This window comes from Canis lupus, chromosome 32 (assembly GCF_048164855.1).
Source record: "Canis lupus baileyi chromosome 32, mCanLup2.hap1, whole genome shotgun sequence".
NCBI lineage: Eukaryota > Metazoa > Chordata > Mammalia > Carnivora > Canidae > Canis > Canis lupus.
In genome coordinates this window covers 797,169-869,094 of record NC_132869.1, presented here as the reverse complement: position 1 = coordinate 869,094, position 71,926 = coordinate 797,169, and positions in this window count along the sequence as shown.

The following is a 71,926-nucleotide window of genomic DNA, read 5'->3' as shown; positions in this document are numbered from 1 at the left end:
GAGAGGCAGAAAATTAGGCAGTGAGAGAAGTAGGCTCCCCACCAGGAGCAGAATATGGGACTTGATCCCAGACTCCAGGATCACACCCTTGTCAAAGGCAGAGGCTCAACCCCTGAGCCACCCAGGCATACCGGATCCTGTTTTTTAAGCCACTCTGATACCCTATACCTTTGATTGGAGCATTTAGTCTATCAGCATTCAGAGTGATTATTCAAAGATATGAACTTTGTGCCTTTGTGTTTCCGGAAGAGATGGTGTTTCCAGTGACTTTCTCCGGTCCTTTCTAGTCTATGTTTCTTTGGTCTCTTTTTTTCCCCCACTAGAAGAGTCCCTCTTAAAATTCCTTACTGGACTGATTAAGTGGTCATGAACTCCTTTATATGTTGCCTGTCTAGGAAAATCTTTATCTCTCCTTCTCTCCTGAATGACACCCATGCTGAAAGAAGAATTCATACAAATTGGACTCCAATAAAAAGAAATTTAAAAACATAAAATAAATTCTTTCTAATATGATTGAGGAAAATGGCATGTAGGAGGAAAACCAGAAGCACAAAGAGAGAAGGAGAGATTTCACCCTCTGCAGCCTTCACTGGGAACTGGTGTCCTTTCCTAGCAGGGGCCCCCCATCCGTAGGATGCTTCCTTCCCCTCTGTGCCCTTGTTGGAACCCAGCAGGCACATCTCCGTGCCTTCAGCACGTCTGCAGTCATGGTTTATAGCGTCTTCCATGTATCCTATTGGGGATCACAGCGTGGTGTATGTAACCATCCGGCTGCTGTTTGACAACATTGGGGGATTCTGACTTTTGTTGGTTTTGGGGTGTGTGTGTCTATCCCATGAAGCTATCACATGCAGTTATCGTATCCTCTGGCTGGGTAACCCAAAACCCGGAAATGGTTGGCACAACATCATTTCTGGTGCTGGCGCTGGGTGGCTAGCTGGGCTCTCCTGTCCACCCCGGGGCTCGCTCATGCAGTGTCTTTCCGCTGGAGAGTCAGCTGACCTGGAAGTTCCGGCTCGGCTACATTCCCATGTCTGGCAGTGGGTCCTGCCGAGCGCCGGCTGCTTCTCTTCTCCCCAGTGCCTCTCCAGCAGGGAGCCAGACATTCGGGCCACCCTTGGGGGTAGCTCCTGAGGAACCAGCTGCCCATGGCGGGGAGCCATGAGGCTGCCTGTATGTGGGAGTCAGAGTGGGGATGGGGCTGGGGTTCCTTGTTCCCCTGTGCTGACTGGCCTTCAGGCCGAGCCCCATGCTCACCCACCACCTACTCACTCGGGCAAGGAGGGTGCGCTCCACACGTTGGTGTGAGAGATCCAGCACCAAAAGGTGTTCACGCTGAGTCCACCTGGTGAGGGTGGTCCAGGTGGATGAGCTGTAAGTGTGGGACACAGGAAATTTAACAAAAATCCCCTAACCCTGGACAAGCAGAGCAGGAGTGATTCAATTTTGTGATACATCCGCCACCTCCCCTTATGACCCCCAAATGACCTGCTTATGGCTTAAGGTGCTGCCCCACCCTAGTCATTCCGCTGGGCACACCCTAATGGGAAATCTGCTCATAACAATGTAACTGTGCTTTGTGCCGCCAAAACCCCGCAGCAATTTGACCAAAGTAATAGACCAGTTCAAGTGGATACTATAGGTTAAGGTGTAATTCAATCGGCCACCTACATGTGGACCGACATGACTGTGCAAATTTCTGCATATCCCATGGTCCACTGGCCCCTATAAAGCTGCCTCGCTTCTTAGTCTCGGGGTCGAAGTCCCTGCTCCAATGTATCTGGTGCACTTGGACCCAAGCTCCAGCTTGTAAAGAGACCCTCGGGAGTTTGCATTGGTGTCGGCTCCTTGGTGGTTTCTCGGATTCGCAATCTTGGGCACAACACAAGGGCCTGCTGTCCTGAAATCACTTCCATGGCCACGCTGACCACCCCGCAGGCCCTCTGTGCCCCAGGCACCCAGGCACGGGGATGCAGGGAAGGAGAAAGTGCCCCGGAATCCGGCCAGCCCCGGCCCCCTGGACAGAGGGAGCAGTGACCTCTCAGGTCACTTTGCACAGACCCTGGTGACCTGAGGCTCCCTGACTGTCACACTCTCCCGCCCATTCTGGCCCACGGGGCACAGGCTGAGTCCCAGTAAAGTCTGTGAGGCCTGACCCTGGCGTCCGGCCACCCCTGGATGGCACGTGGGAACGTCAGCTGTGTGTGCCTAGCGGTACCCCTGCATGGCCTGGTTGGGGCCTCAGTGGTGCCCCCTCCTCCTCACTGTGGGTCTCTCCATGCCCCATGCACAGAGTTCTGGGAGACACAGAAACGGGCTGGTTATGTATTTTTGCACCACAACACTTTATTGACTTTCTACAGCAAACAGGCTCAGAGCAGAGGGTGTGTGTCTTCCCCTGGGGAAGGAGACCCTTCTGTCTTAGGGGAGAGCAAGAATCACACGGAGTGGGGGGGAGAGTGCTGGAGTCGCCCACCTGGGAGCATGTGTGGACTCTGCTTGGAGGTGTGTGTCCTGAGGTTACAGCCTGAGTGACGGTTCTGAGGACAGCAGAGCTGACCTGGAACTGCAGCTCATGGGCTCCTGTGCTGCATCCCTGCAGGGCAGCTGGACCCCGGCCTCGGGACGCCTAGGGCCCCAGCACCTGTAGGAGCTTGCCTCCTGGTGTGGGTGTGGGTGGGGCCCACCGGCCTACCCCTCCTCTCCCCACCCTGGGGTGTACCGGGATCCCCCAGTCTGCCCTAGGTCAGCGACCTGGATCTGTGGGTGCACGCCCAGTGCCCAGGAGGCCACATCCAACTGTGAGAAGGCTCGTTCATACCAGGGCCAGAATCCAGGGCTGGCCAGGGCCATGGGGGGCTGGATCCTATTAGTCTTTGTGTTGGGCCTGGTTGGGGCTCAAATCAACCCAACCCCCCAGAGCCTGGCACCCAGTCAGCCCAGGTTCCTCTAGGTTAGGGGCTGGTGTCCTGTGCAGGGTGTGCCCCGCTCCAGGAGGGACAGTGGGCATGGCAGTGCACAGTGGGATCTCTGCACCACTCACCTGCACACACCCTGTTGTGGGCTCCCTGTCTTCCTTCCTCCCTGCCACCCCTGGGTACTCTATGGGACACCTGAGGTTCTGATGGGAGCAGGGTATCCATAGAACCCTGGGGAGGGTGAGCATGTCCCACAGGGGGCTGCTTCATCGGGTCCTTGCTCAGGGACGATGGTGTGGGGGTGGATGGTGTGGGGGCATGGGTATGATGGTGGTAGAGTGTGGGGGATGGTATAGGGGGGATTGTGTTGGGGTATAGTGTGGGTGGGGATTGTGTGAGGCTGTGTGTGTGAGGGGGATGGTGTAGGGGTTACGCCATGGGGGATGATGATCTTAGGGGATGGTGTGGGTCTGGGAAATGGGATGGGGTGGGGGGGCTGGCAGACACACGGCAAACACTTTATCTAAGATCCACAGGGGAAATCTACAGAAAAAGGTGACCCCAGTCTGGGGTTTGCTGTGACACTTGCCCCTGGGGCCCCGTGTGGTCAGTACAGGGCCCTGGCTGGACCGGTGCCAATATCTCGGGTCATCATACTATGTATCTTTCCAAATTGCAAATTGTCTCAAATAAAATGCATAGAATTTAGAAATATATAAAGCACCGAGAGGGGGTGTCACCCTGACCCGTCCGACCCTCATCAGATCGATGTGTGTCCTCCTCCAGTCACAGCCATGCACCCTGCCCTCTTGTCCCCTTACTGACCCCCACGACCCGCACCCCCAAACCCTGCTTTTCAGGGGGCCGTCCCTCACCCCTTTGGTTTTCAGCTCACATGGCATTCCCTGGAGGCCCCATCCTAGTGGCCTCCTCATCCCTGAGACTCCGGGGGAGGGGGTCACGGGGGTTATCCCCAGCACCTTACCATGCAGCCGTGTGTTGTTGGCTTCTGTTCTTCCCCCGGCCTCAGAAGCCCCGTGTTCCCTACCCAGAAACCCCTGGTCTTCCCCCGGAGCCCGATCCCCCCTGGCCCCTCAGCCTCACCCTACCCTGTAGTAGTATCAAAACATGTGACTGCTGAACGTCCTGTTGACGTCCAAGTCTACCTCCGTGATGTCCTAGGAGGAGACCAGGGCCTCCTCTTTCATTTACTGTGGGAAAACCAAGGAGGAGATGCAGGCATCAGGGACACAGACCCCGACATGTCACAAGATGCCGTGCTGAGCAGGGAGCCCTGGGGCAACCATGCGAGTGTGTCCTGCAGAACCTCCTTCCTTCCTCTGGGAGGCTGGGGATGGCAGGAGTGCCCACCGTGCCCATGGGACCTGTGTGAGGGCCTGTGCACAGCTGTTGTGGGCGGGGAGGTGACTGAGGGTCAGCCTGGGTGGGATGGCATAGGGGTTCAGCCCAGGTGGGAGGGGACATGGGGTTGTTGTGCCCAAGATTGCGAATCCGAGAAACCACTACAGAGCTGACACTGATGCAAACCCACAAGGGTTGATTTCCAAACTCGAGCTTGCGTCCAAGTACACCCGACACAGCGGAGCAGGGACTTGGACCCCGAGGTGGTGTTTTGCTTTTAAGGGCTTGTCTCAGGGACCTCCAGAATGGCTGGAGTAATTCCTCAAGTTCTGTTTACATTTTGATATGGGGCCTTCAAGGGCATTGACCTCTGTTCTCATTCTAATAGACGCCTCCACCCCTTGGTGTGGGCTCAGTTCTTATTCTAATGTGGAGCTTTCTAGGACATTAAGCTGTAAACTTTTGTTTTTTTCCTGTAACTGTAGGCATGTAAATTTCAGCTCTTCTTCACAGGGGCCTGGGATGGCTTGACATGTTCGAACACTGAACTTAAAGTGGAAAGGCCTTCATTTTCTCTGCCTACTTGAGTCCCGTCCCATCCTATCTTGCTCCTTCCCCCTTCCCCAGAGCTCCTGAGAGAGCAATTGCAAATGACCACAGCATGGAAGCCTGTGTTGGGGGACAGGACCAGGGATTTGGGATCAGGAAGAGCTGAGGTTCGGTCATCCCGGCTGTGCAGCGGGATTCCATGCTGCAGACTCTTATTCCCTAAGGCTATCTTGACAACTGACTTTGTACATACAAAAGCTGTCCTTTATCTTTAAAGTTGAAGAGCCAGTCAAAGCCTTTTTTCTCTGCCTATCTGATTGCTCAGATTCCAATCTGAGATGTATTTCTTGTTATAAGGATAATTTACTATCCGTAGTACTATGCTTAAAATATTCTGACACAAGTAATTCAGAGGGATGAGCGTTTCTCATCTCTTTCTTCACAGCTCAGTCACTCCTCAGGAAATGCATCTTTATGGATTTGGAAAGAACTGAGAGACATTATTACCAATGGTCTTATTATTATGTGAAGGATTCTTCCCTGAGATTCTTCCCCTGTTTCAACTGACACTGAAACACTGTGAACTCTTTGGAAGACAAATGTCAAGGAAATAAATGTCATGCATTACTAATTTTAAATGCCCTTGCAATATGGTGTCTATTATACTAGAAGTACTTTTATCTGATTTTTGCTATTTCTTATCCATTCCTGATTTTCAGGTTGAGGAGGAATTATACATGTTCAGAAGTGTTTTTCTTTCCTTCTGATATAAACTTCTTACTTTGTTCCCATCGAAGGAAGTCTTTAAGAATAAGGCAAAAGTTAATTAAACTATTCTTAAAATGTCTTTACACTTGGAACCTGATTCATTTAAGTCAATTTTCAAAATAAATCTTATTTATTAGGAAAACAAGAAAGATTTATAGGGAAATTGAGAAGATAGTACAGAGCATTCGCATGCACTTGCACTCAATTTCTCCAATTATTGATATCTTATATTAGTATGGTACAAATATGAGCTAATGAATCAATATTAAAATAGTTGCATTAACCAAAGACCATACTTTATTCAGATTTCCTTAGTTTTTGCTAAGTTACCATCCCTCATATCACATTCCATTTGTCCTCCTGTTTTCTTAGGCTCCTCTGGATTGTGACAGTCTTTCAGCCTTTCCTAGTTGTTGTTGCCCTGGAACACTTGAGAAGTAGATTATTTTGTAAAATTTCCTTCAGTTCGGACATGTCTGTTGTTTATCTCACGATTGAAGTGTTTTTGCGGATTATATACAGAGATATACTGCCATTTTCATTATATCATATAAAGGATAGATACTATCAACATGATTTATCAGACTTGGTATCGATCTGATCATCTTGCTGAGGTAGTGTTTGTCATCTTTTCCCGTAGTTAAGTGATGATGATGATGATTCTTCTTCTTTTTCTTCTTCTTCTTCTTCTTTCTTCTTCTTCTTCTTCTTCTTCTTCTTCTTCTTCTTCTTCTTCTTCTTCATTATTGTTATTATTATTATTATATTATCATTGTTATTTTAAGTTTTTCATAATATATTCTGTAGAAGGAAGTTACTGTGTGTATTCCAGACCTAAGAGTGGGAAGATATGCTCATCAACTTGAAGGTGGAATGTCTGCACAAATTGTTTGAAATTCTTCTACATGGGAGATTTCTCTTCTTGTGGTTTTATTTTCTTTTTCAAAGATGTTATTTATTTATTTTAGAGAGAGAGGAGAGAAAAACCATGAGTGACAGGGGCAGAGGGAGAGGGAGAAGCAGGTTTCCTGCTGAACCGCGAGCCTTCCTTGGGACCTGGATCATGATCTGACTTAAGGCAGAAGCTTAACTGACTGAGCCACCCAGGTGCCACTATTTCTTTCTTTCCCTCTTTCTTTCTTTTTTAAAAATAATATATTTACTTTTTATTGGTGTTCAATTTGACAACATATAGAATAACACCCAGTGCTCATCCCGTCAATTGCCCCCCCTCAGTGCCCATCACCCATTCACATGGACCCCTGCCCTCCTCCCCTTCCATCACCCCTAGTTCATTTCCCAGAGTAGGAGTCTTTATGTTCGGTCTCCCTTTCTGATATTTCCCACACATTTCTTCTCCCTTCCCCTATATTCCATTTCACTATTATTTATATTCCCCAAGTGAATGAGAACATACAATGTTTGTCCTTCTCCGATTGACTTATTTCACTCAGCATAATACCTTCCAGTTACATCCACCTTGAAGCAAATGGTGGGTATCTGTCGTTTCTATTCGATGAGTAAGGCCCACCTTTTCTCTCCATTGATCTTCTGAGTCTCCTATGATATGAATGTTATTGTTTTAATAAGTGGCTGAGTTCCCTAAATCTGCCTCTGTGGTCCATAACTTTCCTTGTTTTTAAGGCTTCCACTTGGGACTGCATCTCATTTATAGCATTTTTAACATTTGCCTGACTAAATTTTAGTTCTTCTATTTCTATTGTAAGGGATTCTCTAGTTTTCTTTTGTGCTCTTTTTATAGCCCAGATGCTATCTTTATAATCATTGTTTTAAACTGTAGTTAGACATCATATATTTGTATTGATGGACTTCCTGGCTGTGAGTACTACCTCATGTTATTTTATGGAGGTGAATTTCTCGATCTCATTACTTTTTCAAGAAAAGAAAGAAGGAAGAAAAAGAAAAACCAAGAAAAACAATAACAACTGCCCTCCCCCCCAAAAAACCACCAGATTATTTTGGTCTCCTTGTTAAAAGATTCTAAATCCAAAAATAACAAACAAAATTAAAGTTCCATGAGAGTAAAAATAAGAAATATATAAGGTACATACATAAAAAATAAAATAAGGCAATTAATAAAATAGAATCAAATAAAATAAATGATAATAAAGCACAAAGTACAAAGGAAGCTAAACCCTACTTTCCAGGCGGCGCTGAGGATCTGCATCCTCTGTGGTCCGACAACTTGGTGGCAGCGAGTGGTCTGTGCGGGGTCTGGGGATGGCCCATGGCGCTGATTGTCAGGTGCACATCTGCCTGGGAGATGCACCTGCAGGGTCAGGGGCGGGGTGGTCTTCAGCGCCTCTGGCCTCCAGCGGGTGGCACTGTGCTGCTCCCTGAGACTCGGCACTGTTTGGTGTGATGCAGGTGGGGACACTGGGTCCTCTGGTTCTGGGTCTAAGCATCCCACCAACCAGTCTGCAAGCCCTCCACAGAAAAGCCCCCAAGCGCATCTCTCAGAACCCTGCTTTCACTTTGCCCGCGTCCGAACTGCTTTTGGTTTTGTTTTCTTATCTCAGACTGTTGTGCCCAAGATTGTGAATCCGAGAAAGCACGGAGAAGCCCACAACGATGCAAACACATGAGGGTTTATTTACAAGCTCGAGCTTCTGTCCAAGTATGCCTGACACAGAGGAGCAGGGACTTGGACCCCAAGGTGGGTTTTTGCTTAGTTTTAAGGGCTGGTCTCGGGAACCTCCAGAAGGGCTAGAGCAATTCCTCAAGTTCTCTTTACATTTTGATATGTGGCCTTCAAGGACATTGAGCTCTGTTCTCATTCTAATAGGGGCTTCCTGCCCTTGGCCTGGGCTCAGTTTTGATTCTATTGTGGGGCTCTCTAGGACATTAAGCTGTAAACAGCAAAGGTTCCACACCTGGAAGTGGGACGTCACACTGTCCCTATATGCTGAAGATGCAGTACTGGAAACATGAAACCTTGGAGCCTGCACCAAAACCTATTAGAACTAAGGAGTGAGTTCAGTAAAGTCACGGGACACAAACTGACCCTACATAGCAGAGTAGCCTTGCTGTGTCCCGGAAATGAGCACTCAGGAAGGAAATGAAGGACGTGACTTCATTCTTCTCAGGAGCATCAAGGAGAATAAATAATGAGACTGAACCAAAGGAGCACAAGACTTGTGCACTGAGCCATACCAATCTCTGGGAGGCCTTCCTGGGCTCGTGGGGTGGGAGCCTCATCTTGTGAAAATGTCCGCATTTCCTGAAGCCACCCCTCAGTTTCAATGTCATTCCTATCAAAATCATGGTGGCAGATGTTAGAAATAGGAAAAGAAAAACCCATAACATCCATCCGCCCCCACAAATGACCACGGACAACAACTCAGTACTGGAGGAGCAGGAGAGAGCGGGACGCAGCACTTCCCTATTTTAAACAATGTCACAGAGACACAGGATAAAGCATTGTGCTTCTTGGGCCCCCAACTGGCTCCGTTGGTTAAGCATCTAACTCCTGACCTCACCTCCGGTCCTGACCTCAGGAGTAGTGAGTTCTAGCTCTGGGCTGGGCCATGGACGAGGCGTGGAGCCTACTTAGGCAAACCAGTCCCACGGGGGGTAGTCCCCGCATAAGCTGAAGGAGCAAAACAGAGAGTCCAGAAGGAAATGTGCTCTGATACAACTGATTTTTTAAACTTAGTTTAATTTAAACCAAATTAATTATGGATAGTGCATTATACTTTCAGAGGAAGAATTCAGGGATTCACCAGTTGGAGATAACAGCAGTGCTCATGACATCACGTGCCCTCCTTCATGCCGGTCCCCTGTTAATCCCCCCGCTTCCAACGACCATCAGTTTGTTTCCTATCATTAAGAGTCTGTATTTCCTGCATCGGTTTTCATCTTATTTGTTGTTCCTTCCCTTCACAGTTGTTATCTGCTTTGCTTCTTTAATTCCACCTATGAATGACACCACACGGTCATTCTCTTTCCTGACTAACTTATTTCATTTAACATGATCCCTCTAGTTCTATCCACATCATTGCAAATGGCAAGATTTCATTCTCTTTGATAGCTGAGTGCCATTCCTCTGTCTGTGACCATCATCTCTCTCCCATCCTTTTTATCCATCATCTGCCACAGGGCACCGAGGCTCCTGCCACAGTGTGGCTACTGTGGACCCGGCTGCTGTGGACATTGGGGTGCAGGTGGCCTGGTCTCACTGCATCTGTACCTTTGAAGTGAGTTCAGGCTGTTCACCTGCTGGTCGCAGGGCGGCTCTATTTGTAACTTCCTGAGGAGCCTCCACACTGTTTCCAAGGTGTCTGCACCAGCACGCAGTCTCGCCCACAGTGGAAGAGGGTTGAGTGAGTTTTGCGGGACATGGTAAAAGTCTGGTCCACATTTCATTTCGTGTCCTGTGGGCTCCAATTCCTTGTCCTTAAGTATTTCTGAGGAAGCCGGGTGTAGGGCTCCATTTCAGTGAGACGTTTCCGAAGCTAACAGGCCACAGCTGGAGCCTGGAAGAAGGCAGTTGCATCCCCTGTAGCACCCGCCTCCTGCACAGCCTCCTGCAGCGCCTGAGCGCCCCGCAGGGGGCGCCTGAGCCCAGGCCCAACCCAGCGGGCATGAATGTGCAGTAGGCCTCCTCTGCCTGCACTATCGGGAGCCAGCTTGTGCTGGGGAGGCCTGAGGAGGACGTGGGGACGTGTGCACCCTGATGAGCCACAGCTTCAGGAAATTGTGGGCTCGCATCCATGCTGAAAGGAGCCCCTGGGCCTCCTCAGGACCCACGGGGAGGCTTCAGGAAGATGTGGGCCTGTATCCACGCTGACAGGAGCCCCTGGGCCACCTCAGGACATAAGTTGAGGCTTCTGGAAGATGGGGGCCGCATTCACGGTGACAGGAGCCCCGGCCTCCTCAGAACCCTCGGTGACACTTCGGGAGGACGTTGTGTCACTTCGGCACAACAGGATGCTGACTCCTTAGTACCCCCGGTGTTGACTTGAGGAAATATGAGATGTGTCCATGCAGACAGAAGACCCCAGCCTTGTCAGGCCTGTGGTGAGGCCTAAGAAAAATGGTGCCGCATCCACACTGACAGGAGTCTCCAGCCTCCTCAGGACCCACTGTGAAGGTTTGGGAAGATTTGGGGCCACATCTATGCTGACAGGAGCCCCCAGCATTCTCAGGTCTTATGGTGAGGCTTGAAGAAAATGTGGGGCCACCTCAACACTTACAGGACCCCCGTCCTCCTCAGGCCCTGCACTTTGGCTTTGGGAAATATAGGGCTGTGTCTATGCTGATAGAAGCCCACAGCTCCTCAGGACGCACGGTGAGTTTTCCGGGGGATGTGGGACCATGTCAAGGCTGAAAGGAGCCCCCAGCCACCTGAAGACCTGCTGTGAGGCTTCCAGATGATGTGAGGCATAGTGCACAGTGAGAGGAGATCCAGCGTCCTCAGGACCCGCTGACTATGACTCAGGAACACGTGGGGCCACGTCCGCATTCACAGCAGCCCGGCTTCCTCAGGACCCCCTGGAGGACTCTGGAGGCTCCGTTGGGGGCCACGTCCACATCAGAAGGGACTCCTCAGAACCACAGGGTAAGTGAATGGGTAGAATGAATGGTAGGGCCAGGGGATGGGAGGCACTTGGTGGTTAGCCTTAGGTTAGATGTTAGGTGTTTGTGATTAAGCTTATGGTTACGGATTACAGGTTAGGGTGAGGGATAAGGGTAAGGGTCAGTGGTTAGGAGTTAGGATGGGGGTTAAGGATTAGGAAACGGTGTTAGGATTAGCAACAGGATTTAGAGTTAGGTTTAGGGTTTGGGCTTTAGGGATTAGGACAGGAGGTTTAGAGGTGGGGTTAGGGTTATGCTTACAGTTAGGGTTGGGCTTAGGTTTGCAGTTAGGGTTAGGGGTTAGGGTGTGAGTTAGGGTTAGGGGTAAGTGTTAAGGGTTAGGGTAAAAGTTAGGGCTAGGTTTAGGGATAGGGCGAGGGTAGGTTTAGGATAGGGGTTAGGGCTAGGGTTAGGGTTAGGGATTAGGGTCAGGTCAGGGTCAGGTTACGGTTTTGGAAAAGGGTAAGAGACAGGTTTAGGGAGTGGTTTAGCAGTTAGTTTTAGGGTACAGGTTAGAGTGCTGTTTGGGGTATGAGATAGGATTAGTACTAGAGGGTTAGGGTTAGGGTACAGGTTAAGGTTAGGAATAGGATTTGAGTACATTAAGTTAAGGTTAGAGGTTAGGGTTAGATTTAAGATAGAGGTCAGGTTAAAGGGTTTAGAATAGGTTTAGGAGTTAGGGTGAGGGTTGGCAGGAAGGTTCAGTGAATGTGTTTTGGTCTTGGGGTTTGTGTTTGGTTGTCAGTTAGTGATGGGTCTTCTTTAAGGTTTAGGTTAACATTAGGATTAAGTGTAGGGTTAGGGTTATGTCTGTATATGATTAGAGTTTGGGTTTGGCATGTGCCTGCGCTGGGACTCCTACTATCTTGGGCAGTTTAGTTTTATGTACTCTATTTAGGTTTTGGGTTCAAAGATAGCCTGACTCCACCAAGTCAGTGACCTCCACAGAGAATCAAAATCCAGGCTTCTGCTGAGGTGAGAATAGACATGGCAGGCTTCTCCCGAGCTGAGCTAAGGAGGGCATTTGTGGCTCTAAAGACTCTTTCTTTGGATTTTTTTTTAATTTTTATTTATTCATGATAGGCACACAGTGAGAGAGAGAAAGGCAGAGATACAGGCAGAGGGAGAAGCAGGCTCCATGCACTGGGAGCCCGACGTGGGATTCGATCCTGGATCTCCAGGAATGCGCCCTGGGCCAAAGGCAGGCGCCAAACCGCTGCGCCACCCAGGGATCCCTTCCTTTGGATTTTTAGTTGCCTTTCGGATTTTATATCTAGTGCGCACATGTTTTTTTAATTTTTTTTATTTATTTATGATAGTCACAGAGAGAGAAAGAGAGAGAGGCAGAGACACAGGTAGAGGGAGAAGCAGGCTCCATGCACCTGGAGCCCGACGTGGGATTCGATCCTGGATCTCCAGGATCGCGCCCTGGGCCAAAGGCAGGCGCCAAACCGCTGCGCCACCCAGGGATCCCTTTATCTCTAGTGCGCACATGTTTTATCAATACTACCAATTATTATTTTAAAGTTTTACTTCAATTCCTGTTTGTAAACACAGTATGATATATTTTCAGGTTTGCCACTTAGTGATTCAACCCTTGGATACAACACCTGGTCCTGGTCACAGGTGCCCTCCACTGTCCCTATCCCCTGATTCCCCATCCCCCCACCTTCCTCTGATATTTATTAGTTTATTCTCTGTGGTTAAGAGTGGGTATCTTGGTTTGTTTCTCTCAGCTCCCTGCACCCCTTTGCCAGTTTGTTTGGTTTCTTAAAATTCACATGTGAGTGCAATTGTATGGTATTTGGTATCTATCTTTCTCTGACTGAGTTCAGTTAGCATAAATCCTTTCCACTCCTTCCACGTCATTGTAAATGGCTTCATTTCATCCCTTCTGATGACCGAGTCATGTCGCAGTGTGTATATTTACCACATTATCTCTGCCTATTCATCTGCCGATGGACATAGGCCTGTATCCACAGTTTGGCTGTTGTTGATATCGCTGCTACAAACACTGGGCTGTGTGCCCCTCCTCAAATCTTCTAAAGTACTTTTGTATCCTAGGGGTAAATACCCAACTCTGCTATTTTGGAGTCGTATGTTAGCTCTATTTTTAACTTCTTTTTTAAAAAAAATTTTTATGAATGTCACAGAGAGAGAGGCAGAGACACAGGTAGAGGGAGAAGCAGGCTCCATGCACTGGGAGCCCGATGTGGGATTCGATCCCAGGTCTCCAGGATTGCGCCCTGGGCCAAAGACAGCCACCAAACCACTGCACCACCCAGGGATCCCCTTTTTTTTAACTTATCGAGGACCCTCCACACTGTTTTCCACAGTGGCTACATCTGTTCGCATGCCCACCAAGAGTGTAAGTGGGCCACCCCTTTTCCATAGCCTCACCAACACCTGTTTTATCTTGAGTTGTTAATTTTAGCCATTATGACAGCTCTCAGGTGACATATCCCTGTGGTTTTGATTGGCATTTCCCTGATGATGGGTGATGCTCATTGTCTTTCCGTGTGTCTGGTGGCCTTCTGGCTGTCTTGTCAGAGACAAAGTCCATTCATTTTTCTGCCCATTTCCAGTTGCATCATTTGTTTTTAGGATCTTGAGATTTATATTTCCTTTATGTGTTTTGCATACTAACTCTTCATTGGATGTGTTGTTTACCAATGTCTCCTTTCATTTTATATGTTGCCTTTTAGCTTTGGTTGTTTCCTTCACTTTGCGGAAGCTTTTCAATTTGATGAAGTCCCAATAGTATTTTTGCTTTTGTTCCCTCACCTCAGAGGAATATATAGAAAGAAAATCCAGTGGCCAATGTCAAAGACGCTGCTGTCTATCTTTTCTTCTTTGATCGGTTTCAGGTCTCACATTTAGGTCTTTCATCCATTTTGAATTTATTTTTTATATATATGGTGTAAGAAAGTGGTCCAGTTTCATTCTTCTGCATGTGGCTGCCTGGTTTTCCCAACACCATTTGTTCTTATCCTGGGGTCAAGGTTAGGGTTTGTTGAAGAGACTGTCTTTGTGCCATTGGATATTCCTTCCTGCCTTGTTGTCGATTAATGGATCAGAGAGTTACAGGTTTGTATCTTGTTTCGGCTTTCCATTCAATTCTATTGATCTAAGCGTCTCCTGTTGGGAGATTCTTGATTGCTGATTCAATTTCTCTGCCTGTTATCTGTGTGTTCAAGTTTCTTATTTCTTCCTTTTTCATTTTTGCTATGTTATATATTTCCAGGAATTGATCTATTTCTTCCAGGTTCTAGGTTGCTGGCATATATTTTTTCTTAATGTTCACTTATAATCGTTTGTATTTCTTTAGTGTTGGATGTTATTTCTCTTTTCTCATCTGTGATTTTATTTGGGTCCTTTCTCATCTTTTCATCTTTTTTCTTGTTTAAAGATTTTATTTATGTATTCATGAGAGACACAGAGAGGGAGAGGTATAGGCAGAGGGAAAATGAGGCTCCATGTGGGGAGCCTGATATGGGACTTGATCCCCCAGGACCCCGGGATCATGACCTGAGCCAAAGCAGATGCTCAACCATTGAGGCTCCCAGATGCCTTGCTGATTCAATTCCTTTGCTAGTTATGGGTTTGTTCACATTATCTATTTCTTCCTATTTCAGTTCAGCTCGTTTGCACATTTCTAGGGATTTGTCCATTTCCTCCAGGTCTCCCAGTATGTTAGCGTATAATCTTTCATAGTATTTCTTATAATATAGGCTCCTATAAAGCTGCTATGCCTCTTAGTCTCGGTGTCCATGTCCCTACTCCTCTGTGTCGGGTGCACTTGGACCCAAGATCCAGCTTGTAAAGAAACCCTCGGGAGTTTGCATCAGTGTGGGCAATTTGGTGGTTTCCCTGATTTACAATCTTGGGCACAGCACCAGGGCCTGGTGTCCTGACATCCCTTCCAGGGCCACGCTGACCGTCCCACAGCGCCCATGGGCCCTGAAGACCCCTGGCTCAGCAGCCTCACCCCACCCTCTAGCAGACCCAAACATGATTTGGCTGCCGAACAACTGTTGATGTCCAGCTCTATCTGCGTGATGTCCCTGGAGGAGACAAGGCCTCCTCCTTCATTTCCTGTGGGAAAACCAGGGAGGAGGAGCCGGCATCAGGGACACAGACACCGGCCTGTCACCAGCTGCCATCCTAGGCAGGGAGCCCTGGGGCCACCATGGGAGTGTGTCCTGCCGAAATCTCCTTTCTTCTCCTGGGAGGCTGGGGATGGCCAGAGTGCCCACCGTGGCCGTGGGACCTCTGTGAGGGGCTGTGGTGAGCTGCTGTGGGCGGGAGGTGACTGAGGGTCAGCCTGGGTGGGAGGGGACAGGGGATCAGCCCACGTGGGGAGGGGACTTGGGGGTGTTGTGCCCAAGATTGCGAATCGGAGAAACAACCTAGGAGCCGACACGAATGCAAACACACGAGGGTTGACTTACAAACTCGAGATTGGGTCCAAGTATACCCCACACAGCGGAGCTGGGACTTGGACCACGAGGTGGGTTTTAGCTTAGTTTTAAGGGCTGTTCTCAGGGTCCTCCAGAAGGACTGGAGCAATTCCTTCAGTTCTGTGTACATTTTGATATAAGGCCTTCAAACGAACTAGGGGTGGTAGAAGGGGAGGGAGTGAATGGGTGACGGGCACTGGGGGGTTATTCTGTATGTTAGTAAATTGAACACCAATAAAAAATAAATTTTAAAAAAAGGGCATTGAGCTCTGTTCTCATTCTAATATGGGGCTTTCTGGGACCTTAAACTGTAAACTGTTTTGTTCTTTTTTTTTTTTTTAATGTTTATTTATTTATGATAGTCACAGAGAGAGAAAGAGAGAGAGGCAGAGACACAGGCAGAGGGAGAAGCAGGCTCCATGCACCGGAAGCCCGATGTGGGATTCGATCCCGGGTCTCCAGGATTGCGCCCTGGGCCAAAGGCAGGCGCCAAACCCCTGCACCACCCAGGGATCCCTGTTTTGTTCTTTTTTTCCTGTAACTGAAGTAATGTAAATTTTAGCTCTTATTCACAGGGTCCTGGGATGGCAGTACTTGCGCTAACAGTGAAGTTAATGTGGAACGGCCTCAATTTTCTCAGCCTCCCCACAGACAAGTGACTCAATTTGAAAACTCCAAATTTTAGGGGCTGCCCTGGTGGAGACCTGTGCTCTACTTGCCTGGGAGGGTGTCCTCGCACTCCTGGCCTTTGCTGGCCTCTCCCAGGAACTGGGCCCCGTGACTGCACATGGATTTGCAGCTTATGGCCACACAGGGCAGACAGCTGGCCCGAGTCCTGCTGTTCTCAGCCGGGTTCCTGCTCCTGTGCCTGGGAACAGTTGGCACCACCGTCCTTGGGACCCCTGGGATCCTGAGCCCACCCTGTTGCTCCAGGGACTGCCCCCCACTTCTCCACCTGAACACCTTAAGTCTGGTGTGTTCCCCATGCTGGGAGACTTCTGAAAGTTCAGATTTTGTGCACTGCTGCTTATAATATTGTGCATAGATTCGTCAGTTGGCTCTCTGCCCTTGTGGGATCTGGGGCTCTGTTTCCCCAAGATCAACTGATTGATTTTTTTTTAAGATTTTATTTTTCTGAAAAAAAAAAGATTTTATTTTTCTGTAATCTCTACAGCCAACATGGGGCTTGAACTAGCTACCCGAAGAACAAGAGTCCCATGTTCTTACGAACCACACAGAGCCGGTCAGGCTCTCTTTGATTGATTGATACATGTTAATTGAATCAGGGGTCATCCATGTGTCAGGGCAGAAACAAAGCCCACGCTTTGAGGTGTGGTGGAGTCATTTGGACCTGATCAATGTGAAAGAAATCATAGCTTCCCTGGGAGCCCAGGGAGCAGGGTCCACACACGTGAAAAGTTGACAATTTCCTTTACAGTAGTAGTTATTTTACTATTTATTTAAAGTGTTATTCAATGGTAAATGTCAATCTAGGAATGGGATACAGGGATCCCTGGGTGGCGCAGCGGTTTGGCGCCTGCCTTCGGCCCAGGGCGCGATCCTGGAGACCCAGGATCGAATCCCACGTCGGGCTCCCGGTGCATGGAGCCTGCTTCTCCCTCTGCCTGTGTCTCTGCCTCTCTCTCTCACTGTGTGCCTATCATAAATAAATAATAATAAAATTAAAAAAAAAAAAAAAAAAAAAGGAATGGGATACAGTGAGAACCTTCTAGGATTCGGAGGTAACTAAAGTTTCCTGTCCAGGACTTAATGTTCCACTTCAATGCAGAGATAGACAAGGAAGCAAAGAGTTATGAAACATGGCACTGGGGTGCCTGGCTGGCCTGGTTGGGGGATCTTGATCTCAGGGTTGTGAGTTTGAACTCCATGTTGGGTATAGAGAGGACATGAAATGAAAATATTTAACAAATAGTAAATGGATGAACAAATAAAGCATGACATCAAAGGTAAGTGTTTGCTTATGTCTCACCTGCGAACTATTCTTGATTGCCCCGCTTGCACTACTTGGCCCAGATGCCGTCCTACACAAGGGATAGTCTCGCCCGAGTGGAAGTGGGCGTCTTTCATTGTAAGACCTGTGGTTCCCCTCGTTCTGCAGGGAGACAAGAGCCGTGAAGCCACGAGTTCGGGGGATCAGCATACACTTAGGCAATGACCATTTCTGAACCCGGTAGCAAGAGCTCGGCCTCCTTTTAGGACAGGGTGTCATAACGAAGCCTCTTTGGTCATTGTCTTGGATGCAGGGTGGAGGCTAAACTAGAATTAGGAAGAACAAAAGAGGAGGAAAACCAGAAGATGAAAGAGAGGAGGACAGATTTCACCATCCGTAGCCTTCACAGGGACCTGGTGTCCTTTCCTAGGAGGGGCACCCCCTCTATAGGATGCTTCCTGCCTCTCTGTGCTCCTTTTTGAAGCCCAGAAGACACATCTCCGTGCCTCCAGTACCTCTGCTGTCATGGTTTATAGCGTCTTCCATGTATCCTATTGGGGACCACAGCGTGGTGTATGTAACCATCCGGCTGCTGTTTGACAACATTGGGGGGATTCCGACTTTTGTTGGTTTTAGGTTGTGTGTGTATCACATGCAGATATCAAGTGCAGCTATGTGATCCTCTCGCTGGGTCACCCAAACGCCGAAATGGTTGGCACAACATCATCTCTGGTGCTGGCGCTTGGCAGATAGCTGGGTTCTCCTTGCCAACTCGGGGCTCGCTCCTGCAGTGACATTACGCTAGAGGGTCAGCTGAGCTGGAAGGTCCGACTGGGCCAAATTCCCAAATCCGGCAGGGGGTCCCGCTGAGTACTGACTGCTTCTCTTCTCCCCATGCCTCCAGCAGGGAGCCAGACCTTAGCATTGCCTGGGGGGATAATGAGGAGCTGCCCATGGTGGAGAGCCCTGTTGCTGCCTGTGTATGGGAGTCGAGTTGGGGTCAGGACTGGGGTTCTCGGTCCCCTGTGCTGCCTGGCCTTCTGGCGAGCCCCATGCTCACCCAGCCCCTACTCACTAGGGCGAGGAGGGTGCCCTCCACACGCTGGTGTCAGAGATCCAGCACCACAAAGTGTGCAGACTGAGTCCACCTGGTGAGGGTGGCCCAGGTTCGTGAGCTGCAAGTGTGGGACCCAGGCAATTTAACAAAAATCCCCTACTCCTGGACAAGCAGGGCAGAACTGATTCCATTTTGTGCTACACCCGCCACCTCCCCTATGACCCCTACCTGACCTGCTTATTGCTTAAGGCGCTGCCCCACCCTAGTCAGGCCGCTGGGCACACCCTAATTGGAAATCGGCTCATAACAATGTAATCCTGCTTTGTGCCCCCCAAAACTGTGGGACGATTCTGACCAAAGTAACAGGCAAGCTCAATTGGATACTATAGGGTAAGGTGTAACTTAATTGGCCACCAGCTTGTGGACCAGCATGATCGTGCAACTTTCTGCCTATCCCATGTGCCACTGGCCCCTATAAAGCTGCTATGCCTCTTAGTCTCGGGATCCACGTCCCTGCTCTGCTGTGTCTGGTGCAATTAGACCCAAGCTCCAGCTTGTAAAGAAACCCTCGTGATTTTCCATCGGTGTGGGCTCCTTGGTGGTTTCCCTGATTTACAATCTTGGACACAACACCAGGGCCTGGTGTCCTGACATCCCTTCCAGGGCCACGCTGACCGCCCCACAGGCCCTCTGTGCCCCAGGCACACAGGCACAGGGATGCGGGGAGGGGAGGAAGTGCCCCGTAACTCAGCCATCTGCGGCCCTCTGGACAGAGGGAGCACAGACCTCCCACGTCGCTGTGCACAGACCCTGGTGACCTGAAGCTCCCTGGCTGTCACTCCGTCCCAGCCCCTCCTGGCCCGGGGGGCAGAGCCTGAGTCCCAGTAAAGTCTGTGGGTCCTGACCCTGGCGACTGGCCGCCCCTGTAAGGCACAAGGGACGTCAGCTGTGTGTACCTGGTGGCTCCCCTGCAGGATCTGTTTGGGGTCTGGATGGTGCCCCCTCCTCCTCTCTGGGTGTCTCTCCACGCCCCATGCAGAGTTCTGGGAGACACAGAAATGGTCTTGCTGTGCATTTTCGCACCACAACACTTTATTGACTTTCTACAGCAAACGGGCTCAGAGCCCATTGCGCGCCTTCCCCTGGGGAGGGAGACCTTTCTGTCCTTTAGGGGAGGGCAAGAATCACACCCGGTGGGGGGCGGGTGCTAGAGTCCACATCGTGGAAGCACATATGGACTCCGGGTGGGGGCGTGTGTCATGAGATTCAGCCTGAGTGACTGTTCTGAGGACAGCAGAGATGACCTGGACCTTCAGCTCATGGGCTCCTGCACGGGGACCCGCAGGGCAGTTGGACCCTGGCCATGCACCCTCTGGGGCCCCAATATCTGGAGGAGCCTACCGTCTGGTGTGGGGTCGGGTGGGGCCAACCAGCCTATCCATCCTCTCCCCACCCTGGGGTCTCCCGGGATCCCCCGGCCTGCCCTAGGTCAGCGACCTGGATCTGTGGGGCACACCCAGGGCCCAGGAGGCCACATCCAGCTGTGAGAGGGCTCACTCAGCCTGGGGCCTGAATCCAGGGCTAGCCAGGACCATGGGTGCTTGGATCGCATTAGTCTTTGTGTTGGGCCTTGGTGGGGCTCAAATCACCTCAGCTCCCACAGAGCACGGGGCCAGGTCAGCCCAGGTCCCTTTGGGTTAGGGTCTGGTGTCCTGTGCAGGGTGTGCCACCTTCCAGGAGGGACAGTGGGCGGAGGCAGGGCCCAATGTGTCCTCTGCACCACTCAACTGCACCCCCCATTTTGGGTATCCTTGCCTTCCCTCCTCCCTGCAACCCCTGGGTTCTCTATGGGACAATCAGGCTTCTGATGGGAGCAGGGTATCCAGAGAACCCCGGGGAGGCTGAGCATGTCCCACAGGGGGCAGCTGCATGGGACCCTTGCTGGAGGCCAATGGTGTGGGGGTTGATTTTGTGAGGCAGGGATATGATTGTGGTGGTATATTAGTCCAGTACAAATATTAGCTAATGAATCAATATTAAAATAGTCGCATTAACCAAAGACCATACTTTATTCAGAATTCCTTAGTTTATGCTAAGTTACAATCCCTCATATCACATTCCATTTGTACTCATGTTTTCTTAGGCTCCTCTGGATTGTGACAGTCTTTCAGCCTTTCCTTGTTGTCCTTGAACTGGAACACTTTGAGAAGTAGAGTATTTTTAAAATTTACCTTAGTTGGGAAATGTCTGTTGTTTATCTCATGATTGAACTGTTTTTGTGGATTATATACAGAGATATACTGTCATTTTTATTATATCATATAAAGGATAGATATTATCAACATGATTTATCAGTCTTGGTATTGATCTGGGGTTCCCTGGGTGGCGCAGCGGTTTGGCGCCTGCCTTTGGCCCAGGGCGCGATCCTGGAGACCTGGGATCGAATCCCACGTCGGGCTCCTGGTGCATGGAGCCTGCTTCTCCCTCTGCCTATGTCTCTGCGTCTCTCTCTTTCTCTCTCTGTGACTATCATAAATAAATAAAAATCTAAAAAAAAAAATAAATAAGTGGCTGAGTTCCCTATGTCTGCCTCTGTGGTCCATAACCTTTCTTGTTTTGAAGGCTTCCACTGGGGACTGCATCTCAGTTATAGCATTTTTAACATTGGCCTGACTAGATTTTAACTCTTTTATCTCTACTGTAAGGGATTCTCTAGTTTTCTTCTGTGCTTTTTTCCCAGCCCAGCTGCTATCTTTATAATCATTGTTTTAAACTGTAGTTAGACATCATATATGTGTATTGATGAACTTCCTGGCTGTGAGTACTACCTCATGTTATTTTATGGAGGAGAATTTCTCCATCTCATTATTTTTCCAGAAAAGAAAGAAGGAAGAAAAAGGAAAACCACGAAAAACAATAACAACTACCCTCCGCCAAAAAACACTAGATTATTTTGGCCTGCTTGTTAAAGATTCTAAATCCCAAAATAAGAAACACAATTAAAGTACCATGATAGTAAAAATAAGAAATATATAAGGTACATACATAAAAATTAAAATAAGGCAATTAATAAAAAAGAATCAAAGAAAATAAATGAAAATAAAGCACAAAGTACAAAGAAAGCTACACCCTACTTTCCAGGCAGAGCTGAAGCTCTGCTGTCTCTGTGGTCTGACAACTTGGTGGCAGTGAGTGGTCTGTGCAGGGTCTCGGGATGGGCCTTGGCGCTGATTCTCAGGTGCACATCTGCCTGGGAGATGCACCTGCAGTGTCAGAGGCTGGGTTGGTGTCAGCGCCTCTGGCCTCCAGTGGGCGGCTCTGTGCTGCACCCTTAGACTCAGTGCTGATGGGTGGGAAGCGGGTGGGGACGCTGGGTCCTCTGGCACTGGGGCTGAGCATCCCGCACCCCCATCTGCAGGGTCCTCGATAGAAGAGCCCCCGGGTTCTCCGCTGCTTCTCTCAGAACCCTGCTTTTACTCTGCATGCGTCCGAGCTTATTTTGGTTTTCATTTTTTATCTCAGACTGTTTGCCCAAGATTGGGAATCTCAGAAACCACCGAGAAGCCGACACCGATGCAAACACACGAGGGTTTATTTACAAGCTCGAGCTTGTGTCCCAGCACACCCGACATAGCGGAGCAGGGACTTGGACCGTGAGGTGGGTTTTAGCTTAGTTTTAAGTGCTGGTCTCGGGACCTCCAGGAGGGCTGGAGCAATTCCTCAAGTTCTGTTTACATTTTGATATGGGGTCTTCTAGGGCATTGAATTCTGTTCTCTTTCTAATAGGGGCTTCCTGCCCTTTGCCTGGACTCAGTTTTTATTCTATTGTGGGGCTTTCTAGGACATTAAGCTGTAAACAGCAAAGGTTCCACAACTGGAAGGGGAACTCACACTGTCCCTATATGCTGAAGACGTGGTACTAGAAACAGGAAACTCGAGAGCCTCCACCAAGCCTGTTAGATCTAAGGAGTGAGTTCAGTAAAGTCAGGGGACACAAACTGACCCTACATAGCAGAGTAGCCTTGCTGTGTCCCGGAAATGAGCACTCAGGAAGGAAATGAAGGACGTGACTCCCTTCTCAGGAGCATCACAGAGAATAAATAATGAGACAGAACCAAAGGAGCACAAGACTTGTGCAGTGAGCCATACCAGTCTCTGGGAGGCCTTCCTGGGCTCCTGGGGAGGGAGCCTCATCTTGTCAAAATGTCCGCAGTTCCAGAAGCCACCCTCAGTTTCAATGTCATTCATATCAAAATCATGGTGGCAGATCTTAGAAATAGGAAAAGAAAAACCCATAACATCCATCCGCCCCCACAAATGACCCCGGACAGCAAATTAGTATTGGAGAAGCAGGACAGAGCGGGACAAGGCACTTTCCTATTTCAAACGATGTCACAGAGACACAGGATATAGCAGTGATGTTCTCGGGCCCCGGCTGGCTCTGTCAGATAAACATTCGACACCTGACCTCACCTCCAGTCCTGATCTCGGGGTTGTGAGTTCTAGCCCTGGGCTGGGCCATGGATGAGGCGTGGAGCCTCCTTAAACAAACCAGAGTCAAGGGTGGTGGTCCCGACATAAGCTGAAGGAGCAGAACAGAGAGTCTGGAAGGAATTGTGCTCTGATACAACTGATTTTTTTAACTTAATTTAATTTAAACCCAATTAATTAACGTATAGTGTATTATACTTTCAGAGGAAGAATTTAGGGATTCACCAGTTGCAGATAACAGCAGTGCACATGACATCACGTGCCCTCCTTCATGCGGGTCCCCTGTGATCCCCTCACCTGTCCCCTACCCTCCAGCACCCTCAGTTTGTTTCCTAGCATTAAGTGTTTGTATTTCCTGCATCTGTTTTCATGTTATTTGATTTCCTTCCTTCACAGATTTTCATCTGCTTTGCTTCCTTAATTCCACCTATGAATGACACCACACGGTCATTCTCTTTCCCGACTGACTTATTTCAGTTAACTTGATTTCTCTAGTTCTATCCACATCATTGCAAATGGCAAGATTTCCTTCTCTCTGATAACTAGGTACCATTCCTCTCTCTATGACCATCATCTATCTTCCATCCTCTTTATCCATCATCTGCCTGAGGGCACCGAGATACTTCACACAGTGTGGCTACTGTGGACCCGGCTGCTGTGGACATTGGGGTGCAGGTGTCCCGAGTCTCACAGCATCTATATATTCGGAGTCAGCTCCAGGCCATTCACCTACTGGTAGCAGGACGGCTCTATTTGTACCTTCCTGAGGAGCCTCCACACTGTTTCCAGGGTGGCTGCACCAGCCCGAGGTCCCGCCTACAGCAGAAGAGGGTTGAGTGAGTTTTTCAGGACTTGCTAAGGTCCAGTCCACATTTCATTTTGCGGTCTGTGGGCTCCAATTCCTTGTCCTTAAGTATTTCTGGGGAAGCAGGGTGTTGGGCTCTGTTTCAATGAGACATTTCCGATGCTAACAGGCCCTAGTGCGCACATGTTTCATCAATACTACCAATTATTATTTTATTTTATTTATTTATTTTAATTTTTTTTTAATTTTATTTATTTATGATAGTCACAGAGAGAGAGAGGCAGAGACACAGGCAGAGGGAGAAGCAGGCTCCATGCACCGGGAGCCTGATGTGGGATTTGATCCCGGGTCTCCAGGATCGCGCCCTGGGCCAAAGGCAGGCGCCAAACCACTGCGCCACCCAGGGATCCCTACCAATTATAATTTTAAAGATTTACTTGAATTCCTGTTTGTAAACACATTATGATATAGTTTCAGGTTTACCACATAGTGATTCAACCCTTGGATACAACGCCTGGTACTGGTCATAGGTGCCCTCCACTATCCCCATCCCCATCCCCTGATTCCCCATCCCCCCCACTTTCTTCTGGTATTTATTAGTTTATTCTCTGTGGTTAAGAGTGTGTTTTTTTGTTTGCTTCTCTCATCCCCCCATCTGCCTCTTTGCCAGTTTGTTTGGTTTCTTAAAATTCACATGTGAATGCAATTGTATGGTATTTAGTATCTGTCTTTCTCTGACTTAGTTCATTTAGCATAAGTCCTTTCCACTTCTCCCACGTCATTGTAAATGGCTTCATTTCATCTCTTCTGTTGACCCAGTGATGTCGCAGTGGGTATATTTACCACATCGTCTCTGCCCATTCACCGTTGATGGACATGTGGCCTGTATCCACAGTTTGGCTCTTGTTGATAATGCTGCTACAAACACTGGGCTGCGTGTCCCTCATCGAAACTACTAAACGAGTTTTGTATCCTCGGGGTAAATCCCTAGCTCTGCAATTTTGGAATCATAGGGTAGCTCTATTTTTTACTTCTTTTTTATTTATTTTTTTTTTATAGTCAGAGAGAGAGAGGCAGAGACACAGGCAGAGGGAGAAGCAGGCTTCATGGACTGAGAGTCCAGCGTGGGATTCGATCCCGGGTCTCCAGGATCACGACATGGGCCAAAGGCAGGTTCCAAACCACTGCGGCACCCAGGGATCCCCTATTTTTAACTTCTCGAGGACCCTCCACAGTGTTTTCCACAGTGGTTGCACCTGTTCGCATGCCCACCAGGAGTGTAAATGGCTCCCTCTTCTCCATAGCCTCAACAACACCTGTTGTTTCTTCTGTTGTCAATTTTAGCCATTCTGATGGCTGTCAGGTGACATCTTATTGCGGTTTTAATTTGCATTTCCCTGATGATGGGTGACGCAGAGTGTTTTTCCGTGTGTCTGGTGGCCGTTGGATGTCTTGACAGAGACAAAGTCCATTTATGTCTTCTGCCCATCTGCAGTTGGATAATTTGTGTTTAGGATGCTGAGATTTATATTTGCTCTACGTATTTTGCATACTAACTCTTTATTGGTTGTGTTGTTTACAAATATCTCCTTTCATTTTGTATGTTGCCTTTTAGCGTTGGTTGTTTCTATCACTTTGCAGAAGCTTTTGAATTTGATGAAGCCCCAATAGTATTTTTGCTCTTGTTTCCCTCAACTCAGAGGCATATCAAGAAAGAATATCCAAAAAAAAAAAAAAAAGAAAGAATATCCAATGACCAATGTCAAAGATGTTGCTGCCTATCTTTTCTTCTTTGTATGGTTTCAGGTCTCACATTTAGGTCTTTCATCCATTTTGAATTCATTTTTTATATATATGGTGTAAGAAAGTGGTCCAGTTTCATTCTGCATATGGCTGCCTGGTTTCCCAACACCATTTGTTCTTATCCTGGGGTCAGGTTAGGGTTTGTTGAAGAGACTGTCTTTGTGCCATTGGATATTCCTTCCTGCCTTGTTGTGGATTAATGGATCATAGAGTTACAGGTTTGTATCTTGTTTTGGAATTCTATTCTGTTCTATTGATCTAAGCGTCTCATGTTGTGAGATTCTTGAGGGTTGATTCAATTTCTTTGCTGGTTATCTGTCTGTTCAAGTTTCTTATTTCTTCCTTTTTCATTTTTGCTATGTTATATATTTCCAGGAATTGATCTATTTCTTCCAGGTTCTAGTTTGCTGGGATATAATTTTTCATAATGTTCTCTTATAACGTTTGTATTTCTATAGTGTTGGTTGTTATTTCTCTTTTCTCATTTGTGATTTTATTTGGGTCCTTTCTCATCTTTTTATCTTTTTTCTTTTTTAAAGATTTATTTATGGATTCATGCGAGACACAGAGAGGCAGAGGTATAGGCAGGGGAAAACTGAGGCTCCATGCAGGGAGCCTGATGTGGGACGTGCTCCACCAGGACCCCGGGATCATGAAGTAAGCCAAAGCAGATGCTCAACCACTGAGGCACCCAGGTGACTTGCTGATTAAATTCCTTTGCTACTTATGAGTTTGTTCACATTTTCTTTTTCTTCCTATTTCAGTTTTGCTCGTCTGCGCATTTCTAGGGATTTGTCCATTACTTGCAGGTCTTCCAGTTTGTTAACGTATAATCTTTCATAGTATTCCCTTATAATTGTCTTATTTTTCTGGTGTTGATTGTGATCTCTCTTCTCTCATTTGTGATTTTATTTATTTAGCTCTTTTCTCTTTTCTCGTTGATAAGGCTGGCTAGGGCTTGATCCATTTTATTAATTATTTTTAGGGATCCCTGGGTGGCGCAGCGGTTTGGCGCCTGCCTTTGGCCCAGGGCGTGATCCTGGAGACCCGGGATCGAGTCCCATATCAGGCTCCCGATGCATGGAGCCTGCTTCTCCCTCTGCCTGTGTCTCTGCCTCTCTCTCTCTCTCTCTCTGTGACTATCATAAGTAAATAAATAAAAAAATTAAAAAAAAAATTATTTTGAAGAATCACCTCTTAGTTTCGTTATTCACTTCTCTTTTGTTGTTTCTGTATCGTTTCTTTCTGCTCTCATTTTATTTTTTCCCTTCTGCAGGCTTTAGGCTTTGTTTCCTATTCCTTTTCCAGCTCCTTTAGGTGTAGGGTTTTGTTGTGTATTGTAGACTTCTTGTTTCTTTTTTTTATTTATTTATGATAGTCACAGAGAGAGAGAGAGAGAGAGGCAGAGACATAGTCAGAGGGAGAAGCAGGCTCCATGCACCAGGAGCCCAACGTGGGATTCGATCCTGGGTCTCCAGGATCACGCCCTGGGCAAAAGGCAGGTGCCAAACCGCTGCACCACCCAGGTTTCCCAGACTTCTTGTTTCTTGAGGTAGGCCTGTATTGCTATCTACTTCCCTCTAAGGACTGCCTTTGTTACATCCTAGAGTTTTGAAGAAACATGTTTTCATTTTCATTTGTTTTAAATTTCCTCTTTAATTTCCTGGTTGCTCCATTCATTCTCTAGTAGGATGTTCATAATCTCCACGTATTTTTGGTCTGTCAAATTTTTTTCTTACTGTCGACTTCGTGTTTCATAGCCTCGTGGTCTGAAAATGTACATGGTGTGATACCAACTTTCTTGTACCTGTTGTACCTGTTGAGGGCTGATTTGTGGCCCATGATATGATCTATTCTGGAGAATGTCCCATGTGCACTTGAAAGGAATGTGTATTCTGCTTTAGGAATAAATGTTCAGACTATATCTTTGGAGTCCCTGTGGTCCAGTGTGTCAAGGCTATTGTTCCCCTGTTGATTTTCTGCATAGATGATCGGTCCATGACATAAGTGGGTGCTAAAATCCCCTGTCATTGTATTATTATCAGTGAGTTCTTGTATGTTTGTTGTTAATTGGTTTCTATATTTCGGTACACCCATGTTGGCAGCATAAATATTTAGTTGTTTGATCTTTTTTTAAAAATATATTTATATTTATATTTATATTTTTATTTATTTATGATAGGCACACAGTGAGAGAGAGAGAGAGAGAGAGAGAGAGAGAGAGAGAGAGGAAGAGACACAGAGGGAGAGGGAGAAGCCGGCTCCATGCACCAGGAGCCCGACCTGGGACTGGATCCTGGGTATCCAGGACCGCGCCCTGGGCCAAAGGCAGGCACCAAACTGCTGCGCCACCCAGGGATCCCAAATTTATTTTTTATTGATGTTCAATTGACCTACATACAGAATAACACCCAGTGCTCATCCCGTCAAGTGTCCCCCTCAGTGCCCATCACACATTCACCCCCACCCCCACCCTCCTCCCCTTCCAGCACCCTTAGTTCATTTCCCAGAGTTAGTAGTCTTTAAGATCTGTCTCCCTTTCTGATATTTCCCACACTTTTCTTCTCCATTCCCTTATATTCCCTTTCACTATTATCTATATTCCCCAAAGGAATGAGAATATACACTGTTTGTCCTTCTCGGATTGACTTACTTCACTCAGCATAATACCCTCCAGTTCCATCCACTGTGAAGCAAATGGTGGGTATTTGTCATTTCTAATGGCTGAGTAATATTCCATTCTATACATAAACCACATCTTCTTTATATATTCATCTTTCGATGGACTCCATGGCTCCGTCTGCAGTTTAGGTATTGTGGACATTCTGCTATAAACATCAGGGTGCAGGTTTCCCAGCGTTGAATTGCATCTGAATATTTGGGGTAAATCCCCAACACTGCAATTGCTGGGTCATAGGGCAGGTCTATTTTTAACTCTTTGAGGAACCTCCACACAGATTTCCACAGTGGCTGCACCAGTTCACATTCCCACCAACAGTGTAAGAGAGTTCCCTTTTCTCTGCATCCTCTCCAACATTTGCGGTTTCCTGCCTTGTTAATTTTCTCCATTCTCACTGATGTGACGTGGTATCTCATTGTTGTTTTGATTTTTATTTCCCTAATGGCAAGTGATGCAGAGCATTTTTTCATGTGGATGTTGGCCATGTCAATGTCTTCCTCTGTGAGATTTCTCTTCATGTCTTTTGCCCATTTCATGATTGGATTCTTTGTCTCTTTGGTGTTGATTTTAATAAGTTCTTTATAGATCTTGGAAACTAGCCCTTTATCTGATACGTCTTTTGCATATATCTTTTCCCATGCTGAAGGTTGTTTTTAGTTTTGTTGACTGTATTCTTTGCTGTGCAAAAGCTTCTTATCTTGATGAAGTCATAATAGTTCATTTTTGCTTTTGTTTCTTTTGTCTTCATGGATGTACCTTGCAAAAACTTGCTGTGGCGATGTTCAAAACGGGTTTTGCCTGTGTTCTCCTCTAGGATTTTGATGGACTCTTGTCTCACATTTAGATCTTTCATCCATTTTGAGTTTATCTTTGTTTATGGTGAAAGAGAGTGGTCTAGTTTCATTCTTCTGAAGTTGGATGTCCAATTTTCCCAGCACCATCTATTGAAGAGACTGTCTTTCTTCCAATGGATAGTCTTTCTTCCTTTATCGAATATTAGTTGACCATAAAGTTCAAGGTCCACTTCTGGATTTTCTATTCTGTTCCATTGATCTATGTGTGTTTTTGTGTCGGTACCACACTGTCTTGATGACCACAGTTTGTAGTACAACCTGAAATCTGGCATTGTGATGCCTCTAGATATGGTTTTGTTTTTTAAAATCCCCCTGGCTATTCCGGGTCTTTTCTGATTCCACACAAATCTTAAAATAATTTGTTCTAACTCTCTGAAGAAAGTCCATGGTATTTTGATAGGGATTGCATTAAACGTGTACCTTGCCTGGGTAACATTGACATTTTCACAACATTAATTCTGCCAATCCGTGAGCATGGAATATTTTTCCATCTCTTTGTGTCTTCCTCAATTTCTTTCAGAAGTTTTCTATAGTTTTTTTTTCTCTATAGTTTTTAGGGTATACCTCATTTACCTCCTTGGTTAGGTTTATTCCTAGGTATCTTATGCTTTGGGTGCAATTGTAAATGAGATTGACTTCTTAATTTCTCTTTCTTCAGTCTCATTGTTATTGTATAGAAATGCCATTGATTTCTGGGCAGTGATTTTGTATCCTGCAACGCTACCTAATTGCTGTGTGAGTTCTAGCAATCTTGAGGGGGGAGGGGTTTGGGTTTTCTAGGTAGAGTGTCATGTCATTGGTGAAGAGGGAGAGTTTGACTTCTTTGCCAATTTGAATGCCTTTAATGTCTTTTTGTTGTCTAATTGCTGAGGCTAGGACTTCCGATACTACATTGAATAGCAGTGGTGAGAGTCGACATCCCTGTCTTGCTGATCTTAGGGGAAAGGCTCCCAGTGCTTCCCCACTGAGAATGATATTTGCTGTGGGCTTTTCGTAGATGGCTTTTAAGATGTCGAGGAATGTTCCCTCTATCCCTACGCTCTGAAGTGTTTTGATCAGGAATGGATGCTCTATTTTGTCAAATGCTTTCTCTGCATCTAATGAGAGGATCATATGGTTCTTGGTTTTTCTCTTGCTGATATGATGAATCACATTGATTGTTTTATGAGTGTTGAACCAGCCTTGTGTCCCGGGGATAAATCCTCCTTTTTCATGGTGAAAAATTTTCTTAACGTATTGTTGGATCCTATTGGCCAGTATCTTGTTGAGAATTTTTGCATCCATGTTGATCACGGCTTTGGTCTGTAATTCTCCTTTTTGGTGGGGTCTTTGTCTGGTTTTGGAATTAAGGTGATGCTGGCTTCATAGAACGAATTTGGAAGTACTCCATCTCTTTCTTTGTTTCTTTCCAAACAGCTTTAGTAGGAGAGGTATTGTTTCTTCTTTAAATGTTTGGTAGAATTCCCCTGGGAAGCCATGTGGCCCTGGACTTTTCTGACTTGGGAAGTTTTTGATGACTGCTTCAATTTCCTCCTTGGGTATTGGCCTGTTTAGGTTTTCTATGTCTTCCTGTTCCAGTTTTGGTAGTTTGTGGCTTTCCAGAAATGCATCCGTTTCTTCTAGATTGCCTAATTTATTTCCGTATAGCTGTTCATAATATGTTTTTAGAATCGATTGTATTTCCTTGGTGTTGGTAGTGATCTCTCCTTTCTCGTTCATGATTTTATTAATTTGAGTCTTCTCTCTATTCTTTTTAATAAGACTGGCTAATGGTTTATGTATGTTATTAATTCTTTCAAAGAACCAACTTCTGGTTTTGTTGATCTGTTCCACATTTCTTTTGGTCTCGATTTCCTTGAGGTCTGCTCGAATTTTAATTAACTCTCTTATACTGTTGGGTGTAGGATCTAGCTGCTTTTTTTTTTCTCTAGCTCCTTTATGAGTAAGGTTAGCTTTTGTATTTGAGTTCTTTCCAGTTTTTGAATGGATGCTTCTATTGTGATGTATTTTCCCCTTACGACTGCTTTGCTGCATGCCAAAGATTTTGAACGTTTGTGTCTTCATTCTCATTAGTTTTCATGAATCTTTTGAATTCTTCCTCAATTTCCTGGTTGACCCTTTCATCTTTTAGCACGATGGTCCTTAACCTCCACGTGTTTGAAGTCCTTCCAAACTTCTTGTTGTGATTTAGTTCTAATTTTAAGGCATTATGGTCTGAGAATATGCAGGGGACGATCTGAATCTTTTGATATCGGTTCAGACGCGATTTGTGACCCAGTATATGGTCTATTCTGGAGAAAGTTCCATGTGCGCTTGAGAAGAATGTGTATTCAGTTCAGTTTGGATGTAAAGTTCTGTAGATATCTGTGAAATTTATTTGCTCCAGTGTATATTTAAAGCTCTCATTTCTTTGGTGATGTTGTGCTTAGAAGACCTATCGAGGGTAGAAAGACCTAGATTGAAGTCACCAAGTATAAGATAATAATTATCTAAATATTTCTTCACTTTCATTATTAATTGGTTTAAATATTTGGCAGCTCCCACATTCGGGGCATATATATTGAGGATTGTTAAGTCCTCTTGTTGGATAGATCCTTTAACTATGATTTAGTGTCCGTCTTCATCTCTCACTACAGTCTTCGGGGTAAATTTTAGTTTACCTGATATAAGGATGGTTACCCCTGCTTTCCTATGAAGACCTTTTAAATGGTAAATGGTTCTCCAACCCATTATTTTCAGATTGTAGGTGTCCTTCTGTCTAAAATGAGTCTCTTGTAGACAGCAAATAGATGGGTCCTGCTTTTTTATCCAGTCTGAAACCCTGAGCCTTTTGATGCGGTCATTAAGCCCGTTCACATTCAGAGTTACTAATCGACAGATATGAGTTTACTGTCATGATATCTATTCAGCCCTTGTTTTTGTGGATTGTTCCACTGAACTTCTTCTTAAAGGGGAATTTTAAGAGTCCCCCTTAAAATTTCTTGCAGAGCTGCTTTGGAGGTCACATATTCTTTCAGTTCCTGCCTGTCTTGGAAGCTCTTTATCTCTTCTTCCATTTTGAATGAGAGCCTTGCTGGATAAAGTATTCTTGGTTGCATGGTCGTCTCATTGAGGACCCTGAATATATCCTGCCAGCCCTTTCTGGCCTGCCAGGTCACTGTAGAGACCTCTGCTGTTACCCTAATGCTCCTCCCCATAAAGTTCAGGGATTTCTTGTCTCTTGCTCCTTTAAGGATCTTCTCTTTATCTTTGAAATTTGCAAGCTTCACTATTAAATGTCGAGGTGTTGATGGTTTTTATTGATTTTAGGGGGGGGATCTCTCTATTTCCTGGATCTGAATGCCTGTTTCCCTTCCCAGATTAGGAAAGTTTTCAGCTAGGATTTGTTCAAATACTTATTCTGGTCCTCTGTCCATTTGGAGCCCTCGGGAAACCTAATTACATGTAGGTTTTTCTTCTTCAGGCTGTCGTTTATTTCCCTTAATCTGTCTTCCTTGTCTTTTAATTGTCTGTCTCTTTTTACCTCAGTTTCTCTCTTTGCCATAAACTTGTCTTCTATATCACTCACTCGTTCTTCCACCTCCTTAACCCTCATCGTTAGGACTTCTAGTTTGGATTGCATCTCATTCAATTGATTTTTAATTTCGGCCTGATTGGATCTAAATTCTGCAGCCATGAAGTCTTTTGAGTCCTTTATGCTTTTTTCTAGAACCACCAGTAGCTGTATAATCGTACTTCTGAATTGGCTTTCTGACATTGAATTGTAAATCAGATTTTGAAACTCTGTGGGAGAGAGGACTGTTTCTGATTCTTTCTTTTGAGGTGAGGTTTTCCTTCTAGTCATTTTGCTCAGTGCAGAGTGGCTAAAAACAAATTATATTGGGAAAAGGAGAAAAAGAGAGGAGAGAAAGAAGGAAAGAAAAGAGAAAAAGAAAAAAGAATAAAAGAAGAAAGAAGAAAAAAGGGAATAATAAGAGAAAGAAATAGAAAGAAAGGGGAGAAAAAGTGTGAGGGAAGCAATCAGAAATAAAAAAAAAACATGGGGGAGTATATTCTGATTCTGTATACTTAACGTCCCTTGACTTCCCCTGGAACTTGTCTGTCTAGCTGGTCTTCCAGGGGAGGGGCCTGTTCTGATGATTTTCAGGTGTTAGCACTTGGGGGAGCTGCTCTGTCCCCTGCCTGGTGCCTAGCTCCTCTGAGCTGCTCCTGGTCATGCAGCCCCCTCAGGGAGCCGCTGCCTGAGCACCTCCGAGTTGCTCCCGGAGCTGCGCAGCCCCCTCTGCACGGAGCCCCTTCTTCTGCCAGAGGCACTGCCACCAAGCTGCTCCCGGGGCATGCAACCCCCTCCACGCAGAGGCCTGCCCGAGCCCCTCTGAGCTGCTCCCAAGTCAGTGCATGTGCCCTGCAGCCCTTAGGGAGCTTGGTGCACTCTCCTGGGAGTGCAGGTGTCTGTTAGTGTCCCAGGGAGCCCGTGGGTATCGCCGCCCTCCTGGGGTCCTGCTCTGAATCCCTGCAAACGCCATTCCGCCCAGGAAGATTTGTGCAGATCCTGCTTCTCTGGGACAGAGCTCTCCTGACTGGGGGGTACTCGGCCTGGCCTTAGCCTGGCTCCTCGTGGGGACCCTCCCCCTTCGATGCCTTTTGTTTCTTTATTTCTTTTTCCCCATCTTCCTACCTTGATAGAAGCATGAACTTTTCTCACTGTAGCATTTGATCTGTTCTCTGTTTAAATCCCAGGCCGAATTCCTAGATTTTCAGGATGTGGTGAATGTTATCTAGGTAATTTGGTGGGGACAGGTGTCTTGGGGACCCTTCTCTTCCGCCATCTTGCCCCTCCTCGTGTATGTTGCCTTTCAGCTTTGGTTGTTTCCTTCACTTTGCAGAAACTTTTCAATTTGATGAAGTCCCAATAGGATGTTTGCTTTTGTTTCCCTCACTTCAGAGGCATATATAGAAAGAAGATCCAATGGCCAATGTCAAAGACTTTGCTGTCTATCTTTTCTTCTTTTTATGCTTTCAGGTCTCACATTTAGGTCTTTCATTCATTTTGAATTTATTTTTTATATATATGGTGTAAGAAAGTGGTCCAGTTTCATTCTTCTGCATTTGGCTGCTTGGTTTTCCCAACACCATTTGTTCTTATCCTGGGATCAGGGTTAGGGTTTGTTGAAGAGACTGTCTTTGTGCCATTGGATATTCCTTCCTGCCTTGTTGTCCATTATGGGTCATAGATACATGTTTGTATCTTGTTTTGGCTTTCCATTCCGTTCTATTGATCTAAGCGTCTCCTGTTGGGAGAACCCTGATTGCTGATTCAATTTCTTTGCTGGTTAACTGTCTGTTCAAATTTCTTATTTCTTCCTTTTTCATTTTTGCTGTGTTATATATTTCCAGGAATTGATCTATTTCTTCCAGGTTCTAGTTTGCTGGCATATAATTTTTCATCATATTCTCTTATAATTGTTTGTATTTCTCTAGTGTCGGTGGTTATTTCTCTTTTCTCAGATGTGATTTTATTTGGGTCCTTTCTCATCTTTTTATCTTTTTTCTTTTTTAAAGATTTTATTTATGTATTCATGAGAGACACAGAGATGCATAGGTCTATAGGCACAGGGAAAATGAGGCTCCATGCGGGGAGCCTGATGTGGGACTTGATTCCAGAGGACCCCGGGATCATGACCTGAGCCAAAGCATATGTTCAACCACTGAGGCACCCATGTGCCTTTCTGATTCAATTCCTTTGCTAGTTATGGGTCTGTTCACATTTTCTATTTTTTCCTATATCAGTTTTGCTTGTTTGCACATTTCTAGGTATTTGTCCATTTCTTCCAGGTCTCCCTATTTGTTAGCATATAATCTTTCATAGTATTCCCTTATGATTGTCTTATTTTTCTGCTGTTGATTGTGATCACTCTTCTCTCATTTGTGATTTTATTTATTTAGGTCTTTTCTCTTTTCTCGTCATAAGGCTGGCTAAGGCTTGATCCATTTTATTAATTTTTTTTATTTATTATAGTCACACACAGAGAGAGAGAGGCAGAGACACAGGCAGAGGGAGAAGCAGGCTCGATGCACCGGGAGCCCGACGTGGGATTCGATCCCGGATCTCCAGGATCGCGCCCTGGGCCAAAGGCAGGCGCCAAACCGCTGCGCCACCCAGGGATCCCTTTTTTATTAATTATTTTGAAGAACCAGCTCTTAGTTTCGTTATTCCATTCTCCTGTTTTTTTTTTTTATTTCTGTATTGTTTATTTCTGCTCTCATCTTTATATTTTCCCTTCTTCTGTAGGCTTTAGGCTTTGTTTCCAATTCCTTTTCCTGCTCATTTAGGTGTAAGGTTAGGTTGTGTATTAGATACTTCTTGTTTCCTGAGATAGGCCTGTATTGCTATGTACTTCCCTCTTTGGACTGCCTTTGCTACATCCCAGAGGTTTGAAGAAACATGTTTTCATTTTCATTTGTTTTAAATTTCCTCTTTAATTTCCTGGTTGCTCCATTCATTCTCTAGTATGATGTTCATAATCTCCACGTATTTTTGGTCTGTCCAAATTTTTTTCTTACTGTCGACTTCGTGTTTCATAGCGTCGTGTTAAAAAATGTACAGGGTGTGATATCAACCTTCTTGTACCTGTTGTACCTGTTGAGGGCTGATTTGTGGCCCATGATATGATCTGTTCTGGAGAATGTCCCATGTGTACTTGAAAGGAATGTGTATTTTGCTTTAGGAAGAAATGTTCAGACTATATCTTTGGAGTCCTTGTGGTCCAGTGTGTCAAGGCTATTGTTCCCCTGTTGTTTTTCTGCATAGATGATTGGACAATTGCCATAAGTGAGTAGGTGTTAAAATCCCCTGTCATTGTATTATTATCAGAGTTCCTGTACGTTTATTGGTATTTGATTTCCATATTTAGGTACTCCCATGTTGGCAGCATAAATATTTATTTGTTTGATCCTGATAGTCTTTTTAACTATGAAATAATGCCCTTCTTCATCACTTCTTATAGTATTTGTTCTTTCTTTTTTGAGATTGAATATTTTATTTATTTATTCATGAGAGGTACACAGAGAAGCAGAGGCAGAAACATAGGCAGAGGGAAAGAGGTTCCCCAAATGGATGCCGATGTGAGACTCAATCCTGGGATCCCAGGAACACACCTTGAGCTGAAGGCAGATGCTCAACCACTGAGCCTCCAGGGGAACCCCAGAGTTTGGTTTCAAATCTAGTTTGTCTAATATAAGTATTGGTCCTCTAGCTTTCTTTTCATAACCATTAGCGTGATAGATGATTTTCCATCCCCTGACTTTCAATCTGCTGTTGTCTATAGGTCTAAGGTGAGCATCTAGTAGGCAGCATACCGACGGACCTTGTTTTTTTAATAACAATTTTATTTTTGAGAGCATGAGAGAGAGAGATAGAGAGGGGGGCAGAAAATTAGGCCAAGAGAGAAGCAGTCTCCCCACCAGCAGCCCAATATGGGACTCGATCCCAGACTCTGAGATCACACCCTGAGTCAAAGGCAGAGGCTCAACCCCTGAGCCACCCAGGCATCGCGGATCCTGTTTTTTAAGGCACTCTGATACCCTATATCTTTTGATTGGAGCATTTAGTATCAGCATTCAGAGTGATTATTCAAAGATATGAACTTTGTGCCTTTGTGATACCGGTAGAGTTGGTGTTTCTGGTGACGTTCTCTGGGCCTTTCTAGTCTTTGTTGCTTTTCGTCTCTTTTTCTCCCCCACTAGAATAGTCCCTCTTAAATTCCTTACTGGACTGGTTTAGGGGTCATGAACTCCTTTATACTTTGCCTTTCTGGGAAAATATTTCTCTCTATCCTGAATTGTCTTGCTGAAGCAAGAATTCATACAAATTGGACTCCAATAACAAGAAATTTAAAAACATAAAATAAATTTTTGTTATTATGATTGAAGAAAATGGCATTTAGTAGGAAAAGCAGAAGCTGAAAGAGAGGAGGATAGATTTCACCATCCGTAGCCTTCACAGGGACCTGGTGTCCTTTCCCAGGAGGGACACCCCCTCCGTAGGATGCTTCCTGCCCCTCTGTGCTCCTTTTTGGAACCCAGCAGGCACATCTCCGTGCCTCCAGCACCTCTGCAGTCATGGTTTATAGCGTCTTACAGGTATCCTTTTGGGAAACACGGCGTCGCGTATGTAACCATCCAGCTGCTGTTTGACAACATTGGGGGAACTCTGACTTTTGTTGGTTGTGGGGTGTGTGTGTGTATCACATGAAGCTATCACGTGCAGCTATCGGATCCTCTGGCTGGGTAACCCAAATGCCGAAATGGTTGGTAAAACATCATTTGTGGTGCTGATGCTGGGTGGCTAGCTGGGCTCTCCTGGCTGACCCGGGGCTCGCTCCTGTAGTGAATTTCAGCCTAAGGGTCAGCTGAGTTGGAAGGTCTGCTTGGCCACATTCCCATGTCCGGCAGTGGGTCTTGCCGAGCGCCAGCTGCTTCTCTTCTCCCCGATGCCTCTCCAGAAGGGAGTCAGTCCTCAGGGCCGCCCTGGGGGGAGCTCCTGAGGAGCCGGGTGCCCATGGCGGGGGCCCTGAGGCTGCCTGTGTGTGGAGGTCGGGGTGGGGACGGGGCTGGTGTTCCTCAGTCCCCTGTGCTGCCTGGCTTTCAGGCCGAGCCCCATGCTCACCCAGCCCCTACTCACTAGGGCGAGGAGGGTGTCCTCCACACGCTGCTGTGATAGATCCAGCACCTCAAGGTGTGCACGCTGAATCTGCCTGGTGAGCCTTGCCCAGGTGTGCGAGCTGCAAGTTGGGACACAGGAAATTTAACAAAATCCCCTACCCCTGGACAAGCAGAACAGGACTGATTCCATTTTGTGCTACACCCGCCACCTTCCCTATGACCCCCACATGAGCAGCTTATGGCTTAAGGCGCTGCCCCACCCAGGTCAAGCTGCTGGGCACACCCTAATCGGAAATTGGCTCATAACAATGTAACCCTGCTTTGTGTCCCCCAAAACTGTGCACCGATTCTGAAAAAAGTAATAGGCCAGCTCAAGTGGATACTATAGGGTAAGTTGTAATTCAATCAGCCACCTGCATGTGGACCGAAATGACTGCAAATTTCTGCATATCCCACGGTCCACTGACCCTATAAAACTGCTATGCCTCTTGGTCTCGGGGTCCAAGTCCCTGCTCCACGGTGTCAGGTGCACTTGGACCCAAGCTCCAGCTTGTAGAGAAACCCTTGGAGTTTCCGCCGGTCTCAGCTCCTTGGTGGTTTCTCAGATTCAGTCTTGGGCACAACACAAGGGCCTGCTGTCCTGACATCCCTTCCAGGACCATGCTGAGCACCCCATAGACCCTCTGTACCACAGGCACACTGGCATGGGGATGCGAGGAGGATAGTACGTGCCCCGGAACCGGGCCAGCTTCGGCCTCCTGGACAGAGGGAGCACAGACCTCCCAGGTCGCTTTGCACAGACCCTGGTGACCTGAAGTTCCCTGGCTGTCACTCTGTCCTAGCCCATTCTGGCCCATGGGGCACAGGCTGAGCCCCAGTATAGTCTGTGGGTCCTGACCCTGGCGACTGGCCGCCCCTGGAAGGCACGTGGGGACGTCGCTGTGTGTGCCTTGCGGTGCCCCTGCAGGGGCTGTTTGGGGCCTGGGTAATACCCCCTCGTCCTCTCTGTGGGTCTCTCGACGCCCCGTGCACAGAGTTCTGGGAGACACAGAAAAGGGCTGGCTGTGCACAACACTTTATTGACTATCTACAGTAAATGGGCTCAGAGCCGTGGGTGCACGCTTTCACCTGGGGAGGGAGACGTTTCTGTCCTTTACGGGAGGACAAGAATCACATGGGTTGAGGGTCAAGTGCTGGAGTCCCCCACCTGGGAGCATGTGTGGACTGCGTGTGGGGGCATGTGTCCTGAGTTTTCAGCCTGAGAGACGGTTCTGAGGACAGCAGAGCTGAACTGGACCTGCAGCTCATGGGCTCCTGCGCTGGGTTACCACAGGGCAGCTGGACCCCGGCCTCAGGCCCCCTGGGGCCCCAGTATCTGGAGGAGCTTGCCTCCTGGTGTGGGTGCCGGTGGGGCCCACCGGTGTACCTCTGCTCTCCCCACCCTGGGGTGTACCAGGATCCTCAGGGCTGCCCTAGGTCAGCGACCTGGATCTGTGGGTCACGCCCAGGGCCCAGGAGGCCACATCCAGCTGTAAGAGGGCTCGCTCAGCGTGGGGCCAGAATCCAGGGCTGCCCAGGGTCATGGGGTGCTGGAACCCATTAGTCTTTGTGTTGGGCCTGGGCGGGGCCGAAATCAACCCAGCCCCCACAGATCCTGGTGCCAGGGCAGCCCAGGTCCCACTGGGTTAGGGGCTGTTGTCCTGTGCAGGGTGTGTCACACTCCAGGAGGGAGAGTGGGCAGAGGCAGGGCACAGTGTGTCCTTTGCACCACCCACCTGCACCCACTCTGTTGGGGACTCCGTGCCTTCCCTCCTCCCTGCAACCCCTATGTGCTCTATTGGACACCCGGTCTTCTGATGGAGCAGGGTATCCAGAGAATCCCAGGGAGGCTGAGCATGTCCCTCAGGGGGCACCTGTACCAGGTTTGCTGGTGGCCGATGGTGTAGGGTAGATGGTGTGGGACCAGGGGCATGATGGTGGTGGAGTGTGTGGGATGGTGTAGGGGGGATGGTGTTGGGGTGTAGTGTGGGTTAGGATTGTGTGGGGCTGTGTGGCTGTGAGGGTGATGGTGTTATGTGGAATGCCATTGGGGATTATGATGTAGGGGGATGATGTGGGGGTGGGGAATGAGAAGGATGGCGTGGGGGGCCTGCGGACACAGGGCAACCCCTTCCTCTAAGATGCACAAGGAGACATCTACAGTTAAAGGCGACCCCAGTCTGGGGTTTGCTGTGACACCTGCCCCTGTGGCGCCGTGTGGTAAGTGCAGAGCCCTGGCTGGACCGGGGTCATTATCTGGGGGTCATCATACTATGTATGTTTTCAAATTGCAAATTGTCTCAAATGAAATGCATAGAATTTAGAAATATATAAAGCACCGAGAGTGGGTGTCCCTCTGACCCGTCTGACCCTCATGGGATTGATGTGTTTCCTGCTCCAGCCGCGGCCATGCCGCCTGGCCCCCAGGTCTGGTTCCTGCCCCCCAGGTCCCCCACCCCATCCCCTGCTTCTCAGGGCGCCATCCCTCTCCCCTTTGGGGTTCAGCTCCCATGGAAACCACTGGAGGCCCCATCCAATTGGCATCCTCATCCCAGAGGCCCCGCGGTTGGGGGCATTGGGTCATCCCCATCACCCTACCATGGAGCGGTGTGTTGTTGCCTGCTGTTGCTCCCCCCGGCTTCAGAAGCCCCGTTTTCCCTACCCAGAAACCCCCAGGCCTCCACTCGGGCCCCTAAGCCCCCTGGCCCAGCAGTCTCACCTGACCCCCTAGCAGGCCCAAAACATAGTGTGGCTGCCGAACGTCCTGTTGATGTCCAGGTCTATCTGCGTGATGTCCCTGGATGAGACCAGGTCCTCCTCCTTCATTTCCTGTGGGAAAATCGGGGAGCAGGAGCCCGCATCAGGGACACAGACCCCGACCTGTCACGAGCTGCCATGCTGGGCAGGGAGCCCTGGGGACACCATGGGAGCGGGTCTGCTGAAACCTCCTGCCTTGCCCTGGGAGGCCGGGGATGGCGGGAGTACCCACCGAGCCCATGGGACCTGTGTGAGGGCCTGTTCTAAGCTGTTGTTGGAGGGGAGGAGACTGAGGGTCAGCCTGTGGGGGAGGGGACAGGTGTTCAGCCCAGGTGGGGAGGGGACATGGAGGTATTGTGCCCAAGATTGCAAATCCGAGAAACCACTGAGGAGCCGACACGGATGCAAACACACGATGGTTGATTTCCAAACTCGAGCTTGCGTCCAAGTACACCTGACACAGCGGAGCATGGACTTGGACCCCGAAGTGGGTTTTAGCTTAGTTTTAAGGGCTGGTCTCGGAGACCTCCAGAAGGGCTGGAGCAATTCCTAAAGTTCTGTTTACATTTTGATATGGGGCCTTCAAGGGCATTGAGCTCTGTTCTCATTTTATATGGGGCTTTCTGGGACCTTAAGCTGTAAGCTGTTTTTTTTCCTTTTCCTGTAACTGAAGTAATGTAAATTTTAGCTCTTATTCACAGGGGCCTGGGATGGCAGTACTTGTGCTAACAGTGAACTTAAAGTGGAACCGCCTCAATTTTGTCAGCCTCCACACAGACAAGATACTGAAGTTTAAAACTCCAAAATTTAGGGGCTGCCCTGGTGGAGACCTGTGCTCTTCCTGCCCAGGAGGGTGTCCTCCCACTCCTGGCCTTTGCTGGCCTGTCCCAGGAACGTGGCCCCGTGACTGCGCAGGGGTTTGCAGCTTATGGCCACACAGGGCAGAGAGCTGGCCCGAGTCCCACTGCTCCCAGCCGTATTCCCACTCCTGTGCCTGGGAACAGTTGGTGCCACCATCCTTGGGACCTGTGGATCCTGAGCCCACCCTGTCACTCCAGGGACTGCCCCTGACTTCTCCACCTGAACACCTTAAGGATGGTGTGTCCCCCACTCTAGGAGACATCTGAAATTTCACATTTTGTGCTCTGCTGCATAATATTGTGCGTAGAACCATCAGCTGGATCCCTGCCCTTGTATGTCTCCCCAAGATAAACTTACTGATATTTTTAAGATTTTATTCTTCTGTAATCTCTACAGCCAACATTGGGCTTGAACATGCTACCCCAAGAACAAGAGTCCCATGTTCTTACGAACCACACTGAGCCAGTTAGGCTCCCTTTGATTGATTGATACATGTTAATTGAAGCAGGGGTGTTGCATGTGTCAGGGCAGAAACTGAGCCCACACTTTGAGGTGTGGTGGAGTCATTTGGACCTGATCAATGTGAAAGATACCATAGCTTCCCTGGGAGCCCAGGGAGCAGGGACCACACACATGAAAAGTTGATAATTTCTTTTCTGTAGTAGTTATCCTACTGACTATTTATTTAAAGTGCTATTCAATGGTAAATGTCAATCTAGGATTGGGATACAGTGAGAACATTCTAGGATTCAGAGGTTACTAAAGTTCCCCGTTAAGGACTCAGTGTTCCAGTTCGATGCAGAGATAGGCAAGGAAGCAAAGAGTTATGAAACATGGCACTGGGGTGCCTGGCTAGCCTGGTTGGGGTATCTTGAACTCAGGGTTATGAGTTTGAACACCGTGTTGGTATAGACAGGACATAAAATTAAAATATTTAACAAATAATAAATGGATGAACAAATAAAGCATGATATCAAAGGTAAGTGCTTGCTTATGTCTCACCTGCGACCTATTCTGGATCATCCCATTTGGACTACTTGGCCCAGATGACGTCCTCCACAAGGGACAGTCCCACCCGAGTGGAAGTGGGCGTCTTTCATTGTAAGACCTGTGGTTCCCCTCGTTCTGTGGGGAGAGAAGAGCCATGAAGGCACGAGTTCGGGGGATCAGCATACACCTAGAAAATGATCATTTCTGAACCCTGTAGCCAGAGCTCAGCATCCTTTTAGGATCAGATATCATAAAGAAGCCTCTTTGGTCATTGTTTTGGATGCAGGGTGGAGGGTAAACTAGAATTAGGAAGAAGAAAGGAGGAGGAAATCCAGAAGCTGAAGGAGAGGAGGAAAGATTTCACAATCTGTAGCATTCACAGGGACCTGGTGTCCTTTCCTAAGGGGGGCCCCCCCATTGAAGTATGCTTCCTAGCCCTCTGCTCTCCTTGTTGGAACCCAGCAGGAACATCTCCGTGCCTCCAGCACCTCTGCAGTCGTGATTTATAGCGTCTTCCATGTATCCTACTGGGGACCATAGCGTCGTGTATGTAACCATTCGATGGCTGTTTCACAACACTGGAGGATTCCGACTTTTGTTGGTTTCAGGGTGTGTGTGTGTGTCTATCACATGCAGCTATCACGTGCAGCTATCGGATCCTCTGGCTGGGTCAGGCAAACACCGAAATATTTGGCAGAACAGCATTTCTGGAGCTGGCGCTGGACAGCTAGCTGGACTCTCCTGGCCGACCCGGGGCTGGCTCGTGCAGTGACTTTCCGCTGGAAGGTCAGCTGAGCTGGAAGGTCTGGCTCGGCCACATTCCTATGTCAGGCAGTGGGTCCCGCTGAGCGCCAGCTGCTTCTCTTCTCCCCGATCCCTCTCCAGCAGGGAGCGGGACCTCAGGGCTGCCCTGGTTGGTTCTCCAGAGGCGGCAGGTGCCCATTACGGGGAGCCATGGTGCAGCCTGTGTGTGGGAGTAGGGGTGGTGATGGGGCTGGGGTTCCTCGGTCCCCTGTGCTGCCTGGCCTTCATGCCGAGCCCCATGCTCACCCAGCCCCTACTCACTAGGGCGATGAGGGTGCCCTCTACACGCTGGTGTGAGAGATCCAGCACCGCAAGTTGTGCAAACTTTGTCCACCAGCTGAGGGTGGCCCAGGTGCATGAGCTGCAAGTGTGGGACCCAGGAAATTTAACAAAAATCCCCTACCCCTGGACAAGCAGAGCAGGACTGATTCCATTTTGTGCTACACCCTCCACCTCCCCTATGACCCCCACATAACCTGCTTATGTCTTAAGGCGCTGCCCCACCCCAGTCATGCTGCTGGGCACACCCTAATCAGAAATCGGCTCATAACAATGTAACCCTGCTTTGTGCCCGCCAAAACTGCACGCCAATTCTCACCAAAGAAATAGGCCAGGTCGGGGATCCCTGGGTGGCGCAGCGGTTTGGCGCCTGCCTTTGGCCCAGGGCGCGATCCTGGAGACCCGGGATCGAATCCCACATCGGGCTCTCGGTGCATGGAGCCTGCTTCTCCCTCTGCCTGTGTCTCTGCCTCTCTCTCTCTCTCTCTCTCTCTGTGTGACTATCATAAATAAATAAAAATTAAAAAAAAAATTTTAAAAAAAGAAATAGGCCAGGTCAAGTGGATCCTATAGGGTAAGGTGTAATTCAATCGGCCACCTGCGTGTGGACCGACACGACTGTGCAACTTTCTGTGTATCCCATGGGCCACTGGCCCCTTTAAAGCTGCTACGCCTCTTAGTCTCAGGGTCCAAATCCGTGTTCCGCTGTGTTGGGGGCACTTAGACTCAAGCTCCAGCTTGTAAAGAAATCCTCGGGATTTTGCATCAGTGACGACTCAACGGTGGTTTGTTGGATTTGCAATCTTGGGCACAACACAAGGGCCTGTTGTCCTGACATCCTATCCAGGGTCATGCTGACATCCCCATAGGCCCGCTGTTCCCCAGGCACACAGGCACAGAGATACGGGGAGGGGAGAAGGTACCCCAGAAACCAGCCAGCCCCGGCCCCCTTGACAGAGGGAGCACAGACCTCCCAGGTCGCTTTACAGAGACCCTGCTGACCTGAGGCTCCGTGGCTGTCACTCAGTCCTAGGCCCTCCTGGCCTGTTGGGCACAGGCTGAGTCACAGTATAGTTTGTGGGGTCCTGACCCTGGCGTCTGGCCACCCCTGGACAGCACGTGGGGACGTCAGCTGTGTGTGCCTTGCGGTGACCCTGCAGGGGCTGTTTGGGGACTGGGTGGTGTCCCCTCCTCCTCTCTGTGGATCTATCCACGCCCCGTGCACAGAGTTCTGGGAGACACAGAAACGGTCCGTCTGTCCATTTTCGCATCACAACACTTTATTAACATTCTACAGCAAATGGGCTCAGAGTGGAGGGTGTGCGCCTTCCCCTGTGGAGGGAATGTCTGTCCTTTAGGGGAGGGCAAGAATCACATGGGTGGGGTGCGAGTGCTGGAGTCCCCCACCTGGGAGCATGTGTGGACCTCGGGTGGGGGCGTGTGTCCTGAGGTTTCAGCCTGAGAGATGGTTCTGAGGACAGCAGAGCTGACCTTGACCTGCAGCTCATGGGTTCCTAGCTGGGTCCCCGCAAGGCAGCTGGACCCCAGCCATGGGTTCCCTGGGGCCCCAGCACCTGCAGGAGCCTGCCTCCTAGTGTGGGTGTGGGGGGGTCCCACCGGCCCACCTCTGCCCTCCCTAACCTTGGGTGTCCTGGGATCCCCAGGGCTGCCCTAGGTCAGCGACTTGGATCTGTGGGGCACGCCCAGGGTCCAGGAGGCCACATCCAGCTGTGTGAGGGCTCGCTCAGCGTGGGGCCAGAATCCAGGGTTGGACAGGGCCATGGGGTGCTGGATCCCATTAGTCTTTTTGTTGGGACTGGGGTGGGGGCTCAAATCACCCCCGCCCTCACAGAGCCCGGGGCCAGGCCAGCCCAAATCCCCCTGGGTTAGGGGCTGGTGTCCTGTGCAGTGTAAGCCGCCTTCCAGGAGGGACAGTGGGCGGAGACAGGGCACAGTGCATCCTCTGCACCACTCACCTGCACACACCCTGTTGGGGGCTCCCTGTCTTCCCTCCTCCCTGCAACCCCTGGGTACTCTATGGGACACCCGGGCTTCTGATGGGAGCAGGGTATCCAGAGAACCCCGGGGAGGCTGAGCTTGTCCCACAGGGGGCACCTGTACCGGGTCCTTGCTGGGGGCCAATGTTGTGGGGGTGGAAGGTGTGGGGGCAGGGGTATGATGGTGGTGGAGTATGGTGGATGGTGTAGGGCGGATGATGTTGGGGTATAGTGTGGGTGGGGATTGTGTGGGGCTGTGTGGGTTTGAGGGGAATGGTGTAGGTGGGATGCCATTGGGGATGATGATGTAGGGGGATGGAGTGGGAGTTGGGAATGAGGGGGATGTTGTGGGGGGCCTGCGGACACAGGGCATCCCCTCCTCGAAGATGCACAAGGAGACGTCTACACTTAAAGGAGACTCCAGTCTGGGGTTTCCTGTGACCCCTGCCCCTGGGGCCGTGTGTGGACAGTGCAGGGCCTTGGCTGGACCGGGGCCATTATCTGGGGTTCATCATACTATGTGTGTTTTCACATTGCAAATTGTCTCAAATCAAATACATAGAATTTAGAAATATATAAAGCACCGAGAGTGGGTGTCACTCTGACCCGTCCGACCCTCATGGGATCGATGTGTTTCCTGCTCCAGCCATGGCCTTGCCGCCTCTCTCCCAGGTCTGGTTCATGCCCCTCACATCCCCCACCCATCCCCTGGTCAGGGGGCAGTCCCTCTCCCCTTTGGGGTTCAGCTCCCATGGCAAGCCCTGGAGGCCCCATCCTAGTTGCCTCCTCATCCCCGAGCCCCCGGGGGTGTGGGCATAGAGGTCATCCCCATCACCCTACCATGGAGCGGTGTGTTGTTGGCTGCTGTTTTGCCCCCTGCCTCAGAATCCCTGTTTTCCCTACCCGGAATCCCCTGGTCCTCCCCTGGGTCCTGATCCCCCCTGGCCCCTCAACCTCACCCTAACCCGTAGTAGTCCCAAAATATGATGTGACTGCTGAACATCCTGTTGACGTCCAGGTCCACCTGTGTGATGTCCCTGGAGGAGAACAGGGCCTCCTCCTTCATTTCCTGTGGGAAAACCGGGGAGGGGGAGCACATTCACTCCCACCCCCGCCCTCCTCCCCTTACATCACCCCTAGTTCGTTTCCCAGAGTTAGGAGTCTTTTGTTCTGTCTCCCTTTCGGATATTTCCCACACATTTCTTCTCCCTTCCCTTATATTCCCTTTCACTATTATCTATATTCCCCAAGTGAATGAGAACATACAATATTTGTCTTTCTCTGATTAACTTACTTCACTTAGCATAATACCTTCCAGTTCCATCCACGTTGAAGGAAAAAGTGGTTATTTGTCATTTGTAATGGCTGAGCAAGCCCACCTTTCCTCTGTCTTCATCTTGGGAGTCTCCCATGATATGAATGTTATTGTTTTAATAAGTGGCTGAGTTCCGAAATCTGCCTTTGTGGTCCATAACCTTCCTTGTTTTTAATGCTTCCACTTAGTACTGCATCTCAGTTATAGCATTTTTAACGTTGGCCTGACTAGATTTTACTTCTTTTATTTCTACAGTAAAGGATTCTCTAGTTTTCTTCTGTGCTCTTTTTCCAGCCCAGATGCTATCTTTAAATCATTGTTTTAGACTGTAGTTAGACATCATATATTTGTATTGATGGACTTCCTGGCTGTGAGTACTACCTCATATTATTTTATGGAGGTGAATTTCTCCATCTCATTATTTTTTCCAGAAAAGAAAGAAGGAAGAAAAAGGAAAACCAAGAAAAACAATAACAACTGCCCTACCCAAAAAAACTACCAGATTATTTTTGCCTGGGTGTTAAAAGATTCTAAATTCCAAAATAAGAAACACAATTAAAGTACCATGAATCTAAAAATGAGAAATATATAAGGTACAGACATAAAAATTAAATAAGGCAATTAATAAAAAAGAATCAAAGAAAATAAATGAAAATAAAGCACAAAGTACAAAGGAAGCTAGACCCTACTTTCCAAGCAGAGCTGAAGCTCTGCAGCCTCTGTGGTCCGACACCTTGGTGGCAGCGAGTGGTCTGTGCAGGGTCTGGGGATTGGCCATGGCGCTGATTGTCAGGTGCACATCTGCCTGGGAGATGCATCAGTGGGGTCAGAGTCGGGGTGGGCGTCAGCGCGTCTGGCCCCCAGCGGGTGGCGCTGTGCTGCTCCCTCAGACCCAGCCCAGATGGGCGGGATATGGGTAGGGTCTCTGGGTCCTCTGGCTCTGGGGCTGAGCATCCTACCCCCAATCTGCAGGGGCCTCCACAGAAGAGCCCCCAAGCCCCCGGGTCTCTGCCGCTTCTCTCAGAATCCTGCGAACACTACCTGCGTCCGAGCTTCTTTTGGTTTTCTTTTTTTATCTCAGACTGTTGTGCCCAAGATTGCGAATCCGAGAAACCTCTGAGAAGCTGACACTGATGCAAACACACGAGGGTTTATTTACCACCTCGAGCTTGTGTCCAAGTATACCCGACAGAGTGGAGCAGGGACTTGTACCCTCAGGTGGGTTTTAGCTTAGTTTTAAGGGCTGGTCTCAGAGACCTCCAAAAGGCCTGGAGTAATTCTTCAAGTTCTGTTTACATTTTGATTTGGGCATTCAATCGAAATGAGCTCTGTTCTCATTCTAATAGGGGCTTCCTGCCCTTGGCCTGGGCTCAGTTTTGATTCAATTGTGGGGCTTTCTAGGACATTAAGCTGTAAAAATAAAAGGTTCCACACCTGGAAGGGGGACGTCACACTGTCCCTATATGCTGAAGATGCAGAACTAGAAACAGGAAACACGAGAGTCTACACCAAAACCTGTTAGAACTAAGGAGTGAGTTCAGGAAATCACGGGACACAAACTGACCCTACAGAGTAGAGTAGCCTTGCTGTATCCCGACAATGAGCACTCAGGAAGGAAAGGAAGGACGTGAAGGCCTTCTCAGGAGCATCAAGGAGAAATAATGAGACTGAACCAAAGGAGCACAAGACTTGTACACTGAGCCATACCAGGCTCTGGGAGGCCTTCCTGGGGTCGTTGGGTGGGAGCCTCATCTTGTGAAAATGTCCACAGTTCCTGAAGCCACCCTCAGTTTCAATGTCATTTCTATCAAAATCATGGTGGCAGAACTTAGAAATAGGAAAAAAAAAAAAACATCACATCCATCCTCCTCAACAAATAACCCCGGACAGCAAATCAGTATTTGAGAAGTAGGACAGAGTGAGATGCAGCACTTTCCTATTTCCCCTGTTATGCCCCCACGCCTCCAGCGACCCTCAGTTCATTTCCTATCGTTAAGAGTCTGTATTTCCTGCATCTGTTTTGATCTTATTTGTCTTTCCTTCCCTTCACAGTAGTTCATCTGTTTTGCTTCTTTAATTCCACCTATGAATGACACCACAGTCATTCTCTTTCCCGAGTGACTTACTTCACTTAACATGATCCCTTTAGTTCTATCCACATAATTACAAATGGCAAGATTTCCTTCTCTTTGATAGCTGAGTTCCATTCCTCTTTCTATGACCATCATCTATCTCCCATCCTCTTTAACCATCATCTGCCACAGGACACCGAGCCTCCTCCCACAGTGTGGCTACTGTGGACCTGGCTGCTGTGGACATTGGGGTGTTGTTGTCCCACTTCTTACTGCATCTGTATCTTCGGAGTGAGCTCCAGGCGGTTCACCTGCTGGTTGCAGGGTGGCTCTATTTTAACTTCCTGAGGGGCCTCCACACTGTTTCCAGGGCTGCTGCACCAACCTGCAGTCCCGCCCACAGTGGAAGAGAGTTGAGTGAGATTTGCAGGACGTGGTAAAAGTCTGGTCCACATTTCATTTCGCGTTCTGTGGGCTCCAGTTCCTTGTCCTTAAGTATTTTTGGGGAACCCGGGTGTTGGGCTCCTTTTCTTTTTTTTTTTTTTTTGTTGGGCTCCTTTTCATTGAGATGTTTCAGAAGCTAACAGGCCCCAGGTGGAGCCTGAAAGGAGGCAGGTGGGGCCCATGGAGCACAGGCTGCCTCCTGCACAGCCTCCTGCAGAACCTGGGTGTCCCGCATGGGGCGCCCGAGCCCAGCCCCCTCCCATGGAGCGCCCATGTGCAGTAGTCCTCCTCTGCCTGCACTAACAGGAGCCAGCCTGTGCTGGGGGGGGCCTGAGGCCTGAGGGGGATGTGGGGACGCATCTACGAGATGAGCTGAAGCCTCCACAGGACCCTCGGGAAGTCTTCAGGGGGAAATTGGGTCGCGTTCATGCTGACAGGAGCCCCAGTCTCCTCAGGACCCGCGGTGTGGCTTTAGGAAGATGTGGGCCTGCATCCACCCTGACAGGAGCCCTGGGCCGCCTCAGGACCCGCGGGGAGTCTTCAGGAAGATGTGGGTCCACATCCACACTGACAGGAGCCCTGAGCCACCTCAGGACCCGCGGGGAGTCTTCAGGAAGATGTGGGTCCACATCCACACTGACAGGAGCCCTGAGCCACCTCAGGACCCTCGGGGAGGTTTCAGTAAATTGTGGGCCTGCATCCACACTGACAGGAACCCCTGAGCAGCCTCAGGACCTGCGGGGAGGCTTCAGGAAATGTGGTGCCACGTCCACTCTGGCAGGATCTCCCAGGCCCCTCAGGACATAAGTTGAGGCTTCTGGAAGCTGAAGGCCACATTCATGGTTACAGGAGCCCCGGCCTCCTCAGAACCCTCGGTGATGCTTCGGGAGGACTTGGGGCCACATGGACAGAACAGGACCCTGACTTCCTCAGGACCCCCGGTGTAGACTTGGGGAAATATGGGGATGCGTCCATGCGGACAGAAGACCCCAGCCTTGTCAGGGCCTGTGGTGAGGCCTGAGAAAAATGTGGGTGCCGCATCCACACTGACAGGAGTCTCCAGCCTCCTCAGAACCCACTGTGAAGGTTTGGGAAGATTATGGGCCACATCCATGCTGACAGGAGGCCCCAGCCTCCTCAGGTCTTATGGTGAGGCTTGAGGAAAAGGAAGGCCCACGTCAACCCTGACAGGAACCCCGTCCTCCTCAGGACCAGCACTTTGGCTTCAGGACATATGGGGCTGCGTCTATGCTGACAGGAGCCCACAGCCCCCTCAGGACCTGCGGTGAGTTTTCTGGGGGACGTGGGGCCATGTCCATGCTGACAGGAGCCCCCGGCTTCCTGAGGACCTGCTGTGAGGCTTCCAGAGGATATGAGAAATAGTCCACAGTGAAAGGAGACCCGGTGTCCTCTCGACTATGACTATGACTGACTATGACTGACTATGACTCAGGAACACGTTGGGCCATGTCCACACTCACAGGAGCCCGGCTCGCTTGGACCTCCTGGAGGACTCTGGAGGAGCCGTTGGGGGCCACGTCTACATCAGAAGGGAGTCCTCAGAACCACATGGTAAGTGAAAGGGTAGAATGAATGGTAAGGTTAGGGGAGGGGAGGCAGTTGGTGGTTAGCCTTAGGTTATATGTTAGGTGTTAGTGATTATGCTTATGGTTACAGATTAGAGGTTAGGTGAGGCATAAGGGTAAGAGTTAGCAGTTAAGAGTTAGGATGGTGGTTAGGGTAAGGGACAGGATTTACAGTTAGGGTTAGGGTTTAGGCTCTAGGGATTAGGGCAAGAGGTTAGGAGTTGGGGTTATGGTTATGGTTAGAGTTAGGGTTGGGCTTAGGTTTGCAGTTAGGGTTAGGGGTTAGGGTGTGAGTTAGGGTTAGGGTTTAGGGTGAGGGGTTAGGCTTTTAGTTAGGGCTCGGTTTAGAATTAGGTCGAGGGTTAGGGTTAGGATAGGGGTTAGGACTAGGTTTCCGGTTATTGTTTGGTTAGATGTTAGGGTTAGGGACAGGTCAGGGTCAGGGTCAGGGTACGGTTTTGGAAGAGGGTAAGAGATACATTTAGGGAGTGGGTTAGGGGTTAGTTTTAGGGTAAGGGTTAGGGTACAGTTTGGGGTATGAGATAGGATTAGTATTAGAGGGTTAGGGTTAGAGTACAGGTTAAGGTCAGGAATAGGATTTGAGTACATTAAGTTAAGTTTAGGTTTAGAGGTTAGGTTTAGGGTTAGATTTAAGGTAGCGCTCAGGGTTAAGGGTTTAGAATAGGTTTAGGAGTTAGCGTGAGGGGATCCCTGGGTGGCGCAGCAGTTTAGCGCCTGCCTTTGGCCCAGGGCGTGATCCTGGAGACCTGGCATCGAATCCCACGTCAGGCTCCCGGTGCATGGAGCCTGCTTCTCCCTCTGCCTGTGTCTCTGCCTCTCTCTCTCTCTGTGTGTGACTATCAGAAATAAATGAAAAAAAAATTTAAAAAAAAGTGCATCCCAATCTTTTAAAAAAAAACAAAAAAACAAAAAAAAAGAGTTAGCATGAGGTTTGGTAGGAAATTAGTGAATGTGTTTCGGTCTTGGGGTTTGTGTTTGGTTTTCGATTAGTGATAGGTCTTGTTTAAGGTTTAGGTTAACATTACGCTTAAGTGTAGTGTTAGGGTTATATCTGTGTATGGTTAGAGTTTGGGTCTTGGCATGTGCCTGCACTGGGACTCCTAGTATCTTGGGCAGTTTAGTTTTATGCACTCTATTTAGGTTTTGGGTTCAAAGATAGCTTGACCCCACCAAGTCAGTGGCCTCCCCAGAGAATGAAAATCCAGACTTCTGCTGGGGTCAGAAAAGACATGGCAGGCTTCTCCCGAGCTGAGCTAAGGCGGGGATTTGTGACAATAAATACTCTTTATTTGGATTTTCAGTTGCCTTTCTGATTTTATCTCTTGTGCGCACATGTTTCATCAATACTAACAATTATTATTTTAAAGTTTTACTTGAATTCCTCTTTGTAAACACAGTATGATATAGTTTCAGGTTTACCACACAGTGATTCAACCCTTGGATACAACGCCTGGTACTGGTCACAGGTGCTCTCCACTATCCCAATCGCCTGATTCCCTATCCCTCCCACTTTCCTCTGGTTTTATTAGTTTATTCTCTGGGGTAAATAGTGTGTTTTTTTATTTGCTTCCCTCATCCACCCCTCCACCCCTTTGCCAGTTTGTTTGGTTTCTTAAAATTCACATGTGAATGCAATTGTATGGTATTTGGTATATGTCTTCCTCTGACTGAGTTCATTTAGCATAAGTCCTTCCACTTCTCCCACGTCATTGTAAATGGCTTCATTTCATCCCTTCTGATGACCGAGTGATGTTGCAGTGTGTATATTTACCACATCGTCCCTGCCCATTCATCTGTCGATGGACATCTGGGCTGTATCCACAGTTTGGCTCTTGTTGATAATACTGCTACAAACACTGGGCTGCGTGTCCTTTTTGAATCTACTAAACAACTTCTGTATCCTTGGGGTAAATACCTAGCTGTGCAATTTTGGAATCGTAGTGTAGCTCTATTTTTAACCTCTTTGTTTTAAATTTTTTTAATGATAGTCACAGAGAGAGAGGCAGAGACACAGGCAGAGGGAGAAGCAGGCTCCATGCACTGTGAGTCCGACGTGGGATTCGATCCCGGGTATCCAGATCGCGACATGGGCCAAAGGCAGGTGCCAAAAACTGCGCCACCCAGGGATCCCCTATTTTCAACTTCTCGAAGACCCTCCACAGTGTTTTCCACAGTGGCTGCACCTGTTCGCCTGCCCACCGGAGTGTAAGGGGCCTCCCTCTTCTCCATAGCCTCAATGACACCTGTTGTTTCTTCTGTTCTTAATTTTAGCCATTATGATGGCTGTCAGGTGACATCTCATTGTGGTTTTGGTTTGCATTTCCCTGCAGATGGGTGACGCTTAGTGTCTTTCCGTGTGTCTCATGGCCATCTGGATGTCTTCTCAGAGACAAAGTCCATTCATGTCTTCTGCCCATCTGCAGTTGGATAATTTGTGTTTAGGATGCTGAGATTTATATTTCCTTTATGTATTTTGGATGTTAAATTTTTATTGGATATTTTGTTTACAAATATCTCCTCTCATTTTGTATGTTGCCTTTTAGGTTTGGTTGTTTCCTTCACTTTGCAGAAGCTTTTAAATTTGATGAAGTCCCAATAGTATTTTTGCTTTTGTTTCCCTCACCTCAGAGGCATATCTAGAAAGAAGATCCAGTGGCAAATGTCAAAGACGTTGCTACCTATCTTTTCTTCTTTGTATGGTTTCAGGTCTCACATTTAGGTCTTTCATCCATTTTGAATTTATTTTATATATATATGGTGTAAGAAAGTGGTCCAGTTTCATTCTTCTGCATGTGGCTGCCTGGTTTTCCCAACAACATTTGTTCTTATCCTGGGGTCAGGGTTAGGGTTTGTTGAAGAGACTGTCTTTGTGCTTTGGATATTCCTTCCTGCCACGTTGTCGATTAATGGATCATAGAGTTACATGTTTGTATCTTGTTTTGGCTTTCCATTCTGTTCTATTGATCTAAGCGTCTCCTGTTGGGAGATCCTTGATTACTGATTCAATTTCTTTGCTGGTTATCTGTCTAAGTTTCTTATTTCTTCCTTTTTCATTTTTGCGATGTTATATATTTCCAGGAATTGATCTATTTCTTCCAGGTTCTAGGTTGCTGGCATATAATTTTTCATAATGTTCTCATAAACGTTTGTATTTCTCTAGTGTTGGTTTTTATATTTCTTTTCTCATTTGTGATTTTATTTTGTTCCTTTCTCATATTTTTATATTTTGCATTTTTTAAAGATTTATTTATTGATTCATGAGAGCCACAGAGAGGCAGAGGTATAGACACAGGGAAGTTGAGGCTCCATGTGGGGAGCCTGATGTGGGACTTGATTCCCCAGGACCCCGGGATCATGACCTGAGCCAAAGCACATGCTCAACCATTGAGGCACCCAGGGGCCTTGCTGATTCAATTCCTTTGCTAGTTATGGGTCTGTTCACATTTTCTATTTCTTTAATTTCAGTTTTGCTCACTTGCACATTTCTGGGTATTTCTCCATTTCTTCCAGGTCTCCCAGTATGTTAGCGTATAATCTTTCATAGTATTCCCTTATAATTGTCTAATTTTTCTGGTGTTGATTGTCATCTCTCTTCTCTCATTTGTGATTTTATTTATTTAGGTCTTTTCTCTTTTCTCGTTGATAAGGCTGGCTAGGGCTTGATCCATTTTCTTAATTATTTTGAAGAACCATCTCTTTGTTTCGTTATTCCATTCTACTGCTTTGTTGTTTCTGTATTGTTTATTTCTCCTCTCATCTTTATTTTCCCCCTCTTCTATAGGCTTTAGGCTTTGTTTGCTATTCCATTTACAACTCCTTAATGTGTAGAGTTAGGCTGTGTATTGGAGACTTCTTCTTTCTTGAGGTAGGCCTGTATTGCTATGTACTTCCCTCTAAGGACTGCCTTTGCTACATCCCAGAGGTTTGGAGAAACATGCTTTCATTTTCATTTGTTTTAAATTTCCTCTTTAATTTTCTGGTTGCTCCATTCATTCTCTAGTAGGATGATCATAAACTCCAAGTACTTCTGGTCTGTCCAGTTTTTTTCTTACTGTCGACTTCCAGTTTCATAGCGCCTTGGTCCGAAAATGTACATGCTGTGATATCAACCTTCTTGTACCTGATGTACCTGTTGAGGGCTGATTTGTGGGCCATGATATGATCTGTTCTGGAGAATATCCCATGTACACCTGAAAGGAATGTGTATTCTGCTTTAGGTTGAAATGTTCAGACTATATCTCTTGAGTCCCTATGGTCCAGTGTGTCAAGGCTATTTTTCCCTTGTTGATTTTCTGCATAGGCGATTGGTCCATTGCCATAAGTTTGTTTTAAAATCCCCTGTCATTGTATTATTATCAGTGACTTTCTGTACGTTTGTTGTTAATTGGTTTCTATATTTATGTACTCCCATGTTGGCAGCATAAATATTTAGTTATTTGAACTTTATTTTAAATAAATTTATTTTTTATGGTGTTCAATTTACCAAGAAACAGAATAACACCCAGTGCTCATCCCGGTAAGGGCTCCCCTCAGTGCCGTTCACCCATTCACCCGCACCACCCACCCTCCTCCCCTTAAAGCATCCCTAGTTCCTTTCTCAGAGTTAGGAGTATTTATGTTCTGTCTCCCTTTCTGATATTTCCCACACGTTTCTTCTCCATTCCCTTATATTCCCTTTCACTATTATTTATATTCTCCAAATGAATGAGAACATACACTGTTTCCTTCTCCGATTGACTGACTTTACTCAGCATAATGCCCTCCAGTTTCATCCACGTTGAAGAAAATGGTGGGTATTTGTCGTTTCTAATGCCTAAATAATATTCCATTTTATACATAAACCTCATCTTCTTTACACATTCATCTTTCAATGGACACCAAGGCTCCTTCCACAGTTTAGCTATTGTGGACATTCTGCTATAAACATTGGGGTGCCAGAGTCCCGTCGTTTCCTTGCATCTGAGTCTTTCGGGTAAATACCCAAAGCTGCAATTGCTGGGTCGTCAGGCAAGTCAATTTTTATCTCTTTGAGGAACCTCCACTCAGTTTTCCAGAGTGACTGCACCAGATCACATTCCCACCAACAGTGTAAGAGTCTTCCCTTTTCTTCGCATCCTCTCCAACATTTGTGGTTTCCTGCCTTGTTAATTTTGCCCATGCTCACTGGTGTGAGGTGGTATCTCATTGTGGTTTTGATTTGTATTTCCCTGATGGCAAGTGATACAGAGCGTTTTTTCATGTGCATGTTGGCCATGTCCATGTCTTCGTCTATGAGTTTTCTATTCATGTCTTTTGCCCATTTCATGATTGGATTGTTTGTTTACTTGGTTTTGAATTTAAAACGTTCTTTATAGATCATGGAAACCAGCCCTTTATCTGATACCTCTTTTGCATATATCTTCTCCATTCTTTAGGTTGTTTTTTAGTTCTGTTGACTGTATCCTTTGCTGTGCAAAAGCTTCTTATCTTGATGAAGTCCCAATAGTTCATTTTTGCTTTTGTTTCTTTTGCCTTTGTGGATTTATCTTGCAAGAAGTTACTGTGGCTGAGTTTAAAAAGGGTGTTGCCTGTGTTCTCCTCTAGGATTTTGATGGACTCTTGTCTCACATTGAGATCTTTCATCCATTTTGAGTTTATCTTTGTGTATGGTGAAAGAGAGTGGTCTAGTTTCATTCTTCTGCATGTGGATGTCCATTTTCCCTGCACCATATATTGTAGAGACTGTCTTTCTTCCAATGGATAGTCTTTCCTACTTTATCGAATATCAGTTGACCATGAAGTTCAGGGTCCACTTCTGGGTTCTCTGTTCTGTTCCATTGATCTATGAGTCTGTTTTTGTGCCAGCACCACACTGTCTTGATGACCACAGTTTGTAGTACAACCTGAAATCTGGCATTGTGATGACCCCAGATATGGTTTTCTTTTTTAAAATTTCTCTGGCTATTTGGGGTCTTTCCTGATTCCACACAAATATTAAAATAGTTTGTTCTAACTCTCTGAAGATAGTCCATGGTATTTTGATAGGGATTGCATTAAACGTGTACATTGCCCAGGGTAACATTGACTTTTTCACAATATTAATTCTTCCAATCCATGAGCATGGAATATTTTTCCATCTCTTTGTGTCTTCCTCAATTAGTTTGAGAAGCGTTCTATACTGTTTATGGTTGAGATCCTTTACCTCCTTGGTTAGGTTTATTCCTAACCTACTCTACCTAGAAAACCCAAAACCCTGCCCCAGAAGATAACTACAACTCATACAGCAATTTGGTAGCGTGGCAGGGTACAGAATCAATGCCCAGAAATCAATGGCATTTCTATACACTAAAAATGAGGCTGAAGAAAGAGCAATTGAGGAGGCAATCTCATTTACAATTGCACCCAAAAGCATAAGATACCTAAGAATAATACAGTCTTCGGGGTAAATTTTAGTTTATCTGATATAAGGATGGCTACCCCTGCTTTCTTTTGAGGACCATTTGAATAGTAAATGGTTCTCCAACCTTTTATTTTCAGGCTGTAGGTGTCCTTCTGTCTAAAATGAGTCTCTTGTAGACAGCAAATAGATGGGTCCTGCTTTTTTATCCAGTCTGAAACCCTGCGCCTTTTGATGGGGTCATTAAGCCCATTCACATTCAGAGTTACTAATCGACAAATATGAGTTTAGTGTTATCATGATATCTATTCAGTCCTTGTTTTGTGGATTGTTCCACTGAACTTCTTCTTGAAGGGGAAATTTAAGAGTCTCCTTTAAAATTCCTGCAGACCTGGTTTGGAGGTCACATATTCTTTCATTTCCTTCTTGTCTTGGAAGCTCTTTATCTCTCCTTCCATTTTGAATGAGAGCCTTGCTGGGCAAAGTATTCTTGGTTGCATGTTCTTCTCATTGAGGACCCTGAATATATCCTGCCAGCCCTTTTTGGACTGCCAGTTCTCTGTGGAGTGGTCTGCTGTTACCCTAATGCTCCTCCCCATAAAGGTCAGGGATTTCTTGTCTCTTGCTGCTTTAAGGATCTTCTCTTTATCTTTGGAATTTGCAAACTTTACTATTAAATGTCGAGGTTTTGGACGGTTTTTATTGATTTTAGGGGGGGGATCTCTCTATTTCCTGGATCTGAATGCCTGTTTCCCTTCCCAGATTAGGAATGTTTTCAGCTAGGATTTGTTCAAATACATATTCTGGCCCTCTGTCCCTTTCGGTGCCTTCAGGAACCCCAATTACACGTAGGTTTTTCTTCCTAAAGCTGTTGTTTATTTCCCTTAATCTGTCTTTCTGGTCTTTTAATTGTCTGTCTCTTTTTTCCTCAGTTTCCCTCTTTGCCATCAACTTGTCTTCTATGTCACTCACTCGTTCTTCCACCTCGTTAACCCTCGTCATTAGGACTTCTAGGTTGGATTGTATCTCATTCAATTGATTTTTAATATCTGCCTTATTGGATCTAAATTCTGCAGTCATGAAGTCTCTTGAGTCCTTTAGGCTTTTTTCTAGAGCCACCAGTAGCTGTATAAGTGCTTCTGAATTGGCTTTCTCACATTGAATTGTAATCCAAGATTTTGTAACTCTTAGGAGAGAGGACTGTTTCTTTCTTTTGAGGTGAGGTTTTCCTTCTATTCATTTTGCTCAGTGCAGAGTGGCCAAAAAAAATTGTATTGGGAAAAGGAGAAAAAGAGAGAGAAAAAAGGAAAGAAAAGAGAAAAAGATAAAAGGAAGAAAAAAAAAGAAAAAAGAGAAGAAAAAGAGAAGGGAAAGAGAGAAAGGAATAAAGGGTGGGGGATGCAAACAAATGAAAAAGAAAGAAGAAAAGAAAAGAAACAAGAGAAGAGAAAAGAAAAGAAAAAAGAAAAGAAAAAAGAAAAGAAAGATAAGAAAAGAAAAGAAAAGAAAAGAAAAGAAAAGAAAAGAAAAGAAAAGAAAAGAAAAAACCACGGGGGAGTATCTTCTGATTCTGTATACTTAAAGTCCGTTGACTTCCACTGGAACTTGTCCGTCTAGCTCGTCTTCTGGGGGAGAGGCCTGTTGTGCTGATTTTCAGGTGTTAGCTAGTGGGGGAGCTGCTCTGCCCTCTGCCTGGTGCAGGGCTCAGTGGGGGTTGTTTAACCCGTGAGGCCCCAGGAGGAACCATCCCAGTGACGCCGGCAGCCCTGGAGCCCTGGATTCAGCTCCAGTAACTATGGAGTTCTCTTTCTGCAGGGCCTGGAGGTGCCAAGGCGGGGACGCTGATCTGCTCAGCTCTGGGCAGAATCGTCCTAGCTGTCTTGGGCCTTCCCATGCTCTGCCTGTCCCAGGGGGAGGATGGATCCTGGGCTGTGTCCTGGAGCCCTGTGCTCCAGTGCCTGTGCTGTTGGATTCCCCCTCCCGGCCACACAGCCGCCTCTGCGGCATCACCGCCCGGGCCCCTCTGAGCTGGTCCCGGATCCCCGCAGCCCTCTCCGCAGGGATCCTCTTCCTCTGCCGGAGCCCCCTCCGAGCTGCTCCTGGCCTCGCAGCCCCCTCCATGCAGAGCCGCCGCCCAAGCCCCTCCAAGCTCCTCCGGGTCCAGCCGTGGGCCCTGCAATCTTTTAGGGAGCTCGGCTGCGGGGTATGGTGCAGTCTCCTGGGTGTGCAGGTGTCTTGTAGGGTTCCAAGGAGCCCGAGGGCATCCCCACCATCCTGGCGTCCTGCTCCAACTCCCTGCGAGTGCCTTTCCACCCAGGAAGTTTGGTGAAGCTCCTGCTTCTCCGGGACAGAGCTTTCCTGTCCTGGGGGCACTCGCCCCGGCCTTAGCTTGGCACCTCGTGGGGCCCCTCCTCCTTGGATGCCTTTTGTTTCTTTATTTCTTTTTCCACCTCTTCCTACCTTGATAGAAGTGCGAACTCTTCTCACTGTAGCATTCCAGCTGGTCTCTTTTAAATCTCAGGCCGAATTCATAGATTTTCAGGATGTTGAAAATTATCTAGGTAATTAGGTGGGGACAGGTGATTTGGGGATCCTACTCTTCCGCCATCTTGCCCCTCCCTCCACTTTCTTATTTCAACCAATGTCACAGAGACACAGGATAAAGCAGTGTGGTTCTCGGGCCCCAGCTGGCTCCGTTGGTTAAGCATCCGACTCCTGACTTCACCCTTGGTCTTGATCTCGGGGTCATGAATTCCAGCCCTGTGTCGAACTGTGGATGAGGCATGGAGCCTATTTAAACAAACCAAACCCACAGGGGTGTGGTTCTGGCATAAGCTGAAGGAGCAGAATAGAGAGCCTGGAAGAAAATGCACTCCGATACCGTCAACTGATTTTTTAAACTTAATTTAATTTAAACCCAATTAATTAAGAGTATAGTGTATTATACTTTCAGAGGTAGAATTCAGGGATTCACCAGTTGGAGATATCACCAGGGCTCATGACATCACGTGCCCTCCTTCATGCCTGTCTACCAGGTACCCTGTCCCTCCACTCCCCTCCCCTCCAGCGACCCTCAGTTTGTTTCCTGTGATTGAGTCTTTTTTTCCTCCATCTCCGTTTTCATCTTATTTGTTTTTCCTTCCCTTCACAGATGCCCATCTGCTTTGCTTCTTTAATTTCACCTATGAATGCAACCATACGGTAATTGTCTTTCCGGACTGACTTATTTCACTTAACATGATCCCTCTAGTTCTATCCACGTCATTGCAAATGGCAATATTTTCTTCTCTTTGATAGCTGAGTACCAATACTATCATCTAACTATCTATCATCTATGACCATCATCTATCTTCCATCCTCTTTATCCATCATCTGCCTGAGGGCACGGAGGCTCCTCCCACAGTGTGGCTACTGTGGACCCGGCTGCTGTGGACATTGGGGTGCAGGTGTCCCCGAGTCCGATGCATCTGTATTTGGGGTGAGCTAAGGCCGTGTACCTGCTGGTCCCAAGGCGGCTCTATTTGTAACTTCCTGAGGGGCCTCCACACTGTTTCCAGTGTGGCTGCGCCAGCCTGCGATCCCGCCCACAGAGGAAGAGGGTTGAGTGAGTTTTGCAGGATGTGGTTGAAGTCTGGTACACATTTCATTTTGTATCTTGTGGGCTCCAATCATTGTCCTTAAGTATTTCTGAGGAAGCCAGGTATTGGGCTCCGTTTCAGTGAGACGTTTCCAAAGCTCATAGGCCTCAGCTGGAGCCTGGAAGGAGGCAGTTGTGGCCCTGTGCATGGGGACCCTGCCTCCTGCATGGTCTCCTGCAGTGCCTGAGCATCCCGCAGGAGGCTCCCAAGCCCAGGTCCGGCCCAAGGGCCGTGAAGGCTCAGTAGGCCTCGTCCACCTGCACTAACAGGAGCCCACCTGTGCTGGGGAGGCCTGAGGAAGATGTGGGGATGCATCCACGCTGATGAGCCCCGGTCTCCTCAGGAACCACAGTGAGGCTTCAGGAAGATGTGGGCCCGCATCCACCCTGACAGGAACACCTGGGCCGCTTCAGGACCTGCAGGGAGGCTTCAGGAAGCTGTGGTGCCCTCTCCACTATGGCAGGAGCTCCCGGGCCGCTCAGGACATAAGTTGAGGCTTCTGGAAGGTGGGGGCCACATCCACGGTGTCAGGAGCCCTGGCCTCCTCAGAACCCGCAGTGACGTTATGAGAGGACGTGGGGCCACGCCCACACAACAGGACGCTGACGTCCTCAGGACCCCCGGTGTAGACTTCGCGAAATATGGGTATCCTTCCATGTGGACAGAAGACCCCAGCCTTGTCAGGGCCTGTGGTGAGGCCTAAGAAAGATGTGGGTGCCGAATCCACACTGACAGGAGTCTCCAGCCTCCTCAGGACCTGCCCTTTGGCTTCGGGATATATGGGGCTATGTCTATGCTTACAGGAGCCCACAGCCCCTTCAGGACCCGCGGTGAGTTTTCTGGGGGCTGTGGGGCCATGTCTAGGCTGACAGGAGCCCTCGGCCTCCTGAGGACCTGCTGTGAGGCTTCCAGAGGATGTGAGGCATAGTCCACAGTGACAGGAGACCCAGCGTCCTCAGGACCCGCTGACTATGACTCAGGAACACGTGGGGCCACATCCACACTCACAGGATCCTGGCTTCCTCAGCACCCCCTGGAGGACTCTGGAGGCGCCGTTGTGGACCACGTCCACATCAGAAGGGACTACTCAGAACCACAGTGTAAGTGAAAGGGTAGAATGAATGGTAGGGTCAGGGGAGGGGAGGCACTTGGTGGTTAAGTTATGTTAGATGTTAGGGTTTAGTGATTATGATTATGGTTACAGATTTAAGGATAGCGTGAGGGAGAAGGGTAAGTGTGAGTGGTTAGGAGTTGGATGGGGGTTAGGGAGTAGGGAAAGGGGTTAGGGTTAGTGTTAGGGACAGGATTTAGAGTTAGGGTTAGGGTTTAGGCTTAGAGATTAGGGCAGGATGTTAGGAGTTGGGGTTAGGGTTATGGTTAGTGTTAGGGTTGTGATTAGGTTTGCAGTTAGGGTAATGGGTTAGGGAGTGAGTTAGGGTTAGTTGTTAGGGTTATGGGTTAGGGTTAAAGTTAGTGCTAGGCTTAGAGTTAGGGTGAGCGGTAGGGTTAGGATAAGGGTTAGGATTAGGGTTAGTGTTTGGTTAGGGGTAATGGTCAGGTCAGGGTAGGGTCAGTGTACGGTTTTGGAAAAGGGTAAGAGATAGGGTTAGGCAGTGGGTTAGGGGTTAGTTTTAGGGTACGGGTTAGGATACAGTTTGTGGTATGAGATAGGGTTACTATTAGAGGGTAAGGGTTAGGGTACAGGATAAGGTTAAGAATAGGATTTGAATACCTTAAGTTAAGGTTAGGGTTAGAGGTTAGGGATAGGGTTAGATTTAAGGTAGGGGTCAGGGTTAAGGAAACCTAAGAATAGGTTTAGGAGTTAGGGTGATGCTTGGCAGGTAGGTTCAGTGAATGTGTTTCGGTCTTGGGGTTTGTGTTTGGTTTTTGATTAGTGATAGGTCTTGTTTAAGGTTTAGGTTAACATTAGGCTTAAGTGTAGGGTTAGGGTTATGTCTGTGTAGGTTAGAGTTTGGGTCTTGGCCTGTGCGTGCACTGGGACTCCTAGTATCTTGGGCAGTTTAGTTTTATGCACACTATTTAGGTTTTGGGTTCAAAGGTAGCCTGACTCCACCAAGTCAGTGGCCTCCCCAGAGAATCAAAATCCAGGCTTCTGCTGGGGTCAGAAAAGACATGGCAGGCTTCCCCGAGCTGAGCTAAGGAGGGGATTTGTGGATCTAAATACTCTTTTTGGATTTTCAGTTGCCTTTCTGATTTTATCTCTTGTGCGCACATGTTTCATCAATACTAACAATTATTATTTTAAACTTTTAATGAATTCCTCTTTGTAAACACAGTATGATATAGTTTCAGGTTTACTGCATACTGATTCAACCCTTGGATACAATGCCTGGTACTGGTCACAGGTGCCCTCCACTATCCCCATCCCCTGATTCCCCATCTCCCCCAACTTCCTCTTATCTATTACTTTATTCTCTGTGGTTAAGAGTGAGTTTCTTGGTTTGCTTCTCTCATCCCACCCCATTGATCCCCTTGCCAGTTTGTTTGGTTTCTTAAAATTCACATGTGAATGCAATTGTATGGTATTTGGTATCTGTCTTTCTCTGACCTAGTTCATTGAGCATAAGTCCTTTCCACTTCTCCCACATCATTGTAAATGGCTTCATTTCATCCCTTGTGATGACCAAGTGATGTCGCAGTGTGTATATTTACCACATCGTCTCTACCCATTCATCTGTCGATGGACATCTGAGCTGTATCCACAGTTTGGCTATTGTTGATAACGCCACTACAAACACTAGGCTGCGTGTCCCTCCTTGAATCTAAGAGACTACTTTTATATCCTCGGGATAAATACCTAGCTGTGCAATTTTGGAATCATAGGGTACTTCTACTTTTAACTTCTTGAGGACCCTCCACACTGTTTTCCACAGTAGTTGCACCTGTTCACAGGACCACGAGGAGTGTAAGGGGGCTCCGCCTTCTCCATAGCCTCACCGACACCTGTTGTTTCTTGTGTTGTTAATTTTAGCCATTTCGACGGCTGTCAGGTGACATCTCAATGTGGTTTTGGTTTGCATTTCCCTGATGATGGGTGACGCTGTGTGTCTGTCCATGTGTCTGGTGGCCATCTGTATGTCTTGTCAGAGACAAAGTCCATTCATGTCTTCTGCCCATCTGCAATTGGATAATTTGTGTTTAGGATGCTGAGATTTATATTTGCTTTACGTATTTTGCATACTAACTCTTTATTGGATGTGTTGTTTACAAATATCTCCTCTCATTTTGTATGTTGCATTTTAGCATTGCTTGTCTCCTTCACTTTGCAGAAGCTTTTCAATTTGATGAACTCCCAATAGGATTTTTCCTTTTGTTTCACTCACCTCAGATGCATACTCAGAAAGAAGATCCAATGGCCAATGTCAAAGATGTTGCTGCCTATGTTTTCTTCTTTGTATGGTTTCAGGTCTCACATTTAGGTCTTTCATCCATTTTGAATTTATTTTTTATATATATGGTGTAAGAAAGTTGTCCAGTTTCCTTCTTCTGCATTTGGCTGCCTGGTTTTCCCAACACCATTTGTTCTTATCCTGGGGTCAGGGTTAGCGTTTGTTGAAGAAACTGTCCATGTGCCATTGGATATTCCTTCCTGCCTTGTTGTCGATTAATGGACCATAGAGTTACAGTTTTTTTTAATTTTTTTATTTATTTATGATAGAGAGAGAGAGGCAGAGACACAGGCAGAGGGAGAAGCAGGCTCCATGCAGCGGGAGCCCGACGTGGGATTCGATCCCGTGTATCCAGGATCGCGCCCTGGGCCAAAGGCAGGGGCCAAACCGCTGCGCCACCCAGGGATCCCCGAGTTACAGGTTTGTATCTTGTTTCGGCTTTCCATTCTATTCTATTGATATAAGCGTCTCCTGTTGGGAGATTCTTGATTGCCGATTCAATTTCTCTGCTGGTTATCTGTGTGTTCAAGTTTCTTATTTCTTCCTTTTTCATTTTTACTATGTTATATATTTCTAGGAATTGATCTATTTCTTCCAGGTTCGGGGCTGCTGGCATATAATGTTTCATAATGTTCTCTTATAAACGTTTGTATTTCTAGTATTGGTGGTTATTTCTCTTTTCTCATTTGTGATTTTATTTCGGTCCTTTCTCATCTTTATATCTTTTTCTTTTTTAAAGATTTTATTTATGTATTCATGCGAGACGCAGAGAGACAGAGCTATAGGCAGAGGGAAAATGGGGCTCCATGTGGGGAGTGTGATGTGGGACTTGATGCCCCAGGATCCTGGGATCGTGACCAGAGCCAAAGCACAAGCTCAACCACTGAGGCACCCAGGTGCCTTGCTGATTCAATTCCTTTGCTAGTTATGGGTCTGTTCACATTTCTATTTCTTCCTATTTCAGTTTTGATTGTTTGCACATTTCTAGGGATCTCTCTAATTCTTCCTGGTCTCCCAGTTTGTTAGCATATAATCTTTCATAGTATTCCCTTATAATTGTCTTATTTTTCTGGTGTTGATTGTGATCTCTCTTCTCACATTTGTGACTTTATTTATATAGGTCTTTTCTCTTTTCTCGTTGATAAGGCTGGCTAGGGCTTGTCTATTTTATTAATTATTTTGAAGAACCAGCTCTTTGTTTCGTTATTCCATTCTACTGTTTTGTTGTTTCTGCATTGTTTATTTCTGCTCTCATCTTTATTTTTTCCCTTCTTCTGTAGGCTTCAGGCTATGTTTGCTATTCCTTTTCCAGCTCCTTTAGGTGTAGGATTAGGTTATGTATTGGAGACGTCTTGTTTCTTGAGCTAGGCTACTATGTACTTCCCTCTTAGTACTGCCTTTACTACATCTCAGAGGTTTTGAGAAACATATTTTCATTTTCATTTGTTTTAAATTTCTTATTTAATTTCTTGGTTGCTTCATTCATTCTCTAGTAGGATGTTCATAATCTCCACGTATTTTTGGTCTGTCCAATTTTTTTTTCTTACTGTCGACTTCAAGTTTCATAGTGTCGTGGTCCAAAACTGTACAGGGTGTGATATCAACCTTTTTGTACCTGTTGTACCTGTTGAGGGCTGATTTGTGGGCCATGATATCTGTTCTGTAGAATGTCCCATGTGCAGTTGAAAGGAACGTGTAGGGATCCCTGGGTGGCGCAGCAGTTTAGCGCCTGCCTTTGGCTCAGGGTGCGATCCTGGAGACCCGGGATCGAATGCCACATCGGCCTCCCGGTGAAAGGAGTCTGCTTCTCGCTCTGCCAATGTCTCTGCCCCTCTCATACTCTCTCTCTCTATGTGCTATCATAAATAATAAAAAACGAAAGGAATGTGTATTCTGCTTTAGGATGAAATGTTCAGACTCTATCTGTTGAGTCCCTGTGGTCCAGTGTGTGAAGGCTATTGTTACCCTGTTGATTTTCTGTATAGACGATCGGTCCATTGCCATAAGTGGGTGTTAAAATCCCCTGTCACTGTATTATTATCAGTGAGTTCCTGTACTGTTGCTGTTAATTGGTTTCTATATTTAGGTACTCCCATGTTGGCAGCATAAATATTTAGTTGTTTGATCTTGATAGAGAGTATTTTAATTATGAAATAATGCCCTTTTTCATCTCTTCTTATACTAGTTGTTCTTTCTTTTTTGAAATTTAAATATTTTATTTATTTATTCATGAGAGATACACAGAGAAGCAGATGCAAAACATAGGTAGAGGGAAAGGCAGGCTCCGCAAAGGGAGGCCGATATGGGACTCGATCCTGGGATCCCAGGATCACCCCTGAGCCAAAGGCACATGCTCAACCACTGGGCCACCAGGTGTCCCCCAGGGTTAGGTTTCAATTCTCCTTTGTCTGATATAAGTATGGGTCCTCCAGCTTTCTTTTGATATCCATTAGCATGATAGATGATTTTCCATCCCCTGACTTTCAATCTCCTGATGTCTATAAGTCTAATGTGAGCATCTTGTAGGCACCATACAGATGGATCTTGTTTTTTTAATAATGATTTTATTTATGAGACGGAGAGAGAGAGAGAGAGACAGAGAGAGGCAGAAAATTAGGCAGAGAGAGAAGAAGGCTCCCCATCAGGAGCAGAATATGGGACTCGATCCTAGACTCCAGGATTACACCCTGAATCAAAGGCAGAGGCTCAACCCCTGAGCCACCCAGGCCTCCCGGATCCGGTTTCTTAAGCCCCTCTGATACCCTATATCTTTTGATTGGAGCATTTAGTCTATCAGCCTTCAGAATGATTATTCAAAGATATGAACTTTGTGCCTTTGTGTTTCCGGAAGAGTTGGTGTTTCTGGTGACTTTCTCTGGTCCTTTCTAGTCTTTGTTTCTTTTGGTCTCTTTTTCCCCCCACTAGAAGAGTCCCTCTTAAAATTCCTTACTGGACTGGTTAAGTGGTCATGAACTCCTTTATATGTTGCCTGTCTAGGAAAATCTTTATCTCTCCTTCTCTCCTGAATGACACCCTTGCTGAAGAAAGAATTCATACAAATTGGACTCCAATAAAAATAAATTTAAAAACATAAAATAAATTCTTTCTAATATGATTGAGGAAAATGGCATGTAGGAGGAAAACCAGAAGCACAAAGAGAAGGGGAGAGATTTCACCCTCTGTAGCCTTCACAGGGACCTGGTGTCCTTTCCTAGGAGGTGCCCCCTGTCCGTAGGATGCTTCCTTCCCCTCTGTGCTCCTTGTTGGAACCCATCAGGCACATCTCCGTGCCTCCAGAATGTCTGCAGTCGTGGTTTATAGCGTCTTCCATGTATCCTATTGGGGATCACAGTGTCTTGATTGTAACCATCCGGCTGCTGTTTGACAACATTGGGGGGATTCGACTTTTGCTGGTTTTGGTGTGTGTGTGTGTCTCTATCACATGCAGCTATCACGTGCAGCTATTGGATCCTCTGGCTGGGTAACCCACAACCCCGAAATGGTTGGCAAAACCTCATTTCTGGTGCTGGCGCTGGGTGGCTAGCTGGGCTATCCTGTCCACCCCGCGGGTAGCTCATGCAGTGACTTTCCACTAGATGGTCAGCTGAGCTGGAAGGTCCGGCTCGGCCACATTCCCATGTCCGGCAGTGGGTCCTGCCAAGCGCTGGCTGCTTCTCTTCTCCCCAATGCCTCTCTAGCAGGGAACCAGACATTTGGTCCACCCTTGGGGGGAGCTCCTGAGGAGCCGGCTGCCCATGGCGGGGAGCCATGGGGCTACCTGTATGTGGGAGTCAGGGTGGGGATGGGGCGGGGGTTGTCGGTCCCCTGTCCTGACTGTCCTTCAGGCCGAGCCCCATGCTCACCCACCCCCTACTCACTCGGGCAAGGAAGGTGCCCTCCACACATTGGTGTGAGAGATCCAGCACCACAAGGTGTGCACGCTGAGTCCACCTGGTGAGGGTGGCCCAGGTGCATGAGCTATAAGTGTGGGACCCAGGAAATTTAACAAAAATCCCCTAACCCTGGACAAGCAGAGCAGGACTGATTCCAATTTGTGCTACACCCGCCAACTCCCCTATGACCCCCAAATGACCTGCTTATGGCTTAAGGTGCTGCCCCACCCTAGTCAGGCCACTGGGCACACCCTAATTGGAAATCGGCTCATAACAATGTAACCCTGCTTTGTGCCCACCAAAATCGTGCACCAATTCTGACCAAAGTAATAGACCAGCTCAAGTGGATCGTATAGGGTAAGGTGTAATTCGATTGGCCACCTACATGTGGACCGACATGACTGTGCAACTTTCTGCATATCCCATGGTCCGCTGGTCCCTATAAAGCTGCCTCGCCTCTTAGTCTCGGGGTCGAAGTCCCTGCTCCAATGTATCTGGTGCACTTGGACCCAAGCTCCAGCTTGTAAAGAGACCCTCGGGAGTTTGCATTGGTGTCGGCTCCTTGGTGGTTTCTCGGATTCGCAATCTTGGGCACAACACAAGGGCCTGCTGTCCTGAAATCACTTCCACAGCCACGCTGACCGCCCTGCAGGCCCTCTGTGCCCAAGGCACCCAGGCACAGGTTGCGGGGAGGGGAGGAAGTGCCCCGGAACCCGTCCAGGCCCGGCCTCCTGGACAGAGGGAGCAGTGACCTCTCAGGTCACTTTGCACAGACCCTGGTGACCTGAGGCTCCTTGGCTGTCACTCTGTCCTGCCCATTCAGGCCCACGGGGCACAGGCTGAGTCCCAGTAAAGTCTGGGAGGCCTGACCCTGGCGTCCGGCCACCCCTGGATGGCACGTGGGGACGTCAGCTGTGTGTGCCCAGCAGGGCCCCTGCATGGGCTGGTTGGGGCCTCGGTGGTGCCACCTCCTCCTCTCTGGGGGTCTTTCCACGCCCTATACACAGAGTTCTGGGAGACACAGAAATGGGCTGGTTGTGCATTTTCGCACCACAACACTTTATTGAATTTGTACAACAAACGGGCTCAGAGCAGAGGGTGCTTGCCTTCCCCTGGGGAAGTAGACCTTTTTGTCTTTAGGGGAGGGTAAGAATCACACAGGGTGAGGGGGCGAGTGCTGGAGTCCCCCACCTGGGAGCAAGTGTGGACTCTGGTTGGGGGCGTGTGTCCTGAGGTTTCAGCCTGAGTGACGGTTCTGAGGACAGCAGAGCTGCCCTGGAACTGCAGCTCATGGGCTCCTGTGCTGGGTCCCTGCAGGGCAGCTGGACCCCAGCCTCGGGACCCCTGGGGCCCCAACACCTGTAGGAGCCTGCCTCCTGGTGTGGGTGTGGGTGGGGCCCACCGGCCTACCCCTCCTCTCCCCACCCTGGTGTGTACCGTGATCCCCCGGTCTGCCCTAGGTCAGCAACCTGGATCTGTGGGGCACGCCCAGTGCCCAGGAGGCCACATCCAACTGTGAGAAGGCTCGCTCATCCCGGGGCCAGAATCTAGGGCTGGCCAGGGCCATGGGGGGCTGGATCCCATTAGTCTTTGTATTGGGCCTGGTGGGGGCTCAAATCAACCCAGCTCCCCAGAGCCTGGTGCCCAGTCAGCCCAGGTCCCTCTAGGTTAGGGCCTGGTGTCCTGTGCAGGGTGTGCCGTGCTCCAGGAGGGACAGTGGGTGGAGGCAGGGCACAGTGGGTCCTCTGCACCACTCACCTGCACACACCCTGTCGGGGTCTCCCTGTCTTCCCTCCTCCCTGAAACCCCTGGGTACTCTATAGAACACCCAGGCTTCTGATGGGAGCAGGGTATCCAGAGAACCCCGTGGAGGCTGAGCATGTCCCACAGGGGGCAGCTGCACCAGGTCCTTGCTCAGGGCCGATGGTGTGGTGGTGGATGGTGTGGGGGCATGGGTATGATGGTGGTGGAGTGTGGGGGCCGGTGTAGGGGGATAGTGTTGAGGTATAGTGTGGGTGGGGATTGTGTGGGGCTTTGTGTGTGTGAGGGGGATGGTGTAGGGGCAATGCCATGGGGGATGATGATGTAGGGGGATGATGTGTTTCTGGGAAATGGGGGTATGGGGTGGGGGGCTGGCAGACACATGGCAAACCCTTTCTCTAAGATGCACAAGGAGACGTCTACAGATAAAGGTGACCCCAGTCTGGGGTTTGCTGTGACACCTGCCCCTGGGGCTCTGCGTGGTGAGTGCAAGGCCCTGGCTGGACCGGGGACAATATCTCGGGTCATCATACTATGTATGTTTACAAATAGCAAATTGTCTCAAATTAAATGCATAGAATTTAGAAATAAATAAAGCACTGAGAAGGGGTGACACCCTGACCCGTCTGACCCTCATCGGATTGATGTGTGTCCTCCTCCAATCACAGCCATGCACCCAGCCCCCAGGTCCCCTTACTGCCCCCACGGCCCTCAACCCTGGCCCCTGCTTTTCAGAGGGCCGTCCCTCACACCTTTGGGGTTCAGCTCACGTGGCAACCCCTGGAGCCCCCATCCTAGTGGCCTCCTCATCCCTGAGACCCCAGGGGAGGGGGTATGGGGTTATCCCCAACACCTTACCATGCAACTGTGTGTTGCTGGCTGCTGTTCTTCTCCCGGCCTCAGAAACCCTGTGTTCCCGACCCAGAAGCCCCTGGCCCTCCCCTGGAGCCCGATCCCACCTGGCCCCTCAGCCTCACCCTACCTTTTAGAAGTACCAAAACATGATGTGACTGCTGAATGTCCTGTTGACGTCCAGGTCTACCTGCGTGATGTCCTAGGAGGAGACCAGGGCCGCCTCCTTCATTCCCTGTGGGAAAACCGGGGAGGAGGAGCAGGTGTCAGGGATACAGACCCTGACCTGTCACGAGCTGCTGTGCTGGGCAGGGAGCCCTGGGGCAACCATGGGAGTGTGTCCTGCAGAAACCTCCTTCCTTCCTCTGGGAGGCCGGGGAAGGTGGGAGTGCCCACTGTGCCTGTGGAACTGTGTGAGGGCCTGTGCCCAGCTGTTGTGGGCAGGGAGGTGACTGAGGGTCAGCCTGGGTGGGATGGCATAGGGGTTCAGCCCAGGTGGGAGGGGTCATTCGGGTGTTCTGTCCAAGATTGCGAATCCGAGAAACCACTACGGAGTTGATACCAATGCAAACACATGAGGGTTGATTTCCAAACTCGAGCTTGCGTCCAAGTACACCCGAACCCAATACAGCGGAGCAGGGACCTGGACCCCGAGTTGGGTTTTAGCTTAATTTTAAGGCCTTGTCTCACGGACCTCCAGAAGGGCTGGAACAATTCCTCAAGTTCTGTTTACATTTTGATATGGGGCCTTCGTGGACATTGAGCTCTGTTCTCATTCTAATAGGCGCTTCCAGCCCTTGGCATGGGCTCAGTTCTTATACTATTGTGGGGCTTTCCAGGGCAATAAGCTGTAAACTTTTGTTTTTTTCCT